Source organism: Phocoena sinus, chromosome 20 (assembly GCF_008692025.1).
Source record: "Phocoena sinus isolate mPhoSin1 chromosome 20, mPhoSin1.pri, whole genome shotgun sequence".
Lineage (NCBI taxonomy): Eukaryota > Metazoa > Chordata > Mammalia > Artiodactyla > Phocoenidae > Phocoena > Phocoena sinus.
Window position 1 is genome coordinate 40,849,412 of NC_045782.1, and position 60,948 is coordinate 40,910,359.

The 60,948-nt window shown below is 56.5% G+C and overlaps 5 protein-coding genes across 27 annotated transcripts in view; 2 read left to right on the plus strand and 3 right to left on the minus strand.

The window, feature by feature from the left end:
* Positions 1 to 5,840, plus strand: part of RUNDC3A (RUN domain containing 3A) — a 9,389-nt gene extending 3,549 nt beyond the window's left edge. Inside the window, exons 2-11 of one of the 6 annotated variants that reach the window (XM_032617897.1) lie at positions 482 to 597; positions 988 to 1,136; positions 1,322 to 1,407; positions 2,235 to 2,324; positions 2,438 to 2,518; positions 2,660 to 2,825; positions 2,954 to 3,111; positions 3,862 to 3,999; positions 4,114 to 4,220; positions 4,629 to 5,007. In XM_032617897.1, the coding sequence (XP_032473788.1) occupies positions 482 to 597; positions 988 to 1,136; positions 1,322 to 1,407; positions 2,235 to 2,324; positions 2,438 to 2,518; positions 2,660 to 2,825; positions 2,954 to 3,111; positions 3,862 to 3,999; positions 4,114 to 4,220; positions 4,629 to 4,648 (1,111 nt within the window). In that variant the 3' untranslated portion in view covers positions 4,649 to 5,007. Of the gene's footprint in view, positions 1 to 481; positions 598 to 987; positions 1,137 to 1,321; positions 1,408 to 2,234; positions 2,325 to 2,437; positions 2,519 to 2,659; positions 2,826 to 2,953; positions 3,112 to 3,223; positions 3,764 to 3,861; positions 4,000 to 4,113; positions 4,221 to 4,628; positions 5,008 to 5,248 lie in introns of those variants that run through there. The other 5 variants (XM_032617898.1, XM_032617895.1, XM_032617894.1 and 2 more) reach the window with 5 other exon arrangements.
* A 640-nt stretch (positions 5,841 to 6,480) lies between these two features.
* On the minus strand, positions 6,481 to 11,828 carry SLC25A39 (solute carrier family 25 member 39). 12 transcript variants are annotated; one of them, XM_032617620.1, is made up of 13 exons: positions 10,708 to 10,847; positions 10,321 to 10,423; positions 9,737 to 9,836; positions 9,543 to 9,602; positions 9,386 to 9,430; positions 9,002 to 9,111; positions 8,597 to 8,664; positions 8,329 to 8,453; positions 7,976 to 8,149; positions 7,539 to 7,648; positions 7,243 to 7,324; positions 7,084 to 7,164; positions 6,481 to 6,994 (listed from the first exon to the last, which is right to left on the minus strand). In XM_032617620.1, the coding sequence occupies exons 3-13, from the start codon at positions 9,819 to 9,821 to the stop codon at positions 6,879 to 6,881; spliced, it is 1,056 nt and encodes a 351-aa protein (XP_032473511.1). In that variant the 5' UTR covers positions 9,822 to 9,836; positions 10,321 to 10,423; positions 10,708 to 10,847; the 3' UTR covers positions 6,481 to 6,878. The 12 variants fall into 12 exon arrangements, with proteins under 12 accessions (XP_032473511.1, XP_032473508.1, XP_032473510.1 ...); XM_032617617.1 differs by having other exon boundaries at positions 9,002 to 9,135; XM_032617619.1 differs by having other exon boundaries at positions 9,386 to 9,445.
* Positions 11,829 to 24,332: 12,504 nt separating this feature from the next.
* On the plus strand, positions 24,333 to 31,184 carry GRN (granulin precursor). Of its 4 annotated transcripts, none has more exons than XM_032617421.1 (13): positions 24,333 to 24,564; positions 27,144 to 27,288; positions 27,413 to 27,538; positions 27,656 to 27,740; positions 28,198 to 28,310; positions 28,407 to 28,542; positions 28,664 to 28,758; positions 29,000 to 29,123; positions 29,396 to 29,493; positions 29,585 to 29,830; positions 30,067 to 30,279; positions 30,380 to 30,610; positions 30,701 to 31,184. In XM_032617421.1, the coding sequence occupies exons 2-13, from the start codon at positions 27,151 to 27,153 to the stop codon at positions 30,836 to 30,838; spliced, it is 1,743 nt and encodes a 580-aa protein (XP_032473312.1). In that variant the 5' UTR covers positions 24,333 to 24,564; positions 27,144 to 27,150; the 3' UTR covers positions 30,839 to 31,184. The 4 variants fall into 4 exon arrangements, with proteins under 4 accessions (XP_032473312.1, XP_032473311.1, XP_032473310.1 ...); XM_032617420.1 differs by having other exon boundaries at positions 24,485 to 24,564; positions 27,133 to 27,288; XM_032617419.1 differs by having other exon boundaries at positions 24,485 to 24,564; positions 27,133 to 27,288; positions 27,413 to 27,740.
* Positions 31,185 to 31,290: 106 nt separating this feature from the next.
* On the minus strand, positions 31,291 to 41,227 carry FAM171A2 (family with sequence similarity 171 member A2). Of its 2 annotated transcripts, XM_032615035.1 has the most exons (9): positions 40,965 to 41,195; positions 37,417 to 37,644; positions 37,096 to 37,188; positions 34,615 to 34,773; positions 34,356 to 34,535; positions 34,139 to 34,255; positions 33,891 to 34,017; positions 33,589 to 33,744; positions 31,587 to 33,291 (listed from the first exon to the last, which is right to left on the minus strand). In XM_032615035.1, exons 1-9 carry the CDS (start codon positions 41,080 to 41,082, stop codon positions 31,806 to 31,808), a joined length of 2,664 nt encoding a protein of 887 aa, XP_032470926.1. In that variant the 5' UTR covers positions 41,083 to 41,195; the 3' UTR covers positions 31,587 to 31,805. The 2 variants fall into 2 exon arrangements, with proteins under 2 accessions (XP_032470928.1, XP_032470926.1); XM_032615037.1 differs by lacking the exon at positions 33,589 to 33,744 and having other exon boundaries at positions 31,291 to 33,291; positions 40,965 to 41,227.
* A 2,906-nt stretch (positions 41,228 to 44,133) lies between these two features.
* Positions 44,134 to 57,400, minus strand: ITGA2B (integrin subunit alpha 2b). 3 transcript variants are annotated; one of them, XM_032617673.1, is made up of 30 exons: positions 57,043 to 57,400; positions 55,374 to 55,495; positions 55,187 to 55,284; positions 54,914 to 55,079; positions 54,580 to 54,629; positions 54,458 to 54,503; positions 54,236 to 54,364; positions 53,844 to 53,891; positions 53,650 to 53,693; positions 53,471 to 53,524; positions 53,275 to 53,327; positions 52,859 to 53,070; positions 50,405 to 50,587; positions 50,105 to 50,150; positions 49,901 to 50,005; positions 49,756 to 49,811; positions 49,511 to 49,662; positions 49,233 to 49,358; positions 48,774 to 48,841; positions 48,469 to 48,616; positions 47,849 to 47,941; positions 47,503 to 47,582; positions 47,110 to 47,190; positions 46,891 to 46,987; positions 46,640 to 46,792; positions 46,416 to 46,532; positions 45,812 to 45,925; positions 45,504 to 45,605; positions 45,173 to 45,289; positions 44,134 to 44,385 (listed from the first exon to the last, which is right to left on the minus strand). In XM_032617673.1, the coding sequence occupies exons 1-30, from the start codon at positions 57,228 to 57,230 to the stop codon at positions 44,329 to 44,331; spliced, it is 3,105 nt and encodes a 1,034-aa protein (XP_032473564.1). In that variant the 5' UTR covers positions 57,231 to 57,400; the 3' UTR covers positions 44,134 to 44,328. The 3 variants fall into 3 exon arrangements, 2 of the variants coding, with proteins under 2 accessions (XP_032473564.1, XP_032473563.1); XM_032617672.1 differs by having other exon boundaries at positions 44,134 to 44,491; XR_004347670.1 differs by lacking the exons at positions 44,134 to 44,385; positions 45,812 to 45,925 and having other exon boundaries at positions 45,250 to 45,289; positions 45,979 to 46,532; positions 57,043 to 57,246.
* Between the last annotated feature and the right edge of the window lie 3,548 nt (positions 57,401 to 60,948).

Consider the following 60,948-nt stretch of genomic DNA (forward strand, 5'->3'; position numbering starts at 1 on the left):
CGCACCCCACCCCAGAAGGGACTTGAGATTGTTCCAGCAATAGCAGAAGGCAGCTCGAGGACGGGGCACAAAACAGCTCCTAACTCCTATCCGACCCCTACCCTTCTCTGACAGAGAGAATGCAACTCCAAAGGGTGGGCAAGGAGGAAGGGGCTCTGGGCTAGCCCGCTGATTCTAGGTGCCTCATCTTTCTACTGATTGTTTCATCCCCTCTCATACCTTGTTCCTGAAGCTTTCTTTCTCTGCCTCTCACCTCTCCTGTCACCCACTTTGTCAATCAGTCTCCCACCTGCCACCCTACTCTCCCATGTCACAGCCCCTCTATGGGTCACTATAGTCTCACCTGTCTCCCGCCCTCTTTCCCTCTGCTTCCCCACCACGTCCGTGCTCTTGGTGTCCTCTTCTCTGCCTTCCTTCTACCCCCATCACCTTGTCTTCTCACCTGACACCCTACTGCCCCTTCTCCCTCCCCCTCACCCAGGTTCTCTGTGAAAACGCTGCTGGAGAAGTACACGGCAGAGCCCATCGATGACTCATCTGAGGAGTTCGTGAATTTTGCAGCCATCTTAGAACAGATCCTCAGCCACCGCTTCAAAGGTGGGCCCAGGTTCCTGTCCCCCCACTGCCCAGCCCTCCCAGCTCCCAGCCTTTGGCTTCCAGCTACCCATCCCCCTCTGATCTACTCTGTGGCTTTCTGAACTCCATCATTCACCCTGGCCCCAATTCTGGACCAAGCGCAGAAGCTCATGCACAGAGCTGGGAAGAGGGGACGGGATCTTCTGGGCACAAGACAGTGGGTGTCCACAAGCCCCAGCCATGGGTGTGCAGTTATGTGCCCTGTACATACATGCATGTGTGTGCACGTGCGTTTGGGATAGGCACTACGCGCGTGCATGGCTGCTTACACGTATGCACGTGTGTGCCCCATTACATGGACCCTCTCCGAATTCCCTGGTCTTGCTGAGCCCCCTCCCTGCCCTGGCTCAGCCTGTGCCCCAGCAGGTCCGGTGAGCTGGTTCAGCTCAGACGGGCAGCGGGGCTTCTGGGACTACATCCGCCTGGCCTGCAGCAAAGTGCCCAACAACTGCGTAAGCAGCATCGAGAACATGGAGAACATCAGCACTGCCCGAGCCAAGGTAGGTGGCCTGCAGCGAGCAGGGCCAGGGCAGCTGCTCCCTGCTCTGGATACAGGAGGGCTGCCTGTTCCTTGGTCTGGCCCCTGCCCACGGGCACTGCGGAGAAGGGCCACAGGAGATCCAGACCCAGTGGTGCACACTTGAGTCCCTTCGGGGCAGCAAGTAAAGGTGAGCGTGCTTTCCAGGGCCGGGCGTGGATCCGGGTGGCACTGATGGAGAAGCGCATGTCAGAATACATCACCACAGCCCTACGGGACACCCGGACCACCAGGTCAGACCTCCTCAGTCAGTGTGGACCACAAGTCCCAGTGTGTACATTCACTGCCTAAACACACTTGATCCTTAAGTTCCTGCTGTAACCTTCAGTACCTGGACTACAATTCCCAGTATGCACTGCTAGTTTCCATCTCCCAGACTGTCCACCAGTCAGCTGGGCCTGCAGTCCCAGAACACACCTTTAGCACCACCACCACCTCTTCCAAGTCAAATTCATTATCTCCCATGACCCCCAGCACTGATCTCATGCACAGCTCTGCCCTTAGACACAGCTCTGGACAAGCCTCAACTGTGTATCGTTTTACTTGTTGGCCTTCCCTGGCCTACAACGCGGAGCCCTACCTGCTCCCCAAACAATAGCAGCAGTCTGTACTTGCTACCCACGGCCTCCAGAGCCCCAGGGCTCAGAGCTTCAATCCCTGCACTGTGGGTTTTTAACTGCATTGTGTCTCTAGCCTGTCCTCACATTTCAGAGTTCATGTCAACATATTTTTGAGCATCTACTGTATGCCAAGCACTGGTTTAGGACTTGTTTCCTGATTTTTAAGGATCTGGGTGACCCAGTACTTGGTGGGGAAGGGGGAGTTCTGAAGATGGAGGTCTAGTCTCAGGGCACACACTTTCTAATAGGTGGGAAACACAGGTGCTATCCCCAGTGGGCCCCAGTCTGAGGGAGTGAAAAGATCCACAGCTGAGGGGTGAGCAGGAAAAAGATACCTCCTTCCTCTAGGAAAGGTTGGTAATAAGCCAACAAGAGATGCTCTGAGGGGTGGGGCTCCCTGGGAGGATGGTAAACCGGCAGTCCCTCACCCCTCCCCGCAGACGTTTCTATGACTCGGGAGCCATCATGCTGCGGGAGGAAGCCACGGTCCTCACCGGGATGCTGATCGGACTGAGCGCCATAGACTTCAGGTGGGGCCTGGGTGGCCGTGGCCATGGTGGGGGGTTGAGGTTGTTTCTCTGCGAAGGTCCGCACTCCCATCCCCTCATACCCGCCCCCAACCCTGTGGCTGCTCTGCCCCCAGCTTCTGCCTAAAGGGCGAAGTGCTGGACGGGAAGACCCCCGTAGTCATCGATTACACGCCCTACCTAAAGTTCACCCAGAGGTGAGCAGCCCGATTGCGGCGGGGGTTGCTGGGTGCGGACAGACGACGGCCCTGAGGGGCGGGGATTGCGGGAGACGGGCGGGCTGGGCGGCATCCTGGTCGCCCTGCCCAAGGGGGTGCCCACTGCGCCCTCCTTCCAAGCTACGACTACCTGACCGACGAGGAGGAGCGGCACAGCGCCGAGAGCAGCACGAGCGAGGACAACTCGCCCGAGCACCCGTACCTTCCTCTCGTCACCGACGAGGACAGCTGGTACAGCAAGTGGCACAAGATGGAACAGAAGTTTCGCATTGTCTACGCGCAGAAGGTGCGCGGTGCGCGGCGCGCGGTGCGCGGCGGGGGCGGGGCGGGGGGGGTGCTTAGAGCCCGGCAGAAGGCGGGCGGCCGCTGGGACCCCCTCCTCTCGCCGCCGGGGCTGAGCCGGCGCCCCCGCAGGGCTACCTGGAGGAGCTGGTGCGTCTGCGCGAGTCGCAGCTGAAGGACCTGGAGGCGGAGAACCGGCGGCTGCAGCTGCAGCTGGAGGAGGCGGCGGCGCAGAACCAGCGGGAGAAGCGGGAGCTGGAAGGCGTGATCCTGGAGCTGCAGGAGCAGCTGTGAGTGCCGCCGCGGCCCTGACCCCGGTCCTCGGCCACCCCGACCACATCACCCCAGGGAACCCCCGCCATCGCCCCCATTGAGTCTAACGCCACCTTTCCTTATACCAAGCACCAGCATCAACCCCCCGAGTCCGTCACTGCCACCCGGAGGTCCAGCCCCCTCCCCGCCACCGCGACCTAACATCATGCTCGACATAAGGCCCCCCACCAACCGGCTCCCCACTTCACCCTCAACTACCCGACATAAGCTAGAATGGCCATTGAACAGTACTCCTGGGACCCCAAGATTACAATTAAGGACCTCTAATTAATGTGACTCGACCTTCAACATGACTGCATTATTCCCTCTGTTCACCACTCCTCTGATCTGCAGTGTAGGTCCACTGACCATCGTCACCCACCGTGACCCCTGACCTCACCCCTACCCATCCCTCTAACCGTTCCCTTTGAAACGTTTTCATCACTGTGACCTCCCAGCATGATTGTGGCACCCCACCCTGACTGACCCCTGCAACATCTCATTATTCCCCTAACCCCCAGCACGAGTGCACTCATTCCTGTCACCACCGTGGCCCCCCCAGTACCCTCCACTGACTCCCAGGATCTGCCCCACTGATCCTCAGCGTTCATACCCATTTCTGCTACCCAGGTTTCAATCCTAACCCCTCCCCTCACCTCTTGCTGAGCCCCTCTTCCCCACTTCTGCTCCCTCTTCCAGCCAGGCCTGACCCCCCCTCCCCATCCCAGGACAGGTCTGATCCCCGGTGACCATGCTCCCCTGGCCCAGGGTTCCAAGGACGTCACCACACGCCTGGTCAACCAATGGCCGTCACTGGGAACACTCAATGGGGCCGAGGGCGCCAACAACCCTAAGCTCTACCGGAGGTAAGCCCCAGGCAGGCTTGCCTTGGCCTTAGTGCCACTCCCTCCTCTACCAGGGAAGAGGGGCACTGGGGCTGTGGGCCTCTGCCCGCACACCAGCTCTCTGCTTTGCTACAGACACAGTTTCATGAGCACGGAGCCGCTGTCGGCTGAAGCCAGTCTGAGCTCGGACTCCCAGCGCCTGGGAGAGGGCAAGCGGGACGAGGAGCCCTGGGGCCCCATTGGTGAGCCCCCCAATCCAGCACCCATCCCGGAAGGGCTGAGGCCAGGCCTTGGGGCTTGTAGTCAGGCCCTGGCCACTTCCCTCATTCATTCAACTCTTCCCAAGAACCTAGCACAGCAACTGAGAGCTTGGTTTGGGGCGTCAGGCAAATCCCAGCTGCGCCTCCTCTGTGCGAGCTTGGTCACTGATTCCACCTTGCTGAGTCCTTCTCATCTGTAAAACGGGGATGTTGTTTAAAATGATCACCAGTGTTGGCATATGGTGAGGGCTCCGTGGATTTGGCATCATGGCGTCCTCGAGAGCCCCGCATGTCCTCAGGGAGTTCTTCGCCTAACTAGTTTGCTCTTAACTCAGGCGCTCTGTGAACCAGTCGCCTGATCGTTGTTTCCCCCTTTTCTTTGGCTGCCAGGAAGCTCAGAGCCAAATTAGTGGCTCCCTTCAAGAGAATGTCCAGGACTTCAACGCATGCATTTTGTGTTGCCCTCCCCCCTCTGGCTTCACCTTGGTTTCCCACCCTAGTTTTCCCGGTGCCTGGACTACCTGTCTTTTCTTTCTAAAAACCACACTGTACTGGATGACCCTAGATCTTCTTTGACACAAGGCAGGCTATGGACGTGGAACCCCGCCACACTGTGTTTGTGATTGTCCGTGTGTCTGTCTCCCCACCAGACTGTGAGCTCCGTGAGGGCAGGGACTGTCTCGTCCGTTCTCTGTATCCCCCGTGCTTGGAACGGAACAAGTGCTCACCGTGTGTTTAATAAATGGACAAAGAGAGAGGATGAACCCTCGGGGAGAGACAGAGACATAAACTGACGATTACAATACAGTGTCCCAAGCTCTGTGCATGGAAATGGGCAGGAGCTTACCAGGGCTTAACTGAAAAAGGCAAGCGCTCCAGAAACGAGGAAGGTCTCCAGATGGGTGACCTGAGGGCTGTCCCTTCACCGCCTGCACCTGTGCACACCCCTCACACACGCAACTCGCACACACAGACCAGTTGGCCCCGCCTCACCTGCCCTCTCTCCCCAGGGAAGGACCCCACGCCCTCCATGCTGGGCCTCTGCGGCTCCCTGGCTTCCATCCCCAGCTGCAAGTCCCTGGCGAGCTTCAAATCCAACGAGTGCCTGGTGAGCGACAGTCCCGAGGGCAGCCCGGCACTGAGCCCCAGCTGAGGAGCGGCATGGGTGGTGCCGGCCCCCCTGCCACCTTTCCTCACAGTCCCCCAATCCAGGCCACCCTCCAGAGAATGCTACCCACTCAGCCAGGCGTCTCGGGAGACACCCTTTGCTTCTAGCCCGGTTCAGCTTCTTGCCCGTGGAGGCAGGAGCTGCCAAGGGAGGCAGCTTGGGCCAAGAGGCAGGGGCACCGGGGCCACAGGGAGCCCTCAGGAATATTATTCTTCTGGCGACCCTGCTGCCTGGCTAGCTCCCTACCGGACTCTCCTTCGCTCATCTCCCCGCCCTTCTCAGGAGCTGGTGGCCCAGCCTGGCACTGCCGCCTCCCTTGCCTCTCCTGTCTGTCCCTGTGTATGCCCCCGAGTCATTCCTTCCTCAGCCCCCAGGCTGGGGCGGGGGCGGGGGGCAGCTATGAGGGTAGCAGGCAAATAAAAACCAGAGGACTGCGAGCAGCCTTGTCTGTGGGGGGACTGGGACAGGGCCCTGTTCTGAGGTTGGCAGGATGCAGCGGGGCTAGTGCTGGGCCCGTAACCAAGGTGATGCTAGACCAGATAAAATCAGGTGTGCCCCCTGGGAGCAGACTGGTCGGAATAATTCAAGAAGTGGGGGGCTTCTGTATCAAGTGTCCTAAATATTCGGTCAGCCCAGGGAAGGACAAAAACATGTAAGGACCCTTCAACTGATACTCTTTGGTAACTCATTTACCCCAGGCAGAGAAGATGCTGGACATCCTGGGTGGCAGGATGGAGAAGGCAAGGCCTGGCAGGGCCCCGTTTCCCTTCCATCATCCTGAGCAATACAGCTTCGGCCTAGAGATCCAGACCCTTCCATTAGGCCAAAGCCTGGCAGTGAAGCCACCCTCCCTCCTGGGTTGTCGCTTAAGTGTACCCTTGGGGAGAGGTCTCACCACCCTCTCAGCTGAGGGTCCTTATCCCCACCTGCTCTCACTACACTGTGGGAGGGGTCCTCTACATGGGTGCCACTTGGGCAGCCAAAGTCAACATCAAGGTCCCTTCCAGCCCTCTTCTGTGCAAATCACTCACCAAATCCTGCTTCCCACCCGCCCCAGAGACCCCCACAATCAGAGGCAGTGGAAAGAAGTTTATCATCTTTACACTCAAGGAATTAACAAGGGTGGGTGCAAACTATGCCGGGCGCAAGGTTTCGCGGCTCCTGGGGGCAGGCCCAGCTACAGCAAACCCACAGGGAAAAGGGGGGGAGAAGTTAGCAAATTTGGTCTTGAACTTGAGAGGAGGGCGTGATGATTCCTGGGGCTGGGGAATGGGGAGCAGCAGGAAGAACGTGGTCTGAGAGAGGAGGGGTCGGCGTGGGCCCAGAGGGGCAGCCGCCTACCCCTGGGGCTCAGAGTGGGGAGGAAAGAGAAATGAGGCCCCTCCCCGCAGTGTTGAGGAAAAGGCACTTGGCTCAGTCTCCTGCCCCACTCCCACCACGGAAGAGGTCGGGTCCTTGTCCCCTCGTTCCTTTCAAGGGCCCAGAAACTGTTCCTGGTTGAGCCTCTGGAAGAAGCTTTTACCGAACTCATAAGTGCTGATCATGATGGCACAGGACGGGGCGGCCTTGATGATCCTCGGGAGGAAGCCTGCGGTGGGAGGGGGAGGCTGGGGTCAGAGGGTGGGTCCCCGGGAGCCCCACCTCCACCAGGGAGTGGACACACACACAGCCGCTCACCTGCAAAGAGGCCCCTGGTGCCCGACTCGGCCCGGATTCTCCGCAGCAGCAGCCAGGTGGAGTCCGCGTGCGGGGGTGTCACTGCAAACCAAGGCGAGGCCCTGTAAGACCCCGCTGGGACCCCGCCTGCCCTGCCCCGCACCAGCCAGGGCCCCTCACCTCTCACAGCCTCCACCGCTCCTAGCGCGACCTGGCGCTGAGTCTTCACCACATCGAAGGGTAGAGTCAGGATGGCCGCCACCTGGTGGGGTGGGGAGAGGGCTGGTCTCCGTTCCCAGGACCCCCATCCCCTGCATGCGGCCAGGGTCTGCCAGCCCCAGCTAGAGCTTCAGAAGGGCAGGGGGAGCGCACTCCTTGACAGGCAAGCAAGGACTCTTTTCCGGAGCATCTGCAACGGCCCTCAGGTCACCCCAAGGACACCTCTACTGGCCACACTCCCAGCCTGGTCAACTCACCGTCCCTGAGATGCCGCCAGCCACAAAGCTGATGCCCACGGAGGTCTGGTCCTTCGGCCTGAGCCCATGCAGCCAGCTCTTCACCAACTCATAGTTGAACCAGTACAGAGCTTGGGGACACAGGGGTTCACGCGTTAGAGATGGGAAGGGCAGTGGGACAGGCCACGAACCTCCCACCTTTCACAGACCTATATCACAACCACTCCCTCCCAGCTACGAAGCCTGCCTGCCACGTGCCAGTTCCCGTAACAGGCCCTCTGCAAGAAGTATCTTGTGGAAACCTTGCTGAATATCCCGCCCGCTGGGGCCACTTCACAGATGAGACGTTCTCGGCTCCGAGAATTTACGTGACTTCAAGGTCAGTAGTAGCAAAGCTGGGACTTGGCTGTGGACCTCTTGGGCTCCCTTACCCCAATCCCTGCACTCCTGGTGCCTACCTGAGAAGGGCACATCCCGAAGGGCAGTGGGACCCCAGCCCAGCCACAGTGAGCGCCAGCCGCCTTGAGCCACAGCTGCTCGGACGCAGGTGCCCAGCTCCTGGTATGACAAATGCTGAGCCTGCAGCTTCGTCCGCACCAGCTCCAGGGGACTGATCACAGTCACGGTGCCCACTGCGGGGACCAGTGAGGAGGGGTCAGTTTACAGGTCCCAGGGGCAGCCTGCCCAGAGTCTGGGGGCCTTGAACGTCCCCCCCCACCCCTAGGCTGGCAGAGGTTGGAGCTGGGAGTCCAGACTGGGCTCCAGCACAGGTGGGGTCAAAGGAAGGTGGAAAGCCCAGGGCTGTGCTCACAGCGGGCCAGTGCGCCAGCCACCATGGGTGCGTAGAGATCAGAGGTCAGGGCTCGACCACACAGGAAGGCCTTGAGTTGGTCGTAGGCGGTGAAGTAGATGGCAGTGGCTGGCACAGTCATCACCCTAGGGGTGTGAACAGGTTAGCCAAGACTCCCTGAAGTTCCCAAACCTCCCAAGCTTCCCCTGCCCCACCCAGCCAGCCAACAGGGGAGTAAGGGGTCAGTGGGGTATCAGGGGAAAGCAATACGCAGAACTGGGGTACTCACAGGGTGGCTGGGAGGCCGCTCCACAGGGTCCTCGTGCCCTCATGTCTCACAATCTTCACAAAGGCATCCTGGCCAAGCAGACACCAGCCCAGGAGGAGGGAGGATGAACATGAACAAGGCTTGTGGTGGGGCTGGCCCAGGCTGGGCCCTAGCCTGATGCCCTCGCTCCTACCCAGTAGCCCCTCAGGTCTCTACACATGGAATTCCCTATTTGGCTCCAAACAGACTTCTATTCACCCTTCAAAATCTTGTGATGGCCCCACCTCCTCAGGAAAAGCCTTCCCGAACTGAACTGGCCACCCCTACGTGCTTTGCGCTACCCGTTCTTTCCTGGGTCTGCTGCCCACCAGTCTGAACCCCTCAGGAATGCCAGCAGACCCGGCTAAGGGCACAGCTGCTCCTCACCATGGTGCCAGTGAAGCGACTGGGGTCCTGAAACCAGGTGGCACAGCGGGCACCATCTGGGCACAGGTACAGGGGCTCTAGGACACCACTGCAGTACAGGAGGCATTTCCCTGTGGATTGGAGAGAGGAGGGCACTGGGGAAGGGGAGGCGCGTTAGCATGACAGAGCCCTGGAACCTCACAGGGAGGTGGTGAGCTCCCATCCCTGGAGGGCCAGCAGAGCCTGGGGTCCCTGGGTGGACGTTCTTGTGTAGGACAGAGAGCTAGCTAATATGATCTAGAAACGTGTACCAGTCCGTGGCTGTGAGGCCCCCGTGTGCCCTGGGGAGACTGGGACATCCCTCCCCAGGACACTTACAGGTTCCCCGTGGCGTGGGGCACTCACATTTGGCGTAGGAGAGGCTCCAGAGTCTGGAGGAAGACATCAGCTCTAAAACACAGGACACTACCTCAAGTCACAAATGTTCCCCACCTGCCCCAGGGACCTCATCTCTGGGGACCCCTGACACCACTCTCTATTGGCTTCAGGGTCAGACACTCACCACTGGCCACCGAGGGGCGCTGAGACTGCAAGCGTACCTTCACCACGTCCAGGGGGGTCACTGGGGGGAGGAGGGCAGGTCTGAAAGCTCCTTTCAGGACCCTGCCCCGAACCCCTCTTCCAGAGCCAAGTCATTTCTAAGCTCTGGTCTGCCCCAGTCCCAAGCTGCCCCCACCCCACCATCCCAGGTCTTACTGAAGAGAGAGGTGACCACGGCCCCAGTGCCGGATGCCACCATTTGCTGGAGAGGACTAATGCCCCCAGGGTCCTGGTCAGCCATCTCGTAGCTTCAGTTCTGTAAAACAAACGTCAGTCAATTGGAGCACAAAACCGGAGTCAGGGGGAGGGAGAGAAAGGAGGCAGAGGCTCTTGGGGACACTAGCTGGATCCTCACCCCACTCACTCACTATGAGTTTCGCATAACCACTTTTTATAGCAGTTACTGTCAACTCCACCTTGCCAAAGGGAAAAGAGGCTCAGAGATGAGGTGACCTGCCCAAGGTCACCGTGAGAGTAGTTAGGAAGGAATCTGGGAGAGTCATCCATCAGTTAATGGACGGTAATGACCCACCGCCATTCCTCACCCTCGCCATACTGGCTTACTGTGCACCTCTTCAGTGCAGGTGCCCGGGTTGGCCTGGGGGACCCAAAGATCAAAACGCCTGAGCCGCCCCCCTACGCCCCCCACTCCAGCACCCAGCCCCAAGGCAGGCGCATGCGAGCCTCGAGTCACCGGACGTGGAGAGGTAGAGCCCGGCCGGGAGGGAAAGGTAACAAACCTGAGGGCGGCGAAGGGTCCGTCCACTCTCTGGGACTGCAGGCGGGGGTGCCCGGCCCTCCCCCGCGCCCGTCCTCCCGAGGCCGGAGGGCCAAGCCCCAAGCCTGGATGGGAAGGATAATCTTTCTGCTCCCTCTCCCTCAAAATCTCTTGGGGGAGCCGGTCGAGAGTGCGGGAAGTAGGGATGGGGAGACAAGATCGCTCTTCGCCCCTCGGCGACACTCTCTGTCCTGGCCCCGCGCGCAAGGGGCGCCCGGTGGGGCCGACTAGGTCGGCCCGCGACTCCCGGCCCCCATCCAGCCCCGGCTCAGGCTCCCGGGACCCCCAGAGACCCGACTCCCGCCTCCGCCCCCCGCCGGCCCCTCAGCCCAGGTCCAGCCCCGCCCACCTGGCTCTAGGCCGGTGCTTGCGCGGCGCGGCGCCCGGGGCCGAGCGGGCCCATAGCGGCTCCGCGGCCGGGACCAGCTCCGCGCCCGCTCGCTAGGCACCAAGGCCGACTCGGAAACTGGACGAGCCCGTCCCGCCCCTGGACGGCGCCGCGAGGCTCCGCCCCCCACGGGCCGACCGGCCGCCTGCCCGGAGTGAGGCCGGCCCGCCCACTCGCGGCCTCCTCTGGGTTCCGCGCTAACGCGGCCGCGCGCCGCGGGTGCCCCGCCGGGCCCGCGCGCCAAGGTCGCGAGTCTCCACGCCGCGCTTGACCTGGCGGCAGCACCGTACTTGACAGCGTATTGTCGCCAACACCACCCCACCAGCATCCCAGCCGAGCGCTGCTCCCGCAAACTTTCGAGACGAACGTGGGTAAAGCACTCTCCCCATTTCCCTCATTTGTTTGGCGGCGGGGGTTTGAATCAGTTCTTCCAAGGCCATGGGGGGCGATGAAATAGTGCTGGCAAACATTAACCCATCGGGCTCGTTGCTGAGGTTTTACATCTTTACGGCGACCGTATCGAACAGGGTCGTCCCTGTTTAACAATCCATCGAGACTGCAACTGCAAAACCACTTGACAAAACTGAGGGGTACCCTGCGGGTGTGGGTAGTGAAGTTGACGAGTAAGTAACCCGGGCCAGGCAGGCTGGACAGAGAGGAAAGTCTGGCCCGGGAGCCGGGAGACGTGGGTTCAACCGGGTTTAACTTGGGCTTCGTCCCACCTCCCTGTGACCCTGGGCAAGTTACAACACCGCTCTGGGTCTCGGATTCTTCCTTCGCCCAGGAATAGGATTGAGTAGGGGAGAAGGAGACCGACATTTCTGTGTTGGTTACTCTCACGAAACCTATTTCTTCTACGTCTCAGAACTTCTAGTAGATCATTATTAACCCCGTTTTACAGACGACGGAACGGAGGCTTAAAGTTAAGAACTGGACAAGTACCTCCCCCGCACCACATTGCCTCCCCGAGCGACAGGTGGGCGTTAATCCTGGACGTCTCTGATCCCGCTTCTCAGGAGCCGCATTTCTGTCCCGGGCCAGCCCCGCACCCGAAACCCCATAAGCTGCCTCGCTTTTAAAACTTCCGTGCGGCGAAGAGTGTCCTAAGAGAAAAAGAAACACCGGCCGCGAGCCTGCGCCTTTAAGAAGGGTAGGCTGTGATTTTGACGTCACCAGCTCTTCCGCCCCTCACCCCGAGAATGGTCGCGTCCGGGCCTGGAGTCGCCCGCCAGCCGGTGCACGCCGGGTTAGCACGTGGGTTCTAAGGGGCCAACCGTGTGCTTTCCCTGAGAAAAGACTTTGCGGCTCTCCACCGCTAGGAAGCCCGAAATGGGGGGCGGGGAGTGACCCGTGAAATGCTGCTGATCAAAAGGGCCCTGAGAGAAGGCGCCCTTTACATGCCCTTCCCATACCAACCGAATTCTGAAATGACACAAAATAATTTTATAAACTGACAGGGCGAGAACCCAGCCCCTATTAGGGTCCTTTACTCCCTCAAAGTTATGACTTACACAGTTTCACAGCCATCAGCCAAGAGATAACTCCCCCCCATTTTACAGAGGAGGAAACTGAGGCCCTTGTGTGTAATGACTCCTGGTGTGGAGTAGAATCCAGACTTCTCCTACGCACTCTCCCATTTTTCACATGAGAAAATGGGGACCCCAGAGGTCAAGTTGCACCAAGATCACACAAATGAAAGAGCTAGAATTCAAACCCCCTCCTACCTGAGTCCAGAGGATCTCCCATCCCATCCCATTCTCAACCAGGGCTCTCTGCTCCCTGCAAATGTTTACTCAGGCCTCAGGCCCCAAAGAACTCTAAGATACAGCGTGGTGGGGCTGCACTACTTACCTGCCTCCAGATCGGAGCACTGGGAGGGCGGGACCTGGTTCCAATCTGGGCTGCCTGCTGCAGCAGCTGTGGGACCTCTAGCAAGTATCTAGAGTCCTTTAAGCCTTCGTTTCACCCATTTATAAATGAGCTGATGGGGATCAAAATACCCCTGCCTCATGGGAATTTGAGGATGTAATGAGTTAATAGCTCTAAAGTGCTTTAGAGCCCTGTCTGGCACTTGGCAAGCAGCTGGTGACCACTACTATTATTACTGATTGCCCCCCAGCCCCACTCCAGGACCTGTGGCACAGAAAGTTCTGGAAAGGGTCTTTAGAGCAACCAGGATTCTGGTCCCACCTCTGCCTCTAAATGCAGGCACAGATAGTGATAACTCCTTACACACCTTCTTCCCCAGAGCAAAGTAGCACAGCCAGGAATGAAACATGGTGACCTCTGAGCCTCAGTTTCCTTCACAGTAGAATGAGGGGCTTGCATTCCATTTCTGGTTTTCTTCTTGCAATAGGATGCCTTTGAGATTCGTCACTACACCTCAGTTTCCTCAACTGAAAATAAGGATGAGTTACCCATCCTGCTAATTTACAGACTCTTAGCTAAAGTCATGTCTGTGAAAAGCTGAGTCGACAAACAGTTCTGCAGTCCCACCCAGAGCTGAGTAGATCTCACTCCCTGCCATCCCCTACCTGTAAATGCTTGGAGGCTGAGAAAACCTTGGTATAACCAAATGCCAGCATGCTGGCAACCGTCTGGGCAGAAGGGAGAAGTTATCCACCACTGGAGCTGGTGGAGGTGTCGTCCAAGGACGATCATAGCGACTGCAGGGTGGATCCAGAGCCTTGAGATGCCCGTGAACCTGTGGGGCTCCGGCTAGACTGGCCTGACCTGAGAAGCAAGCCTAGAGGCCTGAGGAGGAGGCGGCCACTGTCCTGGCTGTCTCAGCCGCGGTTCGCGCTGACCACACACCCAGTGGTCCTACTAGAGGCAGCGTGTGGCTCCATGTGGCCATCACCGGCCTCCTTGTCAGATGGAAAAACAGAAACTCCTTCCAACTGTAAAAGGGGAGAAAATAGTACCAGCCCCAGGGATTATCTCAGGGACTGATGGACAAGTCCTTGCCTGGCAAGTGAGGTAAACAGAAGATGGTTTATTGTAAGGCTGAATTCTTCCAGGGCAAGCCCCAGCTTGCACCCCCAGGGCCTAGGAAGACATTTATGGGGCTGAAGTAGGGCTCAGGTCCCTCCCGTGGACGCTACCAAGAACCTCTGAGTTCAGGGCCTGAACCGTTCCCCCCTAGAGGTGCCTTCCTGTAGGCAAGGCCCCAGGCTGCAGGACCACTGAACAGGAGAAGAGAAATCCAAACTCTAGGCCTCACGTTAAATGCCAAGTCAGATCTCTGATTGGGCCCTGGGGGCAGGGAGGGGTGGGGAAGTTATAGAGGACTTTATTGTGACAACTGGAGAAAACTGAATAAAGCCTGTAGAGTTGATATTACTTTATCAACGATACATTTCTTGAGTGTGGTAACCATACAGTGGTTTTGTAGGAGAATGTCCTTGTTCTTAGGAAATGCACACTGAGTGTTTAGTGGCACATGTCTGCAACTGTCTCAAATGGTTCAGCAAAAATAAAAAGATAAAGCCAACGTAGCAAAACGTGAACAACTGTAGATCAAAGTGAAGGGTACATGGTGCTCGTTGTACCATTCTTGCAATTTTTCTGAAGTTTTAAAAGGTTTAAAAATAAAAAGTTGGTGGGGAAGGGGATTTCTCCCTCTGAAATACATATATATTATGTATAGAATCAGAAAGCAACAAAGCTGGGGATTCCCTGGTGGTCCAGTGGTTAGGAATCGGGGCTTTCACTTCGGTGGCCTGGATTCAATCCCTGGTCGGGGGAACTAAGATCCCGCAAACCATGCACGGGAAAACAAAACAAAAACAAAAAAACACAACAACAAAGCTATCTTTTTTTTTTTTTTTAAGTATTTAGGCTGCACGCGGTCTTAGTTGCAGGAGGCACGCCCGCATGCGGGATCTAGTTCCCCGACCAAGGATCGAACCTGGGCTCCCTGCACTGGGAGCACGGAGTCTTACCCACTGGACCACCAGGGAGGTCCCTGTGTTTTTTTTTATTTTTTTTTTGAAGGTTAAAAAAAGAAATAAATGTAATAGCTAGAATCAGCCCACCCAGGGAAAGGCCTCTCTTGTCTCCCCCCAGCCCCTCCCTGGCTTAAGAAGATGAGCTGGGAAGTTTCTGGACACCCAAGTCTTCATTGGGAGCACCCTGGGTGTGGTCTGAGGAGGTGGCCTCCAGAGGTGAAGGGTCCTGGCGAAGACTGCAGAACTGCCTTCCCCCCAGCCCCCCGCCGGATGCCTGGAACTCTCTACTCTGCTGGGGAGTGTGGATTAATCTGCCCCCGAGGAAGGAGTTTTGGGCCATAGCCATCAAAATTCCAAATGCCCAACCCTGTGACTCAGCCAGGCCACTTGTAAGCATTCCTCCCAGATTGGCTTGCTCATGTGCGAAATGACCCGCCCTTACCGTAGCCCTGTTTGTAACAGCAGAATGCCATGCAAAGGGACTGCCTGACAATATCCCCATATAACAAATACCACCTTGAAAGGGATGCTGACTTCCACTTCCGAGTGTTAAATTAAACAGCGGGGCGGGGAGTTGTTCTCGATCTGAGCTCTACCGCCCCCTAGGGGAAATTTGGGGAATCTATGAGGCCATTTGTGATTGTCACAAGATCAGAGCCCCTGGCATTTGATAGAGGTCAGGGCAGGGATGCTCAATGTCCTATCAAGTGTAGGACAGTCTGACATTAACAGGGATTTATCCCCGTACACCTCGCGGCTTTCCTCTGTCTTTCTGGACAACCACATACAGTCGTCCCTCGGTATTCATGGCAAATCGGTTCCAGGAGCCCCTGCAGATACCAAAATCCGGGGATGCTCAAGTCCCTTACATAAAATGGCCTAGTACGGGGAATACAGTCGGCCCCTCTGTATCCGCGGGTTCCACATCTGCAGATTCGAGAAATCTGTTCATAATTATCCGACCTCGAAGCCAGCTCTATTTCACCCATATCTTTTTGAATGGTTTTATATTGATAATCTATAGAATTTCCCAGGAATAAAACTACCATGCAGTCTTCAGGAAGATGTGGCTTTGTCTCCGTTAGAACTTTACCAAGGATCATTCACCATTCAGAACATCTCATCCTGTTGGCCACCTGGCTGGTGTGAGCTGAGTTACTAACAAAATACTCCAGCGCTGAGCCTCCATTTCCGGTTCTCCATCGCCAGTGATTCATGGGCATCTGCAAGCTTCTGTTCTCTCGTGGAGTCAAGCCTGAGCTTTCACACACAGAAATACATATTATTTCATTCTAAATTACTTTCTTTTATTTTTCCTATTACAGTTTGAATTTAATACAGATTTTTAAAAACGTGCATAGGAAATTACACTCTCTGTGAATTTCACTTCGGAAAATTTATTGAAGGAGAGTTACAAACTATATTACCAAAAGAAGACTTTGGATCTGATTCTGTTGAGAACCTCATGAGCTCACCAAGCACCAGGGGTCCCATGTAGTGTCACTGCCTTCTGGGGCTGCAGGTTCTGCTTCTCAGTGTGCCTGAGGCTGCCTGGAGCATGTCAGCCTCCAGAAAAGCGTGGCCATGCCAGGGCTGAGCCCGTGTCTCAGTGACCCAAACTGAGGAGGAGCCATCCTAGCTGGGCCTGGACCAAAGGCCTGACCTGTGTTCGTCTCCCTCTCTCTCTCTCTCTCTCTCTCTCTCTCTCTCTCTCTTTTCGATTTACTGTTTCCCTCTCTTTTTCTCTTTTTAAAAATGTTTGAGTGTTGTATGCCAAATACCGTTGTAGGTACTGGGATATAGCAGGGAACAAGCCACACTGGGTCCCTGCTCACACTTTTTAGTGCAGGAGACACACACAAACAAGTAAATAAACAAGACAATTGCAGACAGGAAGGACATCTGTGAAGGCACTAAAACAGGTCACGTGATGGAGAGGGCCTAAGACGGCCTAGAACAAGGGGGATGTGGGGGGGGGGGTCAGGAAACATTGATGGAGATTAACCCATAGTGAAGGCCAAGGGAGGGCCGAGCAGGCTGGGATGAAGGAAAGTGCTCAGATGAGAGCTGGGCACTCACACTGAAAGAAAATCTGGCATCGAAAAGAACAACTATGATGGTTACGAACACAGGCTCTGGACCAGACCTGTATTCAACTTCTGACTTCACACCTTTCCAACTACACAACCCCAGGAAAGTTGCTTAACCTCTTCCTTCTTTCATTGTAAGATGGGGATGATAACTGTACCTACCTCGCAAGCCTGTGTTAAAGATTAAAGGAGAGCTTAGTACAGAACCTGGCACGATGTGAGTCTCAATAAACATAAGCCAGACCTACTTTTTAAAACCATGGAAATCAAGTATACCAGCAACCATCCTAACGTAAGAAATTGAATTAAAGTCCCCTGATGTGCATTTGAGTACAGATTTCTCTGCTAACTTGTTGGGGGAATTTGCCTCTTTTCTGGGCCTTGCTCTCATCATTTTTGATGTCCAGGACTGCTGAGAGGTTTAAGATGACAGATGAGGCGTGTGAAGGAGGTTTGTGACCCGGAAAGCGTGCCCCCGGGTTGGGGGGGGGGTGTCCCCTCCTCCTGTCCCGCCCTACATGTAGCTGCTTCCTCTCTCTGTTTCTCCTTGGGCTCCTGGAGATGACTCTGACCTGACCTCTCTGAATTTTCTGGAGAAGACAGCTTCCTCACCTAAGCCCTGGCCCAGTGCTTCAGAGACAGATCATCAGATTAACAAGAGGAACCTCTTTGATGTCCTAAAAAGAACTCCTCCCATTTTATGTGCCACCTTACAAGATCTCTTTACATCCATCATCCCATGTGAACCTCTCATGACTGTGTAAGACGGCATGTGGGGGTTATCGTGGACCCATTTTACAGATGAGGAAACAATCTCAGAGGAGTTAAGTGACCTGTCCAAGTGATTCGAAGCGGGTGTCTCCTGACCCCTAGCGGGCCTGCCTGGAGAGGGGACAGGAGAGCTCAGGTGGGCTGGAAGGGCTGGGAGGGAGGACAAGGTGAGCTGGCGTCAGCGTCCAGTGGAGCCTGGCGATGTGGGCAAGCTCTGATCTACTGGGACTCAGATACTGACACCACTGCCTAGTAGCCGGATGACCCTGGACAAGACCCTTAGTGTCTCATACATCTGCGAGGTGGAGCTAACACTCTGCAGTGTTGTTAGAAGGACTCAGTGACGTGCAACAGAGGAGGCCGGCAAAACATGGTCCTGATTCTTCTCCTTTCCACTCCACGCCCTGCCCCCAAGTTCATTAACATTCCAGCCCTAACAGTCAACGAGACAACAGTGCCCACAGCCCAAGCTGTCCTCCCATTTCCGTGACCCAACCTGTCCACTTGCTGCCCTTGACAACGGCTAGGCTCCAACTCCTGGAGTCCACAGGCAATGCAGCAACCACTGAGGGGGCACAGCTGCCCCCAGGGCATTCCCAAGTTCAGAAAAAGGCACAGGATGGGGAAAGTTTCTCCCTGTACCCACAGGGAGGTATGACACTGGCCAGACCACCATCGGGGCCCAGCCCCTCCCACGCCTTCCAGGGGGCGGACGGGGTGTTCTTAGATGTGGTGCAGGGCCAGCACCCTGAAGGACCTTCAGAAGGGTTTGGAGGATCTGAGCCCCTGTCTTGGGTTTGGCTGGATGTTTTCTTTTCCATTTGAGTGGCATCAGATTTTACATCATTGATCTTGTAAATTTTAATAGGAAAATGAATTTTAGTCCTGAATAAATGTAATTTGTCAAAATTCTCTCGATCGTAGGAGTAGTGGAGAAGGAGGTGACAGCTTATGAGGATCAACTATGAGCCTGGTACTCCTTTTTTTCTTGGCCGTGTGTGGCGTGTGGAATCTTAGCTCCCCAACCAGGGATCGAACCCGCGCCCCCTGCGTTGGAAGTGTGGAGTCTTAACTACTGGACCGCCAGGGAAGTCCCCTGAGCTTGGTACTTTACATACGTGTGCAAGCACATTCCATCCTCCTGAAACCCTGGCAGGTAATTATAATACAGCTACTCTATTTCACAGATCAAAAAAATAAGGCAGAGTCACCCAGCTGGGAAGAGGCCGAGCTGGAATTTGAGATCAACAGGCAAAGACGAGGTCCCACCGCCCAGTTGCCAGCCCACTGCCCAGGTTTCCAGGAAGGAGCTGGCTGCTGTCCTCCAGCGCCTGCCACCTGCCTGTCCCAGAGGCCCATCGGGCTTTCTGCAGACTCGCTGGGGTCAGTCCTTGCCTCTACCAGGAAGTTCTCCTCTGGATCACCCCACTGCTCTTAGAACGTAAGAAACTGAAAGTCTTACCTGGGAATGTGCCTTCCTCTCCCACAGAAGGCAGATGCTGACTCCACGTCTGGATGGGAGGAGAATTCAACCCAGCTCACCCTACCCTGTGTCTCCATGCCCCGACCCCATCCCTGAGGGGTTGAGTCTTCCTCTGCCCCCTCTGCCCTGGTCTGGCTGAGGGGTCCTGATGTTTTCGGTCTGATGGGGTGCCCTTCTCAGGAGTCTGAAATGGACCAGGTGCAAATAGACCCTCCTGGACAGGGTTCTGGACCCTGGGCCAGAAGGATGCCATGGGGTGCAGCCACGTGGGGGGTCCAGGTGGACTTCTGGGAAGAGAGATACATGGGCCACGGCTCGAGAGGAGAGGGTGAGGTGGGCTGAGGGGTGGGTGGGCAGTCTCCCAGGCTAAGGTATGTGTGAGGGGGAGCTGAGGAGGGCCCAAGGGGAGGAATCACCACAACCAACGGTGGCAGCTTCGTTAATTGAGCTTAGGCCCTGAGCTGAGGGCTCTGCGGGCATCATCTCATTCCCGAGGGAAGCGCCTTATTGTCGTGTCCTCAACGTAAAGACCAGGACGCTGAGGCAGAGAGGTGTCAAGTCACACAGCTTGTAAGAGGGAAGGGGACCGGAGAGGAGTTTCCTCGCTGGGCGCTAGGTTCCTCGTTGCATAGAAAGGGGGTTCAGCGAGATAAGGGGCTCTCAGACCTGCACATCAGGATCCCTGAAGCTCCCTCCATGACAGGGCAAAGCCAAGTAATCCACTTCCCCTACCTGCCTTCCCCCTTCTCCCCTCTCTTCCCTCCCGCTGAACCCCTACCCTGCATCCTGCACCCCACAGTTGGATTTAAAGATACCATCCAGCATCAGTCTACCTGCACCCGGGGCCAGGTGGAGTCGCCACAGCTCAGTGTAGACTCTGAATCTCCCAGCGGACAGACAGCAGGGCAGTGCTCACCCACTGGATGAACACACTGAGGCCAAAGGCGAATTAAGAATTCACATACAAGCACACAAGGGAAAGTCACAGAAGAAACGGTTAAAGGGTTTGGAAGTGGAAGCCTGGTGCAGGAAAAGAGAGAGGATGAGTGCTGCTTTGTGTTGGGACTTCCCTGGCGGTCCAGTGGTTAGGACTCCGAGCTTCCACTGCAGGGGGCACAGATTCCATCCCTGGTCAGGGAACTAAGATCCCGCATGCCATGCAGCACAGCCAAAAAAAAAAAGAAAGAGTGCTGCTTTGTGTTATAACTTGACTAAAATTTATTTGCACGGTATACTTTGTTAAAAATAGTAATTGATTAAAAAACAACAAGGGAAGTGGCCTGCCCACTGGCACTGGGCAAGTTCACGGCCTATGCTAGGTCAGGAATCCAGGTCTGGTGCCTCTGTTGCCAAATATCCCACCACAGCCTCGGGCCTGGGTACTGGCCTGCTCCTGCCTCCCCTCCCCCACACCTATCCAGGCAGGCTGGAGGGCCAAGCAGAGCCCCACAGACACCAGTCAGGTGCCCGATGAGGAGGGCAGGCGCCTGAGCAAGTGGGGCAACAATTACTCACCCTAAGGTGACTCAGGCAGGATGGGGAAGGAAGGAGTAGGTGTGTTTGAGGCAGGGGCTGTTTCTGTGCCCTCACTCCAACCTTAGTGTTCAGGGCTGCCAGATTTAGGAAATAAAAATATAAGATGCCCTGTTAAATTTGAGTTTCAGATACACAAGGAATAATTTTTTTTTTTCTTTTTGGCCACACTGCACAGCTTGAGGAGATGATCTCAGTTCCCCAACCAGGGATTGAACCCGGGCCCTGGCAGTGAGAGTCCGGATCCTAACCACTAGGTCACCAGGGAACTCCCAGGGATTAATTTTTAATTGAAGGTATGTGTCAAATATTGCATGGGACATAATTATGCTTTAAAAATTTGTCTTTATTTGAAATTCAAATTTAACTGGGCATCTGATGTTTTATCGGGCAATTCAAGATCTTGGGGGGAAAGGCCCCTGGCCCTGGGGCAGCTGTGACTCTTCTATGAGAGCAGGACTGGAAGACTGAATGAAGAAAACCCTGAAGGGGTGATGGGAAGAACTGGGGAGAGGCTGAAAGAAGCAGAAAGAGGGAGAGAGAGGGAAGCTGTCCAACCCTGACCTTGAGGAACCTCTTAGCCAGTCACATCCGGGGTTCTCTTCATGTCAGGCCTCTCAGTGGAATCTCCTATCACTGTGGTACCTCAGTCCAGGGTAGTGCTGGCATCCGAGGTGGGACCACAGCAGGAATTGTCACAGACCAGGAAGAACATATTTCTAACTTCTTAAGCAAGTGTGGGCTGCGGGAAGGCAGAAGCCACAAAGGAAAAGATCGATTGCTAGATTTCAGATGACATAACCACACAACTTCTGACCACAAAAGATACCATTAACAAAGATAAAAGACAGATGACAGATTGGGAGGAAATATCTGCAACACATATAATATCCAGACTATATAAAGAGCTCCCGCAGTTCAACAAGAAAAAGAAACATGGGAGAAAAATGAACAAGGGATAATGTGATGGTTAGTTGTTTTTGTTATTGAACTATAGTTGAATGTACTATATCAACTATACAATATCATGTAAGTTACAGGTGTACAACGTAGTTTTTAGAAGTTATACTTCACTTATAGTTATTATAAAACATTGGCTATATTTCCTGTGTTTTACAATATATTCTTGTAGCTTATTGTATATATAATAGCCTGTACCTCTTAATCCCCTATATTGCCCCTCCCCCATTCCTCTCTCCACTCATAACCACTAGTTTGTTCTCTACATCTGTGAGTTTGTTGTGTGATGATTAGTTTTACGTGTCAACTTGGCAGGTGTTTTTGGATGAGATTAACATCTAAATCACTGAATTCTGGCTAAAGCAAATTGCCCTCCATAATGCAGGTGGGCCTCATCTAATCAGTTGAAGGCCTGAATTGAACAAAAAGACTGGCCTCTCCGGGCAAGAGGAAATTCTCTGGCAACTGTCTTTGGACTTTCATCTGCACCATCAGCTCTCCTAAATCTCCAGCCTGCTGGCTCACACTGCAGATTTTGGACTTACTAGCTTCCACAGTCATGTGAGCCAATCCTTTTTAATAAATCTTTTTCTATATACACATCACCAGGTTCTGTTTCTTTGGAGAACCCTGACTAATACGGATAAGAACAGGCATTTCACAGAAGAAATACATATGCAGAATAAACGTACACAAAAATGCTCAGCTTCCCTTGAGATCAAGGAAATGCAGATAAAACAACCATGAAATATCTTCCGTCATTCGAATGGCAAAAATTTTTTGAACTGGCATATCCAATGTTAGTGAGTATATGGGAAATAAGTTCCCCCAAATATTGAGCCTGGGAGTGTAAAATGGAAAAATGTTAAGGCAATTTGGTATTAATATTTCAACATACCTTTTACCCAGCAATGTTACTTTCAGGAATTTAACCCCCATATGTGCACTCAGAGACATGTTCAGAAATATTCGTTGCCTAATTATTTGTAACTGCAAAAACTGGAAACACATAAAAGTCCATTAAATGAGACTGGTAAAGGGAATTCCCTGGTGGTCCAGTGGTTAGGACTCTGAGCTTCCATTGCAGGGGGCACGGGTTTGATCGCTGGTAGGGAAACTAAGATCCCACAAGCTGCACAGCGTGGCCAAAAAAAAAAAAAAAAGAGACTGGTTAAGTAAACATGTAACACCTATAGTGTGGAATACTTGGCAACTGTCAAAAAGAAACTGATAAATAAATCAAGACAGCCCATATTCATGAATAGGAAGACAATATTGTTAAGAAGGTAATACACCCCAAATATTGATTCAGTGCATTCTCTATCAAACCGTCAGCTGTCTTTGCAGAAACTGATCCTAAAATTCACATAGAAATTCAGGGGACCTAGAATAGCCAAAACAATCCTGAAAAAGAAATTAGAGGACTCCCACTTCCCCTATTTCAAAATTTGCTAAAAAGCTATAGTAATTAAGACAGTGTGATACTGGCCTTAAGAATGGACACATATATCAGTGGAATAGAATTGAGAGTCCAGAGTCCAGTCCTCACATTTACAGTCAGTTGATTCTATCAAAATCTTCTCTACCCAGACTCCCACCACCCTTGAGTTTGGCTATTTGTCCCCAACCCCAGCCTCACCCCCAGCTCAAGCTCTTTGTTTAACCTGCAGTGCTCCCCAGCCACTCGGCACAACCAAACGCGGCCCTTCCTCCAAGACCCGGCACCAGGCTTCCTCTGGGCCTCTCATCTCTCCTGGTGCATCTCCCATCAACCATCTCTGCCAGGGAAAGACCACTTGGCACTGAGCAGTCTAGCTCCTGCTGCTGGTGAATCTGTTCCGTGTGGTATATTTTCTCTCCTCACCGGCATGTCAATTCCAGAAAGGTAGGGCCAACCGAAACTAGGAAGCCACTTGTGCTATGCACGCACAGCCAGCCCAGCCTGGTGCCACACACCCAGCAGCTCCTCAAGTCCACTCCATTGAACCTGGCACTCAATCCCTGCCCAAGGCTGCCTTTCCCATCTGGTTTCCTAATGCTCTTCTCATTACCCCCTATCTAGCCACTTCTCCAACCCCTCCCCACTTGACAGTTTAAATCCTCCCAGCCTCAGCTCAAAAAAGTGCCCCCACGGGGCTTCCCTGGTGGCGCAGTGGTTGAGAGTCCGCCTGCCGATGCAAGGGACACGGGTTCGTGCCCCCGTCTGGGAGGATCCCACATGCCGCAGAGCGGCTGGGCCCGTGAGCCATGGCCGCTGAGCTTGCGCGTCCGGAGCCTGTGCTCCGCAACGGGAGAGGCCACAACAGTGAGAGGCCCGCGTACCACAAAAAAAAAAAAAAAAAAAAAAAAAAAAAAGGGGCCCCCAAGGTTGAATTAAACCTCTTTTTCCCTGCCTAGAGCCAACCTACTACGTCTTCCCTACACACACCTAGAGCACCTGGCCCCCGATTCTCCAACCCCACCCCACCCCCTGCTGTGAGCCCCTTGAGGAAGGGGCTTGAGGGCTGTTTATCCTTGCCCTCACTACTCCTTCACTCCCCTTTGGGGCCCGGCTGCCCAGCATTAAATCTGAGTTGGTTGACTAGAACAGAAATAGGATGCACAAATGTTCCAAATCCAAGAGACATCCTGTAAATGCTCTTGTACGCACCCTCTAAGGGACAGCTCTTGGCTCTCAATGTCCCCTGACAGGAGCTGGCCCATCTCGGGATGGGGCTGCAGGAGGCAGCGAGGCGGGCACCAGCAGGCAGGCTTAGCCGGCGACGGCATCACATGATTGCCTAATCACATGATCCCTAGAAATGGGGGGTTGGGGAGAGAGAGGAAGGGAGGGAGGAGAGTGAATTGAGTAGGAAAAGCAGCACAGCCTCCCAGGTTGGCCCCGCCTTTACGTCGACGAGGAGCCAATGGGAGTGCGACAGCCCGGACACCTGGCCAATGGAAACAGAGGTGGGTGGGCCAACGCGCCGAGGGGGCCAAGTTGGTGAGCTGCCCGGTTGCTGCTCCCCAGGGATCGCCGACCCCGACGCAGGTAAGGAGGGTGGCTGCGTAGACCTCTCGCTTGCTCCTTCCCAGGGGCCCAGCCGGGAGGAGGTGGGGGCTTCAGGCTCCTCTGTAGTTTCATCAGGGAGACAATAAAAGACTCCCTTAGAGAAACTCCGATGCACTGGCAGGGGTTTTATGGGTGGTGGGAATAAGCAGTAACTACAGTGACCCCCATTAGAAGGGGCTTTCTCCCTCTCCAGCACCCCTGGGGCCTGCAGCCCCTTCCCCCAGAACAGAGACTACTCCGTTCTGGAGCCGACTCCGCCCCCGTCGGCAGGTGCTGGTGGTGGTGCTGGTGGGTAGTCCCCGCGGCGGCCGGGAGCCGGCGAGGCGCCCGCCCATGGTCCCCGGGCTCGGAGGGCTGGGAGCGGGGCTTGAGACGCTGGCCTCCTCGAAGACAGTAGGGACTTGGGAGTGGTGACTGAACCCCTGGGTTGTGTCTGCCTCTCTCTCACTTCCTCTCGCGGGGGTGGGGGTGGGACGAGCTAACTTCCGCCTCCCCCTGCCACTTTTTCCTGCTCTCTCGCTGCTGGGTTGGCTCACCTTTTGGGAATCTCTCTCTCCTGACACTCGGAGTTGGGGGCTGCCCCCTAGTGGAAGATGACGGAGCTGGGGCCTTGAAGAGGTTCCTGTCCCTCTCTGCGGTGGCAGTGTAGGGTGGGGAGGAGGAGAGAGGCCACCACTTGGAACCCTGCTGAGAGGACCTGGGTCCCCTCCTCCCCCATCCCTGGTCCTGAGTGTGTTTGGGCGCGTGCATGCACGTATATTCGGTAGAAGCATACACTCTACTCACAGGAAGGAGGATATATGTAAATGAATCACTAGGGCGCTGAGCAGTCTGAGATGTGTGCAGACAGGCACTCCTACAGCGGCCAGCTGTAGATGCCTTGCAGGGTGGGGGGCTGTGGGCATCGGTGTAGAGGGTGAAAGGGGCCGCAGTCCAGGACCAGTCTTCTTCAGCCTTACCTGGCCAGGAGGTGGCCTCCTGGGGATGGTCTTTGAGCTGGAGAGGGGGCACTGAGGAAAACCAGGTGAGGGAGAGAGGATGTGAGTGACTGGGTGTGTGCGATTCCCTGCCATACAAAGTGTGCAGTGTCCACACACAGACTAATGGGGAACTGAGGCCCAAAGACAGGGAGCAACTTTTGGGGCTCTCATAGTCAACGGTGGCAGTTCTAGGACTAGGACCCATGTGCAGTATCCAGGCAGCCCCGTACTCTGTGTTTCTGTCCTGGCCTGGTCCACCTGTCCAGGAAGCGCTTCTGTCCCTCTTCTCAGCTTGGACCCCAGGCCTCTGTCCTCCTGGGGTTTGGGGTCCCATTCCCAGGCACTACCCATGGTCCACTTGTGAAATGAACCCAGGTCCAGTGTAGTCTGGAGCCATCAAAGCCTGTCATCTCTATGTCTTGATATATGACAGGGGGGAGTTACTTCACATCTCTGAGCCTCAGTCTCCTCCTTTGAAAAGTAAAGGTAATAATTTCTACTTTGGACAGTTGTTGCAAAGAAGAAAGAAAATAATGTAGAGTGTTGTCACTGGCTCCTAAGAGGCTCAACGAACACGACTGTTTTGGCCCCTCTAGGCAGAGTAACATCTCCCGGGCCCACCCCATTGAGCTAGCAGGGCTGGCTGAGCTTGGGGGAAGTTGTTGAAGAAGTGAAAGCCTGCTCCCTTCCAGAGACCGAGGCTTACTTCCCTCTAATGATGCAGATCGGCAGCCCAGTGGGCACACGTGGTCTCCCCACATGCAGCTGGGTTTCGGCTCCAGGGCAGGGAGAGGTGGGGGGAAGGGAAGGGGGTATGTTTGGGGATTCTGAAAGGGCCTGGTGGTACTGGGGGGGCCCTTAGAACACAGGTGTCCCAAAGGTTGACTCAGCCTGTGTATCCCCTTCCTTGGGTGGGGAGGCGACAGTCAGTGGGCAGGTGGTGGCTGGCCTCTGGGGAAGGCAGCCCAGACTCCACCGGCACCCTACTTCCTTTTTCACAACTTTCTCAACCCCGTGGTTGCCAATGTCATCAAGTGTCCTCCCCTCCCCTTCCCCCGCCAACAGGCCTTAGCAGGGTGCAGGTGTGAGCACAGCATCGGGCATCTAGAGGGGCTGGCTCGGGAAGTGGAACCCTGGCTTTTCTTCAAGGAGAGACTCCCTCCTTGCACCCCATCCCTGTCCTCTCATGGCTACTGATGCCTTCCGCACCCCTCGGAGGTGGTCCATGTCCCCACAGATCAGACCCACAAAACCTCCTGACTCTCACATACCCACGTCTCTACACACTCAGCCACAGAGACTCAGGTGTTAGGCCGCATGTGGGGACACAGATTCACACCCGTGCTCATGCCAGCATTCATGCTCATGGGTGTACACGCGCCGGTGCACGTGTGACACACACACAGGACACACGTAGGAAACTGAATCTCAGGCCCCGCATCCTTCTTCCTGTCTGGACAGGGTGTGGCTGGGGAGGCTCAGCTAGGCCTGGGCCTGGGGCGGGGGGAGTGACTGGGCCCAGAATCGAGGGTGGCCTGGGCTTCAGCTGGTTGCCGAATGCCTCTAGGGATTTTGCAGGTGGACCATGTGGACTCTGGTGAGCTGGGTGGCCTTAGTGACAGGGCTGGTGGCTGGAACACAGTGCCCAGACGGTCAGCTCTGCCCTGTGGCCTGCTGCCTGGACCTGAGAGGAGCTACCTACAGCTGCTGCAATCCCGTTCCGGTGAGTGCCCTTCGGCCCAGGCAAGAGCTAGCAGCCTGGGATTTCCCAAAGGTTCATCTTGGATTGGCCAGAGGAGGGGGCCGGGCTCGGGTCCTTCGGTTTATCCCTTCCTCTCGCTTCCCAGGACAAGTGGCCCACGGCGCTGAGCCGGCATCTGGGCACACCGTGCCAGACCGACGCCCATTGCTCGCCTGGCTACTCCTGCGTCCTCACTGTCTCGGGGACCTCCAGCTGCTGCCCGTTCCCAGAGGTGAGGGTGCCATTAGGTCGATGGAGGGCTTGGGTCTGCGTTTACACTTTTCCTGCACCCTCTTCCCACCCTCAGGGAAATGGGCCTAGCCAACGAAGGCATCTCTGTGACCCACAGGCCGTGTCATGCGGGGATGGCCACCACTGCTGCCCCCAGGGCTTCCACTGCAGTGCTGACGGGCGGTCCTGCTTCCAAAGATCAGGTGAGCCAGGTGGGCAGCACATAGAGCCCGGAGCACCCAGGAGTGCAGCCAGCTGGGTGACCTTGATTCCTGCCCTCGTGTCCTCATTCACGTGACATCTATACTAAGCAGCCCCCCTGCTCTGGAGAGAGGGGCAGCACGGGGGCGAGGAGGGGTCAGGAGAGAATGTAAGACTCCAGACCCACGGCCAAGCATTGTGTGGGTGGGGAGAGGCCAAGCTGGCCTGGTTTAAGGCCTACCCAGTCAGTGGATGCCTCTGCCCTGTGCCATATTGCTGGGGCAAGGACTGGCTTGGGGGACAGTGGGTTAGGAAAGCCTGGGGGAGCCCTGAGCCCTAGTGCCAGCCCCCGAATCCTCCTGTAGCTGGGCCTGCAGGATCTGGTGCCAGCAGCTCCTTGAGCGGTGGGAGGAATGACCTTCACTGACTGGGTGGAATCCTGGGTCATCCCGTCCACAGATACCAAGCCCTTGGGTGCCGTCCAGTGCCCCGACAGACAGTTCGAATGCCCCAACTCCTCCACATGCTGCAGTATGCCTGATGGCTCGTGGGGATGCTGCCCCATGCCCCAGGTACAAGTTTGGGAAGATGGGGGGAGGGAGGAGGGCAGTGGGGGCAGAGGAAGGGCTGGAGGGAGCAAAGACATAGTCAGGGCCATCTCTTCTCAGGCTTCTTGCTGTGAAGACAAGGTGCACTGCTGCCCTCATGGCACCTCCTGTGACCTGGCTCGTGGCCTCTGCCTCACGGCCACAGGCACCCACCCCCTGGCAAAGAAGATCCCTGCCCAAAAGACTAAAAGGCCAGGTAAGGAGGTGGGAGAGTGTCGGGGTGTGAGCTGGGAGCGAGGAGAGGCCTCATCTAACTCCTAGCTGGGGAGACATTCCCCTCCACCCTGGCTGCCCCTCACCTTTCTCTCTCCTTCCAGTGGTCTTGTGCCCAGATGCACAGTCCCAGTGCCCTGATGGTTCTACCTGCTGCAAGCTGCCCAGTGGAAAGTATGGCTGCTGCCCGATGCCCAGTGTGAGTGAGGGGCTGTAGCCAGTTGGGCTGTGCGTCCACAGCCATCTGGCCTGGACACCTACCTACCAGGCAGGGACTCCAAGGGGTGGGGCTAGCTGGCTGGTGGCTGGCTGGGAGCCTGGCTGCTCAGGACTCATGCCACCCCCTAGTGGGGGATTGGGGCAGTGCCAGCTGTCGGCCTGGCTGCTCCCTGAGCTCTAGGGAGACTGGAAATCCCAAAGACCACTTCGCCCTCACCCAGGCCATCTGCTGCTCCGACCACCTGCACTGCTGCCCCCAGGACACTGTGTGTGACCTGATCCAGAGTAAGTGCCTCTCCAAGGAGAACGCTACGGACCTCCTCATCAAGCTGCCCGCACACACAGGTACCGGGGGAGGCGGCAGACGCCGCCATTCCACCTGCACCATGAGGAGTGAGCAGAAATGGGGCTGGGGACTGATGGCCGCACGGAGGGGCCAGGGCAGGGACAGCCCCCTTTCGTCCACATTGGGCCTCGCCTTAGGATCACTGCCGGGGTGGCCTGAGCGGTACCCTCCATCCTTCACATCCGGTTCTAGCTGTGGGACTGACAAAGGGAGGGCACCCCCGAGGGTTCCCAGCACCACTGCCGACCCATCCTCCTTGCCTGCCTCACAGTCCGGGAGGTGAAGTGTGACATGGAGGTGAGCTGCCCCGACGACTACACCTGCTGCCGCCTGCTGTCCGGGGCCTGGGGCTGCTGCCCTTTTGCCCAGGTACCGAGGAGCGGTGAGTGGCCTGGGCTGAGCAGAGGGTGGCAGCCAGCTAGGCCCCCCAGGCCCACCGTCCCCTCTCCCTCCACCCTAGGCTGTGTGCTGTGAGGACCACGTGCACTGCTGCCCGGCCGGGTTTAGGTGTGACACAGAGAAGGGTACCTGTGAACAGGGGGCCCGCCGGGTGCCCTGGATGAGGAAGGCCCCAGCCCACGTCAGCCTGCCGGACCCCCGAGCCGTGGAGAATGATGTCCCCTGTGATAACGTCACCAGCTGTCCCTCCTCCAATACCTGTTGTCGACTCACGTCTGGGGAGTGGGGCTGCTGTCCTGTCCCAGAGGTGCACGGAAAGGGGGAGAGTATTGGGGGGAGGGACGGTGTCTTGGCCTGAGCACATGGCCAGGCTCCTGTTGCCTCGCTCTCCTGCCCTCTGCCTGGCCCACGGGTGGCACCAGCTCAGTCAGTCATTCCCAGCTGGAGGAGCTGTGAGCAGGAGAGGCAGAGTGGAGGCAGCGGCGGCTCAGCGCTCCGTCCCGTAGTGGCTTCCTAGACCACCCTTTTCTGCCACCTCCCCAGGCTGTCTGCTGCCGCCAGGGCTACACGTGTTTGGCTGGGGGGCACTGTAAGAGAGGGAACAAGGTGGTGACCGGACTGGCCAAGTTGCCTGCCCGCCGGGCTTCCCTGTCCCACTCCAGAGACATGGGCTGTGACCAGCACACCAGCTGCCCGGTGGGGCAGACGTGCTGCCCGAGCCTGAGCGGGGCCTGGGCCTGCTGCCAGTTGCCACACGTGAGTGCCCACCTGCCTGCTTCCGGACAGGACAGGGGAGTCCAGTCCCAGGTGGGGGGACGTTAGGTGGTCGAGAGTGTAATGCCCCTTTGTCCCCCAGGCCGTGTGCTGTGAGGACCGCCAGCACTGCTGCCCGGCTGGGTACACCTGCAACGTGAAGGCCCGATCCTGCGAGAAGGAGGTGGACTCTTCCCGCCCTGCTGCCCACCTGGACCGCGGCCGGCACGTGGGTGTGGGGAACGTGGACTGTGGGGAGAGGCACTTCTGCCACGATAACCAAACCTGCTGCCGAGACAGCCGAGGGGGCTGGGCCTGCTGTCCCTACCGCCAGGTCAGTGCCACCCCCCGCCCTGGGGCCGGGTGTGGGCCTGGGCCGGGTCCTGCCACGCGCAACTCTTACCCCCCCACTCCCACCATCCAGGGCACGTGTTGTGCGGACAGGCGTCACTGCTGTCCCTCTGGCTTCCGCTGTGGGGCCAAGGGCACCAAGTGTTTGCTCCGGGAAGACCTCCGCTGGGACGCTCCTCAGAGGGACCCGGCCCCGAGGCAGCTGCTGTGAGGAGGGACTGAGGACTGAAGACACTCCGCGGCCTTTGGGACCCTGCTCAGAGGGTGCCCACTGCTCAGGCCTCCCCAGCACCTCTCCGCCGCCACAGTCTCCCAGACCCCCATTTCTGAGTACCCCTGTCACCCTGGGAGGCGGGGCCTCAGTCTAAGGCCCTCCCTATCCCAACGAGGGCTGTGGCAAAAGCCACGTTTCCAGCTGCCATCCCCTCCCCCCATTTCCGTGGACCCTGTGGCCAGGTGCTGTTCCCTATCCACAGGTGTGCGTGTGTGTGTGTGTGTGTGTGTGTGTGTGTGTGCGCGCGCGCGCGCGCTGCAGTAAAGTTTGTACACTTTCTTAACAGTGTCTGATTTGGCCACCCTGCCTGCCCTCCCCAGGGGGCCCTGGAGCCAGGGCCCCCATCCAGTGTCCACATTTCCCCCCCCTCACAGAAAGACACACAGAAGTTTATCTCACCAGTTTTATATTTGCTGTTGCCCACAGCGATCCCATCACATTATCCCCTAGTCCCCAGAGCCACCCCAGCCTCCAGCCCTGTGACATCGTAGCCCAGAGGTGGGCTAGTCCGCAAGCGGCACCCCCTCCCCTCCCAGGGGTCCACTAGAACGCCCCTCCCTTCCCAGCCCTCACACTAGCAGCTGAGGCCCAGGTGCCCCTCCTGCTTTCCCACAATAGAGCTTTCTATGTACAGCCACGTTTATACAGGCACTGCTTCCCCCCCCACCCAGCCCTCCTTCCCAGCACCTCCCGTCGGGGGTCTGGACCCCTCCCACCTCCCACTCGGAGGCAGACACGGGTCCCTCCCAAGACATTACCCAGCACATACCACCGGACAGCTCCGCAGGCCCCCGGGCATCTTTCCAGGCCGGGGCTGGGGGCTAAGGGCGAGGGGCCCCGCGGCCCCCCGGAGCACGCACCCTGGGGGCGGGCCCGGGCGGAGGAGGCGGCGCCAGGCCGGGTGCTACTTGACGTTGAACACCATGAGCGGCCGCTCCTCCCGCCGCTGCCACGGGCTCTTCTTGTCGCCCGCCTCGTCGCTCACTTCCGCCCCCAGCTCGTCCTCCGGGCTGGTGAGCGAGTCGCGCCGTAACTCGCTGGCGCTGCTGCGGGAACTGTCCCCGCGGCTGCGGCCCCGCCCCCGGGGTACCGTGGCCGCCCGGCCCTCGGGCGCCGCCACCTCGTCCAGCAGCGGTGTCAGCGAGTTGTCCTCCGGGGAGCAGAGGCCCGTGCGGCTCTCGCTGCTGCTCGGCTCCGTGTCCTCGCTGAGCGCCAGGCGCGGGGGCGCGGGCGGCGGCGGCGGCGGAGGCGGCGGTGGCGGCGGCGGGGCGGCAGCAGGAGTGCGCTCCCGCTCCTCCCGCAGGGGCCGCCGGCGCGGCGGCCGCGCCTCGTGCACGTCGACGCCCGAGTCCAGGCTGGCATCGGTGCTGCGGCCGCCGCCGCCCGCCTGCAGGTCGATGTAGGAGTGGCGCACTTGCGAGTTGGAGCGCCCGTCGAGGGACACGAACCAGGCGCGCGGGTGAGGCTTCACGCCCAGTTCGAGCAGCTTCTTCTCGGTCAGCGCCTGCAGCTCCCCGTTGAGCTGCGCCATGGTCGACTCGTTGAACAGCACCGGGATGGTGACCGAGCCGCTGACCGGTGCCGAGCGCCCACTCCCCCAGCCCTCGCTGCCGCCACCCCCGCCGCCCTCGCCCCCCGCGCCCGAGTGGCCCGGCATCAGCGGGCGCTGGGGGTCGGGCTGGGGAAAAGGGCGCGCCGGGCCGGGGGCCGCGCCCTCGGGCGGGGCCGGCTCATCGCTCGCCCCCGTTGCGCCCGCCTCGCCGCCGAGGCGCACGTAGTGCGCGGGGATCACCAGGGTGGGCATGACGTTGCGGTAGACGCTGTCCTTAAGGTGGTCGATGGAGCCACAGAAGATGAGCTGCCCCGCCTGGCTGAGCGACGGCGGCCGCGCCAGCTGGTCCACCGACTGAGACAGCAGGAAGTCGGGGGTCTTGCTCTCGGCCGCCCCCTTGTGGCCCAGGTAGTGCTCGAAGGGCGGTGGCGGCGAGGGCGGCTCCTGCAGGAAGGCCGCGGTCCCCGGGGGGCCCCGCCGGTACTCCTCCAGGCCTGGCTCCAGCCCGCCGGGACCCTCGACGGAGCGGGCGCCCTTGAGCCCGGCGCCCTCGCCCCCGCGGGCACCCGCAGGCTCGGCGGCTGGGCGGCCGGCGGAGCGCGGCTTGGCACGGAAGAAGTCGTCCCGGGAGGCGGCCAAGTCATGGGAGCTGGAGAAGGCTGAGTGGAGGGGGCCTGGAGGCGGAGCCTCGGGATCCCCCGACGGGGCTGGCTCCAGGGGTCCCCCACAGATGAGATGCAGCTGGGACATAGAGGTGGCCTGGTCTCGTCTGTTACCGTCAGAGGGCCCGGAGAGCTGCAGCTTGCGGTGCTGTTGCCTCGGCTTCAGGCAGCGCCTCCTGGAGACAGGGGGCAGAGCGGGACCGTCAGGAAAGGGTGGAGGCCAGAGCAGCTCCCTAAACCCGCAGTTGGAAGATGGGGGATGGATATAGTTGGAGGGGTGGGGACAGTGCCTGGGACTCAAGAGAGAGGTTGGGGAGCCCAGATGGGTTCTGGGAGAGGTGTGCGGAAAGAGCTTGAGAGTCTGGGGGGGGAGCAGCCAGCAGCTGTGCCCATTTGGGCCTCCCTCGGCATAAGCTGCACTCCTTGGGACATAGCAGGTGCAGTGAGAGCCGGGGAGAAGCACCTAAGCTTACCCAGGGGCATGTGTGGCCTGAGGACCCCTGAAAGTGAGGGCTGGGCGGTAGAAGCAGCTGCAGAGTGTCCCTGGAGGGGCCTGGCCTGCAGCTCCTGCTTCCTCTCCCCCGTCTTTCGGTCTTTGCATGTGCATATGCAGTGCTTTCCTGTCGGGCCTTGAGGATCGAAGTTGTGTTTTATGCATCTCTGGGGCCTCGAGCACCCAGCACAAGACCAGGCGTGGAGCTGGCCTCAGTCAGTGCCTGGGATGAGAGGAGGCTGGGGGATTGGGAAGCAGTCGGAGGGGATGCGGGGCACTCACCGGCAGTAGTAGATGAGCAGACACAGCAGAATGAGCACCAGCAGGGCCAGGGCCGCCAGGATGGTGAGCAGGAAGATGGTGTGGTAGGTGCCGACGTCCTGGAGGCCCGACGTGATGGTGACCAGCCCTGTGCGGGGCAAGAGCTTAATATTCCCAGGTGTGGATGTCCCTCCTGCCGTTCAGAAGGAGGCCACTCTCCCAGCCTCCCTTTCTACCACCCACCACCCCTGCTGTCCCCCCACTCTCACCAGCCGTGGGGGAGGCCATGGCAGCCGCCCAGTACCCCAGCTGAGGGGAGATGAAGGTCCAGTAGAGCTGCCGGCCTTCCTTCCGGATCACACCAGTGCCATTGCGTACCCACAGCCCTGGGAGAGGCAAGGGTTTCATCAAACTCAGTGTCCCCCCAACTTAAGTCCTACTTTCTTTCCCCAAACTCTAGCACCTGCACCTCCTTGAGGCACTCACCACTCTTGGGGTCGAACCTCCAGGCTGGAATGCTGGTGCCCACGGTGAGGGCACGAGGCCCCGAGGGCACAGGCAGGGACAGGTGAATGGGGCCTGAGAGCGGCACCTCTGTCCCATTACCTGCCAGCAGGTGCACGCTCACAGCAGCCACGGGCATCAGCTCCAGCCAGGAGCCATTGCCTGCAGGAAGGGGACACAAGGGATGAGGGCTAAATCCTGGTGGGGGGAACATCCCTTCCATGGCTGGCACCCAGCATACCTGAGCTGGAGGCCTCCGTGCCCAGGAAGGCAGGGAAAGCCCACATTTCATGCTGGGTGCTGGCAGGCGTGAGCGAGGCCCAGAGCTGGCTGTAGGTAGAGCTGACAGGTAGGCGGGCAGCCCGGCGCTGGAACTGCACCCAGGGCTGGGAGCGGGCACCTGGATGGAAAGAGGGGCTGCAGTGGCCTGGCCAGGGACAAGGGTCCCCAGGGACCAGAGCAGAAAGCAATTATCTAAAGAGAAGGGGAGCCAATGGGTTAGGCCACTTGGGAAGGCCACGAAGGGTGGTGACTTGGGGAGAGAACTGGGCAGGCTTAGAATGATAACCTAGAAGGGACATGGACCTGTAATCTTCTGGTCCTGGCTGTGTGACCCCCGAGCAAGTTACTTGCTCTCTCGGAAACACTCTTTCCATGTTAATTTATAAAATGACGAGGTTCAGGTCCTCAAACAACTATTATCGCCTCCTGCGTGGCAGGCACCGTGTTAGGTGCTGAGGATACAAAGAGGAATAAGATGCAACTTACAATTCCCTGCCTTCAAGTTCACAGTCCGGTGCGTCACTGTTCATTACGGTACCCGTTAGAGCTTCCTGCTACGGATGGAAGTGTTCTGTGTCCTGCTGCCTGTAACAGTACCCACTAGACACGCAGGGCTGTTGAGCACTTGACACGTAGCTAGTGCGACTGGGGAACTGCATTTATTTTTAATTCTAAAAAGTTTAATGAACTTTTAATTTATTCAAATGTAAACAGCCACATGTGGCTACTGCATTTGACAACTTAGGGTGTGTGTGTGTGTGTGTGTGTCTGTCTGTCTGTCTGTCTGGCTTGGAGCAGAGCGGATGTATAAACAGTATTCCAGTATAATATGGTAATAGCTAACATTTATTAAGCTTTAAGATATGCTGGCACTGTTCTAAGCAGGTTACTTATATTAACCCCTGAAATTAGCACAACAGTCCCTGAGGTAGGTGCCTTTATTATCAGCCCCATTTTATAGATGCAGAAATGGAGGCGGGAGAAGTTCAGTAACCTGCCCAAGGTCACTGGAGCCTGATTGAAGCCCAGGCAGTCTGGTGCCAGGGCCCCTCCTCTCACCCACCGTTCCATCCTGCCTCGGTGGTAAAATAGCGTGGTGCAAGGGGAGCTTGGCCTGCCCAGCTTGGGAATGCCCTGTGGAGCCCTGCAGTGTGAGTAAGAGTCAGCCGGGAAAGAAAGTGGAAAGGGACTTCCAGGAGAAAGGCCCAGGGGCACGAGGCGGCTTGCTGGTCGGGGCACTGCAGGTGACTGCGCCAGGCCCTGGAGGGCGCTGCCAGCTTTGTGAAAGAGTCTAGGCTTTCTGCCAAAAGCAGTGGGAGCCGTGGGAGGGTTTAAGCTCGGGTTCGTTTGGCATTTTAGAAACCTCCAAAGACATCTTAGAAGCCTCTGGTTCAGGATCAGAGAGAGGAAGAGCAGCAAACCAGAAAAGTAATTGGGGACAAGGGCTCAAGATAAGAATATAAATTGGGGAGGGGAGGCTCTCCCTCCAGAACCCACAGTGGCTCCCTAGTACTAGCCAGATGGAATTTACCCTCTGCCTGGCTTCGTCAACCAGTCTGCACCACGTCCCCATCCTGCATAGCCAGACCAGAGCATCCCCTGCACCCTCACGGTCCCCTTCTGCCCCTGCATCTTGATTCCTCTCCAGCAAAGGTGCCTTTGCTCCCCCTTCAACTCCCGAGCCCCCGCGTCCCACAGCTCCCTTCGCCAAATCCCCTCACCCTGCTATTCTCCCACGTGAGGGTCCTCTCAGTATTGAAAGCAGCTGCCCTCCGCTCCCCTGCGCTGCCTGATCTGTAATTATCTCAGCGTTTGCAATGCTCTGTCTGTCTTCCTAGTCATTGGGGAACTCCACCAGGTGGGGGGCCGCTCTGCTCTTCCTTACCATTATTCCCCAGCACCGGAGACAATGCCTGGCACAGCACAGGTGCTGCAGGAAGTATTGGTTGGGTGAGACCAAAAGCCTGGTGGGTGGACAAGGGCCACTGTGGGATTGCTCCAGTCCTTGCACTTGATAGGTGTTCTATGCCTGTGGAATGACCCTGGCTTCTGACATAGCCAGGCACCCAGTAGGTGCACAAGAAATACGTGTGGATCCACTGAAGATAAGGCGGCAGGAAATGGGAATTCTAATGGTAGGAGTAGAGGGAGAATAGAAACCACGAGAAGCCCCAGTAACAATCAACATTTATTGACCACCTTCTATGAAGTTTTTCACATGCTTGATGATATTTAATCCTCACCTAAATTTGACGATGTAGATACTATCAATTGTTCACATCTTACAGACGAACAAACTAAGGCTCAGAGAGGTTAAGTGATTTGCCCAAGGGTACCCAGCTAACATGTGGCAGGCGAAGTTCTCTATACCCAGTCAGGGAGAGGGAAGAGGAGCTGGTGTGGGCGGAGGGGTGGGGGAGTGGAGAGCGGGGAGTCTTACCAGGAGAGCCCAAGAGGATGTGCACCAGGTCCTCATAGAGGATGAGGGTGGCCGGCCGCTCGGGCAGCAGGTAGAGGCTGACTGACGCGTACACTGCAGGAGGGATGGTCTGTCAGCTCCAGAGAAAGCCCCCCCCTCCCCTAGGCTGGCACTCCCACCATCTGAATCCCAGTGGCTTCATCCTCCCTCAGCCCCCTGTGCATACCCCAGCCCAGGCAGCAGCTGCTGGAAAGCCTGCCCTCTCCGCCCCCAAGGACTATTTTGGGAAGGGGCTGATGAGGTCAGCTGCTCCCCACCCCCTCCAGCTGCCCCTGCACTCACGGGGCAGCTTGTCAACACGCCAGGGCACAGAGTTGGTGAGGAAGCCAGGGCGGGCAGCAGTGACCAGCACCCAGGTGCCCAAGCGGTAGCTGAGGGGCACTGTGGCCACGCCCTCTGAATCCGTGGTGCTGGCGGCCAGCAGCATCCGGTTCCCAAATACATCCACTGAGGCCCGGGCCAAGGGCACAAGCTCCCCGCTCACGTACACCTGCACCTTGATCAGAATCTCTGTGGGCAAGATGGGGTGAGGGGAGTGAGGAGGAAGGAGGAGGCATGAGAGAACTGGGCGGAGCCTCGAGATCAGAGGAGGGGGCTGTGGGTTGGGCGTGGCCTTGGGGCCCAGGCTAGACAAGGTATTATAAGAGCCAGCATTTAAAGAGCCCTCATTTAAACCTCACATCAGCCTGTGAGGTAGGTGGTACTATTAGCATATTTCATCAAGTCTGACACATGCACATTTTGACATTTTAACACTTCTGGACTCAGGCTACACCTATGATCGATATGTCATAATCATAATTGGCAGCATTTTTTTCCCTCTTTTACTGGCACATGAAATAAATAATGGTGTAACTTACAGTCAGTGATGTATTAGACTCGATGTCTTAGCCCATACGGAAACTGAGGCTCAAAGAGTTTAGATACTTGTACTACAGTAAAGTGGGAGATCTGGGATCCAAACCAGGGAGTCTGTCTCTAGACCCAAATTCTTAACCACTGGACCCTGTGGGGCTGGTGTCAGGGAGAGGAGAGGGAAGCAGGGCTGAGAAAGGCTGAATAACCGGAGAACCAGGGATCTGCAAGTGGAGAGGAGAGCGGTCAAGTTTCAGCCATTTGGAAGGGAGGAAGGGGGGTTGGGTCAGAGTTTGGGTTCTCAAGAAAAAACTGAGAAGGGGACACCAGCAGGTTGGCCATTCCCATCATTCATCCTCTGCCCAGAATCCTTTGCACACACCTGTTTCCCTTCGGATTTAGGGACTCACACAACCCCTAAGGCCAAACAAGTACCTCCTGACCCCTCCCCCTCACATGGACTGCCAGCCCCCTCCCAGCTGGTCAGCTACAGTCAGTCACCATGGCAACGCCCTCATTCCTCCCAGGAGATGGGCAGAGAGCTGGGGCCCTGGCAAGGGGAAGGAGATCTGGGGGGGCCGACCCAGGCCCAAGGGTAACCAGTGTGGAGGAGGCTGGGAAGGGAAGTCCAAGTCTTTCTTTCCAGCCACCCCTACCCCTGGCCTCAAGATGGTCTGGCCAGGTTGGCCTGCAGGTGTCCCGAGCTCAGATGGGATGACAGGGTAGGGACCAGCCTTGAGTTGTTCTCATGGATTCTGCAGGCAGCCTCTCTGATCCACAGCACCATCTACCTCTTCTCACTCAGCACAGCCCCTCCTCAAGAATGTGACTCACCCCTACCTTGCTGCCAATAATGGGAGTGGGTGTCGTGCCTGGAAAGGTACAGAGGCCTCAGTGTGGGGCCCAGGAGGGAGGTGGGGAGTGGGCTGGGTGCTAGACACAAACCTAGGAGAGGCCAGGTACAGGAGGAAGACCCCGGAGCCGAGGGCAGCAGGGCATGTGGAGGTCACGGGGCCTCACGGGTGGAGCCTGACATTCAACAGCGACAGGTGTCTTGTCTCAGGCTTTCAACCAACCCCAGGGCCAGCACCACGCCTGCCCTTGGCATCCCATCCAGCTGTTCGCCTGAGCCCACCTCCCTGTCGCTTCCCAGGCCAGAGCCCAACTCGGCGGGTGGCTGCACACACTCGAACCTTTCCTGCTTTCTGGTTCTCCGGGGAACCGGTAGCCTCCCCGCACCACCACCCCCTCTCCCGGCCACCCAGCAGGAATTTTGAGAAGCTAGAGGGGCCTGCCAACTCCCCACTCCTACCCCAGGCTAGGAGCAGCTGTATAGAGCAGCTGGGAAGACGGGACCCAGGAGTCTGGAATATGGTCATTTGAAGGAATGCCTTGGGTTCAAGGGCCAGAGCATTAGCAAAGGGGAGGGGGCTTAGGGAATAACACAGGGGTGGGCAGGTAAGGCCTGAGGAGGCATCAGTGCCAAGCTGGGGAGGGGGTGGGCAGGTGCCCTTCCCCCTTTCCCTCAACTTGGGCCCCCAGCTAGCGGCCTGGGAGAACCCCCTCTCCTGGCTCTATTCCAGCCAATTCCCTGGGCCACCTCCCCTGAGGTGCAGGTCTTGAGGGAGAGGTTTCCTGAAAAAACAGGGCCTCTTCCTACCCATCAAAGCCTCCTCTCCTGCAGGGAGCAGGGAAGACTGAAGCCGAGGAGATCCTTCCCCATTCCTCAAAGCCTGACATTCCATACAGGATCCGCCTGTCCAGGCTTCAGCCCTGCCTCATTCCAGGAGGAAATCCGACCCCCTCCCTTCATCCGGACCCCACTTCCCTCATCCAACCTCCCCCCCCTCCCCCGGCTTTTCCTGTCAGCTCCTTGGTGGAAAGGCGAAGAGTGGAGAGCAGGGATGGGGCTAAGAGGCAGGAGTGGGGAGAACAGTGGCTGGGGTGCGTGGCCAGGGGCTGGGAGGCAGGCGCGGGCTGGAGTGGGTGGAGGCCCCTGAGAACCCAGGCGTCGGCAGGGAGTCACGGTCCGGCTCTCCCACCTCTCCCGCTACAGGAGCCCGCCCTGCTCCCACCTCACACACCCACCTGGGCCCGTGAGGCGCTGGGAGGGTCTCCTCCACTGCGATGCAGAGGTGAGATGAGGAGGGGGTGACCTGGGGGGGGGCTGCGGACAGGAGTGGCTGGAGGCCTGCTGGACGGGGACCCAGGCACCTGCCCTCCCAGCCGGCACTGTCCACGGCCAGTTAGCCAGCTCAGCATGGCTCCGCCACCACAGCCCTGCCATGCGCCTTGAGCTGGGAATCACAACGTACCTCTTTTTCCAGACAGCCCCCCAACTGCAGCCCCTCCTCCATCATGGGCCCATCAGCGTTTCTTTGGTGCACCCCAAATTCTGAACCTGGGAGGCCGTCTGGGGGCTGTCAGACTTCGGGACGAAGAACCCCATTCGAGCAGCCGATCCGCCCACCGCCTCACCCACTCCCCCTCTCCCCTCCCCCCTTCAAACCCAGCTCTAGGCGCCCAGCCCCCGTCCGGGCCCAGGGTGGCAGCCGCTGCTTGGGCTCCCACCCAGCCGGGTCGGGAGCGAGGAACCCGCTGGGGGCTGCAGAGCGGGCGGCCGCCCCAGCCCGCCCCTGGGCGGGTGTCTTCGATAGACAATGGCTCAGGCAGCAGCGCCTCGCGGACCAGGAGGGAGAAAAACAAGGCGGGAGGGGGCGACGGCGCGGAGCCTGGGGACCCCCGCCCTCCCCATTGTGTCTCCCCGAGACCCCCGCCCGGCGGTCTCCCTCTCCCTCCCTCCTCTCCCCCGTAAGCGAGGACCCCAGGTCGCCTAGCTCCCCCCACCCAAATCCAGGGAATAGAACACCCCCCAATTCACGAGCGCCGCGAATAGGGGGCTGGCGGGCGGGGGCCCGATCGCGGGGGTGGGGGGCTCAGGCCCGCGATCACTGCCCCTCCCGGCCGACACTCACCCTGCGGGCTGGGGGACTCCGGCGGCGACTTGCCGGGAGCCCGGGAGGCGCCGCCGAGCAGCAGCCCCAGCAGCGGCAGCAGCCGCGCGAGGACGCTGGGGCCACTCGGCGGCGGCATCGCGGGGCTCGGCCCGGCCCTAACGGCCCATGGCTCCCGCCCGGCCCCGCTCGGCCGGCCCCGCTCAGCCCCAGTTCTGCGCCGCGCCGCGCGGCTCGGGCTCCCGCTCGCGTTCCAGCTCTTGCTGCGGCGGCCGCTCAGTGCGATTGTCTCCGCCAGGAGCCGCCGCCAGCGCCCCCTGCAGGCGGCGCTCCACCACGCGGGACTCCGGGCACCGCCCCCTCGCTGTCCACAGCCCACCCCGAAGCCCCCGCCGCGTGCCCAGAACCCCAGCTGCTAGGGAGTGTAGCGAATAGGGTCCAATCACAGGGGTTCTCAGAGTTCCTGAGCCCCGGAAATCTGTTGCAGAATTTTGAGAGGGAGAATGACTGTTGCTTACAACACAAAGGGTTGGTCGTAAGTGTCTCCTTAAACTGTAAGAACTACCCAGTTCTCTCCGCACAAACACCTGCTCAATGTTGGGGAGGTAGGGCGCAGCCCCCTTGGGAATCACCCAGTCTGGGTTCTCGTCTAGCTTCTGCCTCTTCTTGAGCCGTAAGCTAGTTACTTAATCTTCTGCTCCACAGCCTTCCTTTAAAATGAGAGTTGTAATAATCTCTACCTCGTGGGGTTATTGTACCAATTAAAAGAGATAATGACGTAAAGGGTCTAGCATGTGCTTGACTGGAGCAGGGGCACAATAAATGGTGCTACTGTTGGCCCAGCGTGAGGTGGGGGCTCACCACCGCCCAGGTAGTAGCAGATCCATCGCTGGGCAAACATAATGCTTGGAACCCCACGTTTGAATCCCACACTGGAAGCTTGCCCGGGCCCCAGCCAAGCGCTCTTTCTTCCCAGTTTCTGGTTGTCCTCATCATTCAACTTCTGGGTGGTCAAACCCTCATCTAATCTGGTTATCCCTCTCCCGGTTCTCTCTGGCTTGTCACCTCTTTCTCACAATATGGTGCCCTGTATAGGACTGGATGCTTAGGGCAAGGAACTCCGTCCCCCAGAGGTCAGGCTTTTCTCCTGGTTAGGTCCTGGTTGGGTCTCCTGACATAAGGACACATTGTTGTGAGCTTGTGAACAAAACCACCTTTCTTTCTTTCATTCTTTCTTTCTTTCTTTCTTTTTTCTTTCTTTCTTTCTTTCCTTTCCTTTCCTTCCTCCCTCCCTCCCTCTTTCCTTCCTTCCTTCCTTCCTCTCTCTCATTCTCTCTCCCTCCTTTTCTCTTTCTTTTATTCTTTCTCATAAATTTCCATCTTTTCAGATTTCCCAGTCTTATGTAACCAATTTTTTCACAACCTCAACGCAGGATTTAGCACTCATTCCTGGTGAATTTCATCTTGTTGGTTTCAACCCAACTTTACAATCTGTCAAGGCTGCCTTGAATCTGCTTCATCACCCATTGTATTGGAGCTGCCTCTCAGCCCCGAGCCATCTTGCAGGGTGAAGAGCAGCTTCGCTGCCTCCATTCAAGGGACTCATGACAATCACAGGCAGCGGAAGGATGGAGCTTTGGGACACCCCCATAGAGATCTCCTTCAGCTTTATCAAAATTGTTCGGTTTTAAATCTGAGTCTCTATCATTCAGCTCACATTTCTGTCTTGTTTATAAGGACAAATGCCAAATGCTTTGCTGGATCAAGATAAATTGCCTGGGGCCATCCAATTACAATGGTGGAGGGGAGAGGGAGTTTGGCTGGTGTTCAAGGATCACAGCTTACTCTTTTCCTAAATGGTCACAGTCACACAACTAGAAACCTGTTCTGGAACTTGCCATGCACGGATGTCAAATTGTTCTCTTCTTTTCAGAATTTACCTTTTACCCCTTTGGGTAAAATCAAATACCAGCAGCTCTTGTGAGGTAAGTCTGTATATCAGTGGCTTCCCCCAACACTTAGCATCAAGTCCAAAGTCTTCCCCATGGCCACAGCCACAAGGTGCTGCCTCCCTGCCCCCACCCCTGACCTCGTCTGGACCCCTCTCCTGCCTCCAGACCAGGGGCCTCCTTTCTTTTACTTGAATACATCAAGCCTGCTCCCACTTCAGGCCTCTTCATTGGCTGCTCTTTCTGTCTAGAACACTTTATTCCCTCCAGCTGCCTGCGTCATTCATTCATCTCTCTGCTCACCTCATTAGAGAGACCTTCCCTGACTACTCTCCCTAAAATGTCAGCCCTCTCCCAACACCCACTGAATTCGATCACTATCTCCTTATCTTTATTTCAACTCCCAGCATTGACTGCCACTGACCATACATTAATTTGTTTATTCTTTACTCCTGGTTGAATGTAAATTCCATGAGCTCAGGGACCTTGTTTTGTCCACTGCTCCACCCCAGCACTGGAACAGTACCAGGTCCATGGTGCTCAATAAATATTGAACTCATGAACCAACAACCTCTCAGGACTCCAAGAGGACCCCCCACCTCTATCCGCTGACTCCAGTCTCTGCGGTGGGACAGCTGTCTTCCACTCCCAGCCCTCCTGTGAGCTCCCCACCTGTGCCCTTGTTCCTAACTGAAGACCCTTCCCCTTGGCGGAGAAGAAGGAACAGCAAACAGCAGGTGGCCGGAAAGCAATGCCTGCTCTCCGTCCCTGCCATGACTCTGCCTTCCTCAGACTGAGGGCTACTCAGTCTCCTTCTGCCCCTCCTCCCTCTGAGCACAGCTTTAGGCACCTTCTTTTATGAGTGGGGACAGTGTGTTATTTCTCCAAATCTCAGATCATCTTGAGGTTTGATTCCCTCAAAATCATGGAAAAAATATTGTTTAAAGCCACCCACCAGGGACGCAGCCTGCCTTCTCGATGCTCCCAACCCCCATCCCACCCAGTCACCCTCAGACACCCCATCCCCCTCCAGTCTCACTTGGAGGCTCTGCCACCCTTTCTCCCTTGTTCCACCCCCACTCTCTACTCCCTGACACTCCCCCAAAGACAGTAAATCGCACCCTTTGCCCTGGCAGAGGCCCTCTCTGCTCACACTTCTGCCAGCCCTAGATTCCCCATCCCAACGTCCCCTCAGGCCCCCTCTCCTCCTCTGACCCCAAGAGGAGGCATCATGCTGGCGGTTGGGACTCAACCTCTTTATTAGGCAGCAGGAAAGGGGGTGACCTGGCTCTGATGGGTGGGCAAGGACATCAGGAGCCCGCCATGAAACAGCTCCAACCCATGGGTGACCAGAGCTGGGGGCACTTGCTGGAGAAGAAGGGACAGAGCAGGCATCACCCCCAGCCTTCCTGCTAGGACAGAGATGCATGGGCTCATCACTCCTCTTCGTCATCTTCTTGTAAGGGTGGCCGATTCCGCTTGAAGAAGCCAACCTGGGGGTGCACAGGGGCCGGAGACAGGGTGTAAAGGTGATCTCTAGGCCCCAGAGCAGCAGTGGAGGATGTATGCTGGAAACCAGCCCGTCACGAGGTCCTCGTCCTGGACCAGCACAGAACACAAACCCCACTATACGATCAAATGGAGGCCTTTCCCCATTTAGAGATAATGCATGTAACAAAATTTTTTTTAATGTTTTGTTTCTTCTTGCCTGAATTTTTCTTAAGTACTGATGATTATGTCTCTATATGACTCAAGCGTGTGATGGTATATATTTGATTATTATAAGTCTAATGTGTGGTTTTCCCTAAAAGCACTATGGCTTTCCAGGGTTTGGACACGTGAGTTTGAGAAAGGCTCACATGTTGTCCGGGCGCAGAGGAGGGAGTGACCCAGCAGGGCCTCACAAGGAGCAGGAAGCGGGGTCTGGATCAGACCTGGGTCTCCCACCTCAGTCGGGGGGGTGGGCAGGGGGTGGGGGGAGGACAGAGCAGGGAGGAGGTGAACCCTGTCTTTCTCGGTGGCCAATGGATTCCTGAAGGCAGGGCTCATTCCCCGGGACTCCTGCCCTCAGAGGGAATGGGTCTAAAGGCCTTAGAGTTTTTTCAGGTGCCACCTCACCCGGGGATCTGTGCCCTAGAAGAGGTCCTCTAGAGAGTGACATTCTAATAGTGGAGATGGAGATCAGATGGACGCTGGGTCACCTACTTGGGCCACCATCTCCCTCTGCCTCCCTGCGGGGTTCCCCCCCACCCCGAAACCCACCCTCCCTTCCCGCCTCACCTTCCACATGGCCAGGACCAGGACCGAGAGCAACAGCAGGCCACCCAGCACGCCTAGCAGCACCCACCAGATTGGAACGTCTCTCTCCTCCAAGACCCGAAGCAGCTGTGTCTGCACCTGAGGGGAGACCCGTGGGTCTCCTCAGTCACCGGGATGCTGACCTTCCCAAAGGCTCAGACTTGCAGGGCTGGTGACCCCCAGCTAAGCCACCTACTTGTCCCACCCCACAGACCCAGGGAGGCCCCGCCCCCATCCTGCTGGGCAGGGACACAGGGGAAGGCCAACGGGAGACCCGCGGGACCCCTTTCTGCCACCATCCTTCCACACTCACCAGAGCTTCCCCGCTGGGCAGGCTGAGGGCGGGCACGGCGTAGGGAAGGGAGGAGACGTTGAACCAAGCGTGCGACTGCAGCACAAACTGATCCAGGGGCCTCTGGATGGGGTGGCGGTGAAAGCCATTTACACGAGGCCTATTGGTTGCGGGAGTACCGGCCCCAGACTCCCCTCTGGGGAGACCTGACCCCATCCCCTCCAAAGTAAACTCTGCCCTCACTCTCTCCCGCCCCCGAAGCCCCGCCCTCCCCCAACACACTCAGTGCCCGCCTCCAGAGGGCCCCGCCCGCCCGCATCCCGGCCCACCTGGCGGAGGCTGGGCAACGACAGGAAGGCCAGCACCGTGACCATGACCCGCTGCCCGCGCGCCATCTCCTGCAGCTCACACTGCACCACAGTACAGGGCGCCGAATCGCAGCTCTGAGGGGATGTGTCATTGGTCCCCAGCCCCTCCTGACCCATCACCCTCTCACCGTAGGACCCAAGACAGAGGGGGCTGGGGGGTCAGGGAGCTCAGGCCGGGCCTCCTCCTCGGGAAGGGACTCAGATTCAAGCTTGGGACGTTATCTCTGAATGAGATTGCTCCCACAGTCCCGGAGATGCAGGGAGAGGGAGGAAAGAAGTGGGTCAATCACACAGCGTTCAATACCCAGCCTTTTTGTAAACCTGCTTTGGCGTTTATTCATTTTCTTCAATGTACTGGAAACCTTAAAATATGCAAGTGCCCCCCACCCTGCCCCAGACACAAGACCAGCACAATCCTTCCTATTCACTTGGAGGACTCTGTGGGACCACGGTGGCCCACACGAGGCCTACATCACACCCCCCGCCCCTCTCCGTCCCTGCCTCCCATCCTCTCTGCCCCTGGGCGCCAGGGAGGCCGCAGCTGGAGACCACAGGGCCTGCTCACCACAAAAACTGGGCCTTGAAGCCTCGAGGGCTGTTCCTGCTCCGGCAGGAGCGCCTGTCTGCGGTCCCGCTTGTGATAGGCCTGGGAAGGGCTGGAGGTGGGCAGCCCCCAGTCCAGCTGAGGAAGTAAAGAGGCCATCAGGTCCGACACTCTGCCCATCTCCCAGCCCTCCTAGAGTAGAGGGGCCCTGTTTGTTGGGCTGGGGAACTCACCCAGGCTCTCACCTTGAGGGGGTTGGGAGATGGTTGTGGGGAGCACTGAAGGCCTCCCTGGGGCTGTATATCCAGGATGTAGAGAAGGTCGGAGGGCTGGGACTGGCCGGGGAGGCGGAGGTTGAGGCGGAGGCCGTTTACAGCACCAGGGCCATTGTTGTGGAGCTGGCGGGTGGCGGCGGCAGGATGTTAGGAGCCTCGGCACCCAGCCCAGCCCCTGGGGCCCGCCCACTCCAGCCTGGGGCGCGGAGGCTCCTCCGTACCTCGTAGGTGTGCTCCACTTTGGGGCCCCAGCTGTCCGAGCTGTTCTCCCTCTTGCTTTCTTCAGCTGCCACCACCAGGGAGGCTGGGAAGGAGTTCCTGCAGGGGCCCGACACGCCCAGAGTGAGCTTGATCCCCTGACTTGGTGGGGGGCTTTGCCCAGGACCCCGGAACCTTAGGGCTGTGCCTACCAACTCCCTTTTCCATCCCTGGCCTCTCACCCCCTCAGCTCCACATGGGCCTCTGCCCGAACTGGCACATCCAGCATCACCATCTCACTGTTTGGATTCTGGCTGTTCTTGCTGTAAGGGAGGGGGATGAGGAGAGACAGATCAGGGACACCAGGCCAGTGAACATGAGGACTCTCTGGGGCTGGGCCAGAGTTTCAGAGGTCTCAGGAAGAGCTAACTCCACAAACAGCGTGCCACACTAAAGTCAGACCTAGACAAGAACTTCCTCTAGGGCTCCAAAACTCAGAAACAAGTCTCTGAGGAAGAAAGGGAAGAGGGAAGTCTAAAGAGCAGGCATCCCAGAAGACCCTTATGTATGGAGGGTGTCTGAGGATCTCTGTGTGGAGATCAGATAGGGAAACGGAGTGCTTCCCAGTCTAGTACCTCCTGATCTGCAGCCGGAAGGACACGTGCTCCCCAGCCTCTTCCAGGTCCCCCACACTCACCAACATCGTGATTCCTATCTGAGACATGGGGAGAGCCAAAGTCACTGCCCAAATGCCCACTCTGAATGTGGCCTGTGGACCTCATCCTCCAAGGTCACCATTATTACCTCCATTTTGTTCAGAAGCCCACTCAGAAAGGGTATTACTCACCCAAGAACACACAGGGAGTGGGAGGACCAGGATTCTAGCCTGGAGCCATCTGACTCTAAACCCAGCCCCTAAAACCCAGCTGTCTATGAACCCCTGGTGGAGGAGATCCAGCACCCAGGACTGGGCGGCCTCACCTGGGCGTTCCTCTTCATGGGGTTGCCCAGCTCACACAGCACCACCTTGGTCTCATTCTCCCTCTTCTGGTTACAGATGATCCTCTCAAAGCCCTTCAGAGAGGCAGTCCCGAGCAAGAAGATGGTTACAGAGCATCCCATATATAGTTAAGCTCCCTTGGAAAGTCAGGGAGAGGAGGATGCCAGGGTGGGAGTTCAAGGACTGTCACATTCCACTCTATGTACTACTGCAGCATCTTATTCTTTTTAATGATTTTTTTTTTTTTTTTTTTGGAAATAAAACCCACAGAACATTACATGGAGCATAACCCCATTATTATAAACTACGTCAATAAAATAAATAAATAAAGTGTTGATGCTGAGAAAAAAGACTGGAAGGAAATTCACCAAATGTTAACAGAGGTTCCTGTTAACATTTATTTGCTGAGCCGTTTTTGGTTTGCGTTTTATAATTGAGTTCTTGAATTTTTTGCCATTAGCAAATGTTCTCTTCCAAATTAAAAAGAGATCACAGCTTTTAAAGGAAGGCATAAGAGAAGTGGGAGCTCTCAGGTGGGAGATGAGAATCAAGGCTCCTGCACCTTCCAGGTCCCCGACTGTGCCCCGGGGTGGGGCCTCACCTCGATGTTGCTGAGGGCCCGCATGTAGTGTGCGCCTGGAGGCAGGTGCACAGCCAGCTCGGCCTCGTAGGCTCCCTCCCCGTCGTTGGCCGCTTCCATCTGGAGCCGCAGCATGTTATCGGCTCCAATGAGGAGCGGGGAGCCTGTCCTGTGGGGAGAAAGGAGTAAAGCCGAGGACGCCGGGTCCAAGCCCAGGGTCTGGGAGGAGGAGAGGGGCTGAGGACAGAGTATCAGGAGCCAGGTGGGGAGGAGGTGTCATAGGGGTAGACAGGGCCAGGGTTGGGTAGAGCGGGCGGTCTCCTCACACGCTGGCAGTGAGCTGGAGCTGTGGCACACACAGGTCGTCTTCCCCACAGTCCAGAATGATGCGGGTCTAGAGGGGTCACATCAGGTGTGTGGGTAAGTTTGGGGGCACATCAGGGCTTAGGGAATTAGAAGGTCTGAGAAGGAAAAGGAGGTTGGAGATGATGTCAGAGCTTTGGGGTTTGCATCAGGGTTTGGGATGATGTCAGGGCTTTGATAATGACATCAGGGTTTATGGGTTTATATCAGAGTTTAGAGGTGACATCGACATTTGGGGTTTACATGAGGGTATAGGGGATATTGAGATTTGGGGGTTTTCAGCAGGGTTGAGAGTAACATCAGAGATTAGAGGTGACATCTAGGTTTGGGGGTTCACAATACGATTTGGACACTAACCCTAACCCTGACTTTCTGGGTGGAGGGGTCCTCCACCTCCCTTGCCTGCACCTGCCCACCCCTACCTGTTCCTGGATGTGGGTGTCCCCATGCAACACGAGAGCAGGGGCTAGTCCATCCTTCTCAGGCTGCAGGGACACATTGAGGCTGAGCACGATGGGGCTCAGCTTGTCCCGGAAGTCGGCCTCATCCTAGTGAGGGGGCAAGAGTCAGGCCATCTTGCTACCATGTACCCTAATACGTGTGTCCCCCTGACCACCCCGTGCAGCACCCAGCCCAATGCCCCAGGGCTGGATGAACAGGCTCTGCACACCCAGCCCTGCCCATTCCCAGCCAGGCATACTCGGAGGAAGGCCTTGGTGGTGTGGCAGGTGGGGCCGTGCCTTCCGCTCAGATCCAGGCCCAGGATGGTGCTCGCCTGTTGAGAGGCCAGCAGTAGCACCCGCCGGCCCTGGCGGGGCTTCTGCCGGTCCAGCTGCAGCTCAGCATTTAGGTCTGGCCGGGCAAGCAGGGAGTGTCAGGGTCTCCCCGGCCAGCCTCCAGGGGAGCCCAGGCCCACCTCCCTCCTGTCCCCATGGTGCCACTCACGCAGCTTCTTGGGAACGCTGTGTCCAGTGGCTCCCACACACATCTGGATGTTAAAGCTGCAAAGATGTGAATGGGGCTCAGGGGCTACAGGGTCCCCACACTGAGGTCCCAGATCCTGCCTGGCCCACGCCCTCTGTCTCCTCACCAGCTCACTGGTGTCTCGGTCAGGGGCAGGACACAATTCTTCACAGCAGGATTCAGCGAATCTTGCACCAGCAGCTGGACAGTGGCCATCACCACCGGCTGAGCCCTGGTGGGATGCAGGAAGCTTGCCTTGTGGCCCCGCCTGGCCTAGTCTCCTCTGATGGTGTGGGTCCTCCCTCTCCCCACCCCTGGAGTCAGTGCTCACCTGTACACAACAACCTTGTTGGCCCCGTAAGCTCCCACCAGCAGGTCTATAGACATTGTGGGAAGGAAAGGAGGTGTCAGAATTGTTAGTTAGAGGGGGTATGGCGTCCTCACCTCATCTTCCCAGCACTTCCCCACACTACCACCCCCATAGAAGGTTTGTTCTGTCCCCCCAGCCCCACAGACAGGTCAGAGCTCTCAGTCGGGCACCAGGTCAGGTTCAAGCCCCCGGCTGTGTCTCAGCATCTCCAGCTAATGCCCAAGAGCCCTTCCTGTCTAGCTGGAGGCAGTCCAGGGGCACCTGGGTATCCATTGTCATCGATGTCTGTGGCACCTCGAAGGGAGAAGCCAAAGCCAGAGCCTGTGGGGAAGGGGCTGTCCAGGACCTGGGAAGGGTGTGAGTTAAGTCCCTCACTCTGACCCAGGAACACCAACACTTGGCCTCGACCGCTGGGACCCCCATAGGGGGCGGCCACAGCAACATCTGGAAGGAGCAACAGAAAGGGGGTGGCTGTTTGTTATCCAGTCTCTCCAGATGTAAAACTTTCCTGAGCTCCTTCTCTAGGCAGACTCCAGGGGACCAGGAGAGGAATGCAGAGGTCTGGGTCAAGGGGAGAGCTGCCCCGCCCTCCAGGAGTTTACAATTGGGTAGGAGGGAGACCCATCAAGTCCGATTACTGTAAAAACAATAACAGCCCTCACTATCTATTGAGGAAAATATAATGACATGATTTCACTTAATCCTGAAAATCAGGCATTATTATTCCCATTTTAGATGAGAAAATAGAGTCCCAGAAGATTAAGTAACCAAGACCTATTAAATATTTGCCCCTTCTTCACCTGGGGGTCTTCACCCCATTCCACTCCCACCATGCAAATCCAGAGTCATACCATGGGCTCGTCATCACTAATAACTTTTAAGATCACTCTTGAAAATTTAATAATGATCATAATCTTATTAATCTGGAAGAATTCTTTGCATGTGATAGCAATGAAAATCTTTGATATATATGTTGTAATTGTCTTTCCTTTGTCTTCTGACTTTATGCTATGTTTCCTGTGCAGTTGTTTTCTTTTAAAAATCTTTATTGATTTTTCTGATCGAGGTACACAGAATTCATCCAAATAGACCATCAGACCAGTCTCGTCCTCAGGCCCTGGGCCTCCACTGTCTCCTGACCTTTGGCTTCCTCATCTCTTCATTGATTTTCTGATCATTCAGTCACCCTCACTGTATCCTCAGCCATCCTGCCCTATTGCCAGTCCTGGGCAAGCCTGGCCAGACCCCACCATATGGAGCACCATGAATTCCTGACCTCCAGCCTTCACTAGGGACCTTGGTGCTGCCCAGCAGTCCCTTGGCGTTTTCTGCTCAGCACCCATTTCAAACCTTCTCCACTCAGTCAAGCTCCTAGCCCCCCACTTCATTCACAAAGAGAAGCAGCCCGACTGTTGTGTTATAACTCCACACCCACTTCTTCCTCCTCTCCCCATTTGACCCTGGAATAGGTGTCCCTCCTACACCTGCCACTGGGCTGAGCCTCCCACCCCTGCATCCCTCAGGAATTGCAGGGACCCTCCTCCAGCTCACTGCATGCCCCCATTTCCCCATAAGATCATTTTCCTCCACATTCAACTTACTCCATATTCTTTGAAATTAAAATAACCTTCCCTCGACCCTCATCTCCTTTCAGTAATCCACTTTTCTCTTTTTCCGTTCACAGACTGGTTGAAAGAGTGGTCTACCCTGGCTGCCATCAGTTCTTCCCCTCCATTCATACCTTGTCTCCTGGCATTCTGGCTTTGGTCCCTACCCAGCCCTGAATTGGTTCTTGTCACCGTCACCAATGACCTCCTTCTTGTTAAAGCCCATGAATACTTACTTCTCCAGCCCCATCTAATTGTACCTCTCAGCAGCATCTGGAGCCACTGACCCAACTTCCTCCAGCTTAAAGCACTCTTCCTTTGGGTTCTGGGCTATCAGATCTCCTGGTTTCCCTCCTACCTCTCTGAACATTCCTCTGTCTCCTTTCCAGACTCACTTCCTCTGGGAGTCCCCTAAATGCTCTTGCTCCCCAGGGCTCTGTCCTGGGCCTCTTCACACTTCGCAAGCTCCCAGGACCTCATTGACTCTCCCCAATCCCCTATCTCCCACTCAGACCTCTCTGCTGGAAGTGGGGGAAGCCACACCCAGATGTTCTCTGGATTCGTCTGCCTAATGCTCCCATGCCCTTCAAGATCAAACAAGTACAGAGAATTCCCTGGCAGTCCAGTGGTTAGGACCTGATGCTCTCACTGCCAGGGGCCCGGGTTCAATCCCTGGTCAGGGAACTAAGATCCCGCAAGCCACACGGCACAGCCAAAAAAAAAAAAAAAAAAAAAAATCAAGCAAGTCCAGAGCTGAGTTGCTGATCTCACCCCAGACTTGTTGCATGGCTTGAGTTCCAGGCAGTGAAGAGAACTGTCACCCACCCAACTTCTCTCTCTCTTAGCCCCACATCCATTCACCCATCAAGTCCTAATAATCTAAGTAGTAAATATCTTGAAATCACCTTCATCTATAACTCTGCTGCCAAAGCCCACATCTGGGCGGTCACCACCTTTTGCCTGGACTAATGCAAACAAACCCCAATGAGTCTCCTTTAACTCTCTCCTGCTCAAAGCCCTTCCTGGCTCCTGCTGCCCTCGGGTCAAATCCATGATCACTGTGGCTGTAAACCCCTGTGTAGCAAGTGGGGCTCCTCTCATCCCTTACCGTTGTAGCCATCCCGGTTGAGGTCGCCCAGAGGCGCAATGGCTGAGCCAAATCGCCCATAAAGCTGCGTGCCGGTCAGCAGGAGGCTGGGGGCGCCCAGCGCGTGAGGGCCTCGAGTCTGCAGGAACAAGTACACGCGCCCCACCTCGGCCAGCTTGCGGTCAGCACGGCTCTCCATGTACAGTGGCGCGCCCACCAAGAGGTCATGCCTCCTGCAGGCCCGACGGGTGGTTATGTGGGGAGGGGGGCTAGGGGGACGCTGCGGGCCAGAGCCCAATCTCGCCCACCCTCGCCTTCCCGCTGCCCTCGGTGGTCACGTGGGAGTGAGGGCTAGGAAAGGAGGAGACCGAGGGCAGTCAACGCCTCTGGTAATTTGGGACCCAACTGGGTAGGGGTGGGGGCGCCCAGCTTCTCACCCGTCCCTGTTGACGTCAGTGACGGCCACTGAGTGCCCGAAATACGAAGCCATCTGCAGGAAGCCCGGCCGCACCTTACTTTCTGTCCCCGGACTCGGTACCCTCTCTTGGACTTTGCCCCCACCATGTCCCGCGGAATATTCTAGGGTCGCAATCCCCCAGCCTTGGCCACCCCCCAAGGGGACCCGACCCCCACCTGCTCTCCATGCAGCCGGTGCAGCGTCTGGTGGTACGAGCTCAAAATTTCCACCTGCGCGGACAACGCACAGGAGCGCGTCATTGTCGCCCCCGCCGCAGAAGGGCAGGAGGTTTAGGTTGGGGGTATCAGGCTGAAGAGTAAAGTCAGTGCCTGAGGGGTGGGCAGAGGGCACTCACCGCTCCCAGGGTCCAGCTCCAGGTAGGGGCACCGAAGACAAACTCTGGGGAGAGCCAGGCCCAGCCAGTGAGGTCCTTAGAATCTCTACCAGCCTCCCGCCCGCCATTCCTCATCCCAGGGAGATTTCGGCGCGGGTCTTGGAGGTGCTCCTTCCCGGGCTTCCCCAACCCCCGCCCCTAAGTGAATTCCTTGCCTGTAGTGTTTGGATTCCCGTCGAAGTCGCCTACAGCCACCGAGTACCCTGAAGACACAGCGCGAATTAGCCTTTCCGGGAGGGTGAAGCAGGGAGGGGGCCGGGAGGGAGGAGACTCTCTAAATCCTGCATTGTGTAGACGGGAAAATCGAGGCCACCGAGACCTGCCCTAGGCCGTGAAGCGAATCCAGGGCGGGAGGTCGAGGTGGGGTGTATGGGAGCTGGGCGGTCTGCAGAGGGTGGGGAAGGGGAGCTGCGGGAGCAGAGGATGGGGACGCCTTAGCGCTGGAGCTGGCCAGCCAGGGTTGGCAAGGGGTAGTTCCCACAGGGGCAGGACGTGACCGGCGGTGACACGAGTGCTGGGAAGCCTCGAAGGGAGGTGCCAGGGTTACCCCGGTAGCCGTCGAAGTACTCTGGGTGGCTGTAGTCGAAGGTGAGCTGCTGGGTGGGCACGTGCCACAAGAGGGTGCCCGGGCGGTAACTCGAGATGATATCGGCAATTGGAGCCCGCGCCAGGAGACCTAGGGAGCGAGGGACAGCTGGTGTGGGGCCCCAGACGCCTGGGGTCTACCCAGGCCGAGAGAAGGGAGGGAGGTGTACGGATGGGCACGTACCTAGGAAATAGTAGCCGCCAGGGGCCCCAAGCACCAGCTCCCCAGCCTGAAAAGGAAGCCCTGGAGGTGAGAGGGGTTCCTGTTTGGGAGCCTCCCCCACGCCGTTTATGATCCTTACTCGCCTGAGTGACCACGGAGCTGAAGCCGGCTTCACAGTAGCGCTTGTCTCCGCCTAGAGGAGGCAAGAAGGAAGGGTCTGTGAAGAAGCAGGCCCTGGGGCCTGGGCGGGGCCGGGAGGTGGAGTCATATGGGGGCGGGGCCCCGGGGTAATACGGTGGCGTGGCCTTTAAGCGGCTCCCGGGCCGGGGGCGTGCGGGGTGGAGCCAGGAGCTGGGTCACTGGGCGATGCCAGAATGAAAGCAGGGTTTGGGGGAGCTGGTGAGAGGGAAGGATCAGATTAAGGGCGGGGCTAAACCACCGCGAGTGGGCGGAGCCAAAACGGAGAGCGGAGCTCACTGAAGTAATTTTTCTGGTAAACCCGGCTCATGGTGTTGGCCCGGCAGGGTGAGTACTCTGCGCGGCCGCTGTTCTGCAGCTGAGCCACGAAGCATCCACCTACGGGCGTCTTCTCAGCCTCCTCGGCCTTTTCCAGGACGTTCCAGTGCTGCCAGGGGGCGCAGGCCTGAAGCAGGGCCACAGGAGAGTGGGGAAGGGGCGGGACTCGGGTTCCCCCCCTCCACGTGTCCCCGCCCTCTGTCTGCTCCCTGAGCCCAGTCCCGTAGCGCCCACCACAACGATGTCGCTCCAACTAACGACCGACGCCCCTAGTCCTTGACGGGCCTTGAAGGTTTGGAAAGTTTGGGTGCCTGCGCTTCGCGTCTCATCATCTGGAGGGCACAAGAAGGGGTGGGGTGCTGAAGCCCAGCTGTCCGCTCTCCCTGTAGCCCCTCCCTTTCCCTCCTAGTGCGAGACTCACTGAGGTCGAAGGGCAGCGAGGTACACTGGTCGCCCTCGGCCTTCCAGGGGCACAGGAAAACGCCGCCTGTCTCCTCCTGGCTGCGGCCCAGGGTCCGTGGGGCGCCCACCACGATGGACACGCTGCATAAGAAAGCTAGGTGAGCGCCGCGCGGATTCCGGCGTACCGCATTCCCCAGTGCCCGCGCTGGGAGCACTGCCCGGGAGGGCAGTGTGCCTTGCGGGGGCGGGGTCCCTGGGTCATCTTTTCCTCATTGAAACCTCACAGACCATAGAGGCCAGTCTTTTCACTTTATGGTCAGTGAAACTGACTTCCAGCGAGGGAAATCATATGCCCACAGCAACCCGCGGAATTAAGGGTAAAGCTGAGGCTATAACCATCTGGTTCCATTTGAACACCAGGGGTTTGATATCCTTGCCTTTAGAGACCTCCTAAACTCTTTACACATCTACATTCCCCAACACCTGCCGCCAAAAGTCATGGGTTTATATGCACCCTAATATGTCTGTCTGAACTGTTATCAGATCCCTTCCTGAGGGTGAGTTTTAACGGCGAAGAATTAAGCTAGTGGTCACCTCTAAAGTGGGTGGTGGGGTGCTGACACCTCTGAGGACTCTAGTAGAGCTAGGTTCAAATCACAGCTGTACCGTATATAAAAGGTGGACAATACCAACCAATAAATGCTGTCAGAAGTAAATGAAATAAACGTAAGAGGAACATTCAGCACAGTGCCACCCAAATAATACATAACGAGTGCTCCAAAAAATGCTATAATTTTTTTTTTTTTTAGTCTGCAGAATGTTTAAGTAATGCCCATGAGACCAATATCTGTGGAAAGGAGGGGAAAGAAGCGCGAGTGGGCAGAGGAGGGAGCGGAGCTGAGATTCAGGCCCAATAACAGCCATGGGCTAATGCCCTGGGAACTCTGGAGCTAGAAGGACCCTTCTGAGCTGTCTGGAGTTGAGGTGAGAGAGCCGGACCGTTAACCTTTCCCCTCTCTCCACACTCCTCATCGATCAGTCATTGTTCCTAGGCCACATTTGGAAGTGGGGGAGCTTTGGGGGAGGTGGCTCTCTTCAGCAGAGGAAATTTCCCAAGGGGCTGATACTTGAAGGCCATCTGCCATTGCCGCTCCCTGAAGCTGGACATTAGTGTCCACTTCAATAAGTAACTAGCTCAGGGTAGTTCCTATCAAGAGGAAGAGCCAGGACTCTAATCTTAGCTGTCTGATTTTGCAGCCTGATCCATCCCAACCATGAATGCCCTATTGCTTCTTTTCAAATATCTATAATTTTTATGGGGATGAAATAGAAAAGCAAGGTGCGGGGGGGGGGGGTGGTGGATAGACAATTTCATAGTTCTGCAAGTCAATTTAAGACATGTGCTCCTCTCTGTATTTCAAAAGGATGAGGGTGGAGTGGGTCATAAAACTAACCCTTGGGGAAAAAATAAAGCATCAACTTTTGTCTTCCCTTTGTCCTTGCTCTGCCCAGCTCCCCAGTGCTGCCTCTCGTTGACACCTTCACCTGAGCTAGTCCCTCCCCAGTATTCCTAACAAGAACTCAGCCCGAATAGACCCTAGAAATCGCTTTGCTCAACTTCTATCACAAATGGGGAACTCAAGACCCAGAGATGCAGTGATGGTGTGGGGGAGTCCCCCAGGGCTCACCTCCCACGGCTGTCCTTGTAGAAGTCCAGTGAAAACCCAAAGTAGCTGCCATTGGGGCCTGTGTAGAAGGTGAGTCGCACCGGGTCCAGGTTCAAGGCCCAGGTTGGAGGTGCAGCACCGGGTCCCAAGAGCAGCTGCACCCACTCCAGAAGCCAGAGGGCATGAAGTGGGCACAAAGCTCCGGCCATCTTCCTTCTCCCACAGCCTCCTAGGCAGGAATGGGTTAGCTCCTTCCTCTTCCTTTCAGTTCCACCACAGGAAGTCTTTTCTTATCAAACTGAAACCCACTTGCTGAGTAGTAGACAGAGTAAAGGGCTCTAGGTCCTGGACCCATACGGTTTCTAGGATTGCCAGGAAGGGGGTGAGGACACTCTGGGGGGTGGATGCTTATGGCTGAAAGTCGACTCCTCCCTTTTTTTGAGAGTATTTTATCATCAGGTCCTGTTGGTTCTGCCTTTCAACTATGTCTCTTGAATCTTCACCCCATCTCCACTACCACCACGCTAGTCTAAGCCACCATTGCTTCCTGCTTGGGATACCAGCTGGTCTGTACACCTCCACTCTAGCCCCCAGTTCTATAGTTCCTCCTCCCCCCACACAGCTGCCTGCACTGCCAAGGCACATTGTGACTTGGTCAGAGGTGGGGGAAGGAGTGAGGAAACTCCTGCCCCCTGATAAGACCCGAGGCTGCTGTATCCTTTTGGATAAGGCACTTATCCACTTCCTCCTTCTAGGGCCTTCGGCAGCTTCACTCAGCCATATTGGTACAACAGCTTCCTCACTCATCGTCCATCTGGGGCCAAGTCTTAATGTGGCCACAGCAATGCAGCCAGTGCTGGGGGAGGGGTGGCAAATGGATCTTGGCTGAAGGGGAAAGGAGATGGGGATAAAGTGGAGTCATTCCAGGGTGTTCTGGCTCACAAGCTCTGAGATTTGCACCAGTTGTTCAATTGAGGGCAGGCCTCACTCTTTCTTGGGTGACAAGAGCTTTTGTCCAATCATTAAGGCTTGATTCTAGTGGGGTCATTGCCTAGGGGATGCCTCCCCCAACTCCGCAGGCTGGTACTCTGCGGTTAACACACATGGGCACAGCACTGATCACACCGTTTAGTCATGGTCTGTTCACTGGATTTTGTCCATGAATCCCTTGAGAGTGAGGTTCCTTTCTGCAGCCCCTAGCCAAGAGCCCAACATATTGTAGGCGTTGCTGACAGACAGACTGAATAGAAGCAGGCACTGAGGATGGAAGAAGCAAACGCAGGCTCACATAGTGGAAAGAAAAGAAATAATTTTGAGCAGAAAGATCATTTTCTATGGATGCTCAGAGGAGGAGGAGTGCCAAGTCTTATTGGCATCTCATGTCTTCCCCAAAAAGCATGTTGTCAGGAAGGAAATTCAAGAGATCTGCTAGGGGTAAAGAACACAGTCACATTTCCTTTTGCTCTATATTTTTCTGATCAAACTTAACCATCATCTTACCCTGCCCAACTACCCGGGCCATTCTGGAACCCCTTCGGCACCTCCCTTGCCCTCATAATTCACCACCTTAGCACACAGCACAAAATCTTATCCCTTTCTAGGTTAGAAGCTCCTTGAACTTTAGTCTGGGCCTTCTTCACTGCTGAATTCCCAGTGCCAAGCTCATGGCAGGCACATAATACTCAACTCAGTCATATACTTAACCTTCCACCCTCCTACTGTCCTCATCTGAGTGGTATTGTATTACTGGTGTATAGCCCCCAATTAACTCACATTTCACTAACATTTTTAATAAATTCTCATTCTGTTCAAGGCATTGAGTGGTAAGAGATACAAAGGTAACTGTCAAGGATCCTTAAAAAACTTAGTCCAGAGGGAGTTAAGGCATGAACACATATAACTGCAGCGGAGGGATAGTAAAGGATGCCTTGAAAAAGGTAGAGATGATGCCTAGCTGAAGTCATTTATTTGCTTCATCATAACAACCCTATGAAATAAGTACTATTATGCCCATTTTATAAATGCAAAAACTGTGGCACAGAGTTTTAGGTAAATAGCCCAAGTTTACACAGCCAATGGGTGGCAAAACTAGGAGTCAAAGACATTCGTGTCTGAATTCATGTTCTTAACCATTGCACTACATGGCCTTTTCTCAGAGAATGAAGAGGGGGACTTCCCTGGTGGTCCAGTGGTTAAGAATCCGTCTTGCAATGCAGGGGACGCCGGCTCGATCCCTGGTGGGGGAACTAAGATCCTACATGCTGCGGGGCAACTAAGCCCGAGTGCCACAACTACTGAGCCCACGTGGGCCACAACTAGAGTCCACACGCTCTGGAGCCCACAAGCCACAGCTAGAGAGAAGGCCGAGTGCCGCAAGGAAAGATCCAGAGTGCCGCAACTAAGACCCGACTCAGCCAATAAAGAAATAAGAGAATGAAGGGGTTTTTAGACATAGGAAATAACATAAGCAAAGAGAGCAGCAGGAGGACATAGAGGTCAGTTATAGAGAAAGGCAAGTAGTCAACATAGGGTGTCTAAAGGGGAGGACTGGGGCATGAGAGTGGAATGGAAGGCTGGGGTCTAATCACTGGAGGTCCTTGAATATCTTAAGGAATTTGAACTTTAATACATAGGAGATGGAGAATCATAAAGATTTTTAAAGTCAGGGAATAAGATACATGATCAATTGTGCACCAGTCTGGATTACACTAGCTGCCTATGGATAGAAGGAACTGGAAAAGGCAGGACTTAGTGGGAAGATCAGATGGGTGGCATCTACCATCCTCTCAGTTAAAGGTGATGAGGCCTGAACCAGGGTGGCAGGAACAAAGGAGAGAGCAGAGATAACACATCCAGTTACTGATGTAACTGGATGTGTAATCTCTGCTCTTTCCTTTGTGTAGTAGGGAGGTGTCAAAAGTAATTCAAAGCTTTGGTGGCTGGCTGGTAGGACTGTAGTATCGTTAACTGAAATTGGAAACAGGCAGGATCAGATTTGGGAAGGGAGAGTTTGGTATTTAATAAAGATTCTATTCCTTGTTGGGTGTTCCTTTGGGGTCAGAGCTGGGTTGATAGTAGGCAGAGGAGTGCTGACACATTGCTGTCACTTTCCCGTTCCATCAGCCTGAGTCCTAGAATTTCTCAATGAATGCTACGGCTTCATAAAGTCAAAAATTACTGAACTTCTACTATGTGCCTGGCACTGAGGAGGATATACAGAAAAATCTTCATCTTTGATGTTTCCTTGCTAAATCCTGATGCATAATCCTGTTACTAGTGGTATTTTACTTTGCTTTTCTTTCTTGAACACATAATCAAAATGTTTACTATGTGTTCAACTCTATATATAACACTCTAAGGGATTAAGAGAAAAAAGGAAGTATAAGAATCAGTCCCTCCCTCTCAGAGCTTACAATTTTACTGGGAAGCAATGAGTACAAAATGAACTGCACTCTGATTCTGAAAAGCCAGTAAGCTTACATGGGACAGGGACTTAGATCCTAGAGTCAGGGAGGCCAGCCAGGAAAATGCTGCAATAATTCAGACACGAGGTAAGGGGGAGGTGAAGGTACCCCTGGCAAACAAGAATGGAAAGGGTTCACAAGGCCTGAATTAGTCACTGAGGGTGTTGAAGGCCCAGGCAGCTGCGACAGATAGACCCCTACTGGAATCAGGCGGCTGCACACACCTCCACACAGCATACCCTGCACACGTGTCTGCATCTTTCGCTGACACCTTGCCTGCTCAAAAAATCACTTTTCATTTTCTTTATTTTGGCCGTGCCACGTGGCCTGCGGGATTTTAGTACCCTGACCAGGGACTGAACCTGGGCCACCACAGTGAAAGCGCCGAGTCCTCAACACTGGACCTCCCGGGAATTCCCACTTTTCATCTTTTTAGGGCAGGGATTTTTCTATTTTAGAGAAA

Bases quoted from the DNA above. Each gene is read 5' to 3' on its own strand.
- SLC25A39 (XM_032617616.1), bottom strand. From the start codon at position 9,821: ATGGCTGACCAGGACCCTGGGGGCATTAGTCCTCTCCAGCAAATGGTG. The intron at 9,136-9,385 runs GTGAGTGCCCCA...CCCCTTCCCCAG, and splicing joins GAGCCTCTCCTACGCCAAAT to TGCCCTCCTCTCTCCAATCC. The intron at 8,665-9,001 runs GTGAGGAGCAGC...CTGCTTGGCCAG, and splicing joins GTCGCTTCACTGGCACCATG to GATGCCTTTGTGAAGATTGT.
- GRN (XM_032617419.1), top strand. From the start codon at position 27,151: ATGTGGACTCTGGTGAGCTGGGTGGCCTTAGTGACAGGGCTGGTGGCT. The intron at 30,280-30,379 runs GTGAGTGCCCAC...TTTGTCCCCCAG, and splicing joins CCTGCTGCCAGTTGCCACAC to GCCGTGTGCTGTGAGGACCG. The intron at 30,611-30,700 runs GTCAGTGCCACC...CCCACCATCCAG, and splicing joins CCTGCTGTCCCTACCGCCAG to GGCACGTGTTGTGCGGACAG.
- FAM171A2 (XM_032615035.1), bottom strand. From the start codon at position 41,082: ATGCCGCCGCCGAGTGGCCCCAGCGTCCTCGCGCGGCTGCTGCCGCTG. The intron at 37,189-37,416 runs GTGAGTGCAGGG...TCCCTCCTGCAG, and splicing joins GCGTGTTGACAAGCTGCCCC to TGTACGCGTCAGTCAGCCTC. The intron at 33,292-33,588 runs GTAAGCTTAGGT...CCCTGTCTCCAG, and splicing joins CAGGCCACACATGCCCCTGG to GAGGCGCTGCCTGAAGCCGA.
- ITGA2B (XM_032617672.1), bottom strand. From the start codon at position 57,230: ATGGCCGGAGCTTTGTGCCCACTTCATGCCCTCTGGCTTCTGGAGTGG. The intron at 47,942-48,468 runs GTGAGGCCCCAC...GCCTCTCTGAAG, and splicing joins GGGCCCTCAGCAACATCGAG to GGCTTTGAGAGGATCATCTG. The intron at 46,533-46,639 runs GTGAGAGCCTGG...TTACTTCCTCAG, and splicing joins CATCTCCCAACCCCCTCAAG to CTGGACTGGGGGCTGCCCAC.